A 72,089-nucleotide genomic window follows, 5' to 3' on the forward strand; every position below is an offset into this window, starting at 1 on the left:
TTTACTGTGATGAAAGTTCTTTGCAAACCTTAAAGTGCTATGTAGATGTGAACTATTATTAATATTAACATACATAATGCATGGTATCTCAACCATCAAGTTGGAATTTTTGTATTGGCTAAAAAAAAAAATGCACATGCTAATAGCCCAAACAGTATACTTCTTAGACAGGTAGCAATGTCCTACATCCAATTATCATTTCTTCTTATTGGATTTAAAAGGTAATCCCAAATAGATGACAAATCATTATTAACTAATTCAGAAGATGGCAGGATGAAACAGGGAAAAGGCAACAAGGGTGAAATGGCATCTTTTTTTTTTTTTAATTGGATCCACTATAGAAAAGAATAACTTCCAAAATAAGGAGAATTATTCTATCAAAATTCTGATCTGTCTACCATCATGTCTCAGATAGCTTATATTGCAGATCTTGGTAATTCAGATACAGTCAATTTTGGATTAAAAAAAAAAAAAGACATCAAAGGTCATTGCTGCATATTGAAGAACAAAAATATATTTCAATAGCTTCTCTCTCATCACTGAAAGAAGCCAAAGCCCATACTGAGCCAAGACATGAGGCAGGAATGGAAACAAACTTTTAAGCGGGTATTTTTTCTTTACTTTTGTTTCAAGAAACTAAGCCTTGGATTATGAGTGCTAATTTTGTAAAGTCAAGAGTTGCAAGGGATCTTAGAAACCTAATTCAACCTCCTCAATTTACAGATGAAAAAAAAAAAAGAATACCAGAGAATGTGTCTTATTCAAAACGACATAGTTGGTCAGAGACAGAACCTTGATTAGAATCCAGATCTTCTAAAAGCCAGTCCAGTGCTCTAGTATAATGCAAAGTTTCTCTAAGATATATAGCCTTTCATTACTAAACACTTAACTTTACTTATATTTAGAGGTTCCAAACACACAAATAAAATACTTTAGATTATGTCCCTTCTCAATAACTGACTTTCAACAACAGGACACCATTATTACCATCACATATAAATCAGTAATTTAAGTCCATTTCAGATCGTAAATTTTAAGACACTTCAGCTAAAGGAGCACAAAAGCACAACCTAGTTAAAAAACAATGAAGCAAAAGTAGAAGTGTGAAATACTTAAAAAAAAAAAAAAAAGCCATGTTGCTTTACAAAATCCTTCATTGCAAGTAACAGTCTACATTTAGTCTATAATATAAGTAATGATAAAGAGGCTCATGAGTTTTAAATAATGAAAACCTGATTTGCTAAAACCCTACACCAAAAAAGGCACATGAAAGCATGTCAACATTAAAAAAAAAAAAAACCTGGATGTCAATAGAAAAACATATATTTTAGTTTGATGACAAACCAATTTTCATGGTTTTTTTTATCTGAAATTTTTCCTTATAGCAAAATTTTGCCTTTTAGATAGGCCCTGCAGTATTATAGGATGAACTCAGTGAAACTAAGAGCCAAATTAATCTCAGAACTCTGTGAATAAGATTCACTGAATAATCAAAATAAAATCATGCTAATTGCAGCTTAATTGAAAATGCTTTTAACAAGGAGTAAGAGCAGAAAACAAGTCAGGTGCACACCAAATGAAAAGACCAAAATGAGCAGAGTGGGGGGAAAAAAAACTATGTTCAAGATTATAAAAGGATATTGCATGCACCATTATTTTGGAAAGTGCTTTAAAATGTTTGATAGCATCCCTTTAATTCTCAGTTCTACACCAGTACCAGCAAACTGTGTAAATATTTTGGTTCCTCTGAAAACTGAAAACTAAAACTAATTTTGCCAAATCTAGTAGGCAATGTCCAAGTCTATAAAGTCTATAAAGTCTTAAATAGCTTCTGCCTTTCAAGTAAACCCTATTCTTCCCCCCCGCCCCTTTTTTGTAAAACCAAACTATCATTGATTTTAAGGAGTCAAAAAAGCTTTCAAATAGTAACTAGTTTTATGTCCCTGTTTCTCACAAAAGAAAACTGTTTTCAGAAGGAGGGGAAGAGGGAAGTACTACAGGAACACAGTAACATTCAAGCCATTTAAAACAAAAGGTAGATTATTTAATGCAATAACGATGTTAATCTGAAGATAAATAAATTCACAAGAGACTTTAAAAGTTTTGAGATCTTTTCCTTTCTTTGCAGAGAGAAAATTTTTGAAAGCATATAGGACTGAAGATGTCAAAACAAAATTTAATTTCTTAATGTCCAGATAAAACAGTTTCAGTCCTCTCTGCCATTCTCATAGTTTCCAATGGTCAAGTGGTGGTTCTTTCAGTTTAAAGCACAGAAAATGTAAATTTCAAGAATAACTGGATGGTTTGCTTCCTGAATCATCTTCTTGTGAGCCCATACTCTGCAAAACAGGAAAAGAAAAGTTATACTTAGTCTTTTCCATTTCTTTCTTATCTATCCAAAATTACAATAATCTTTCTCATATATTATTCTCACTTCTTATACAAAAACATTTCAAGGAATCAGTCTCCAATCTTCCCTAAATAAAACTGTCTAATAGTTATGATATTGAGAACCGAAAGTCTTATTGCCAAGCTATATAAATATTTCTTTTTCATGATACATAACAGGATACTTTGATATTTCAATATTATAAAATCTGAAATCCTAATTATATTCCAGATATAGGAAGGAATTTACATACCTTTCTCCTCCAGCCCATTTTAAATAAAAAAGAAGAAAATAATACCTTTTGCACAAACTGAGGATTCACTGTGATTTCTTGATCCATGGCCTTGAGTCGCTCATCAAGCTCTATACATTTCAGCATCTGAGATATACAAATTTATACTTAATATGATAAAAGTGAAATTGGCTTAAAGTACAGTTTATTCAAAATGTAAAGAAATTGACATGTGTATTAAGCAAAACTACATTGCAATTAGGATTCTAAGCCATGAAACAAATCTTTTTTTTCTCACACAAATAAACATAGTACTCATACTTTCCTTCTCTCAGCATTATCACCTACCCATCTAAAAAGCCCACAAAAGTGAAAATGATTTCAAATTCACTATGAAACTTATGAAGATATTGGAAAGAAGCCAGGAAATTGCCTGAGCTCTCCCCAGTTCCCACTGGAAATAACATTAAATCAAGCTTCTAAACCAATTCTGAAATAACAAAGTCAACAAAAAGACAGAATGAAACAATTTTCTGATTTAAGATAACTTAGAAGAACTTCAGGAAAAGTCTGTCTGTCTCACTTGGGAAAGAGGAGCACAACCCAGTACAGGTGGTATCCAGGCAAGCTATCAGGAAGCTCTGTAACACAGATGAGCAACAAAGTTCTGGGCCAGAAGGCAAATTGCCAGTCCCAGAACCCAGGACACAACAGACTCAATTAGGCCAGGTCAACCCAGCTCAGTGAGCAAATTGCCAGAACCTTAAGGTACCAGCATAACACATGTGGAGCAGTGTCCCAGGAGTAGAGCTCAATTTTAAGAGCCACAAGACAGACTAAAAAAATGAACAAAAAAAGAAAAAAAGCTTGATTATAGAAAGCTACTATGATGACAAGAAAAATCAAAACACAAACTCAGAAAAGAGCAATGTCAAAATGCCTTCATGCTAATAAGCCTCAGAGGGAAATATGGTTTCAAGTCCAAAAATTCTTCTTGGAAGAGCTCAAAAAAATTTTTTTTAAATCTGAGAAGTAAAAGAAAAAATAGGAAAAGAAATGAGAGTTTTGCAAGAGAGAGTCAATAGCGTGGAAAAGGAAGGACAAAAATTGAGTGAAGAAACACAACTCATTAAAAATTAGAATTGGCCAAATTCAAAAGGAAATATAAAAGCCAACTGAAGAAAATAATTCCTTAAAAATTAGAATTGGGCAAGTAGAAGCTAATGACACTATGAGCAATCAAGAATCAGTCAAATAAAATCAAAAGTATAAAAAAAAATAGAAAAAAGGAAACTGCTAGGCTTACACTTACCATTTAAATCAGTATCTAAGATAAAAGTATTAATGACTTTTATGCATTCAAAAACTTAAATGAATGAAAAAGCAATTTATACAAGAAGTTCCTTCTATTTCCAACTCCCTAAAACTAAGTAATCCTCAACTAATGAAGATCAACTCCTTTGATAGGATACAAGGAGGTTGTTATAAGGTCAATTGTCTCTTTTTTGCCAACTGAAAGCAGACAGGATATTGCTAACTAATCTAAAATATTTTATCCTGTGTAGGATCTAGAGAGCTAACAAGTCACTCATGCTCAAGCATGCTGCTATTTAAGAGCTCCTGGAGAAGATAGTAATGACAACACCACTTATCAACTCCAGCCTTTAAAAATGCCACCTCCCTTTAGAAAGTGATCCTTTTGGGGATGAAAAGAGGAATGGGAAGAACAGGAGTTTATGTATTCCTAACAGTATTTAATGATGTTGAGTTGCAATTGAAAACAGTAAGAGGCCCAAGCTGAATGGGAATCTAACTACCATTTCTACAAGCTTGCCTCTATGAGAAAATGTATGCTGAATTACACATTTATAAACAAACATTTGAAACACAACTCATAAGTAATCTGAGAAGTACCTGCATTTGGTACTAAAAATGAATTTTTAAGGTACAGAAATAGTGAAGTCTTCTAATTCCTGTAAATCTCAATCACACTAGAACATTTACATTAATATTTACCTCCTGATCGATGTTATGAAGCATAGCTGGATTGTTATATTTTTCAGGATTATCATGGAAACTGACCATACCATCCTTTTGATTAATACTTGCAAAAATTTCACCATCTTCTATCTATAGATAAGAGGAATCACAAAAAATAAAGCTTCATTAAACATATAATGCCAATCATTAAAGTAAAAATTAACGACTCTTCAATTATAAGCCTGTTCATGCCAGTTGGACAATTCTGACTGTGGTTTTTAAAATAAAAAAAAAATTTAAACACCTTTACCAAGTGTACAGCCAGCAGTAAATGTTCCAATTTGAAGGGAGAAGGTAGTAAATTTCAGTTAAAAATGCAGGAAAACCAAAATTTATGTTTACATATAAATACATCTAGAATTGGGTTTTAATGGAAGAAAATCTTTAGGGAGATCTCTTTCTCTCTCTCATCCCAACCCCGCCATACACACCCCTGGAAAGGCTTCCCCTACTGGCCTAGCGATAGATGCCATGTTTGTGCAAATGCTAGTCTAGCTTAAATTGGAGAAATTCATCTCCAAAAAACTGTCAACCAGATTATAAAATTTTTTGGTCACATAAAAAGCAAAGAGGAACTATAACCTATATTAGTAAAGGTAGCACTCATACCTTCCCCTCCTTTCCTGGTTTCCTTCAAATGTCACCTAATATCTAAGCTTTTACAAGAAGTTTTTCCTGACCTAATTTTAATAATGTGTCTCTGTTGATTTTCTCCATTTTATTTACTATATCTTATTTATTCAGTTATTTGCTTGTTATTTCCCCCATTAGACTATGAGCACTTTGAGAACAAAGACTGTTTTTGGCTTTTCTTTGTATCCCCAGTGATCATCACCATGCCTGGCATGCAGTGCTTAATATGTGCTGGCTGACTGACACGGATAAAATCTTTTGAAACACTAAAGTTCATATGTAAATACATGAATTTTTGCCTATTACTTAGGCAGCATGAATATTTTTTAGCAGCCAATTTTCATCTACATAATTATCTCAAGAATATCCTTGCTTACCATGTGAAGGACATATTTTTCTGCCTCCTGAGGTCCTGACAATTGTACACGACTTGCCATATCTTGTAATGACAATGTTAAAAATGTCTGAAATTGAGAAGCAGAAATTGGACATAACTAGAAACAGCTGTGAGGTATATATTTATTAGATAAACAATTCAACTTATCTCAATGGAAATAGTATATTAATTCTACTATATTAATATACTAAAAAATATACTAAAATATTTTAAAATAAAATTTATGGAGTGGAATTTGACACTGAAAAATCTATACTCTCCAGTGAATATTCGAATAGTCATATTCGAAAGTAGAAACTTCAAAAATAAAAAAGCAGTAAATAGGTCACTTATTTTGACAGTATATAAGAAACCAATGTCCCAACTTTCTCTCCTTTGAAATTAACTTTTGATATCTAAAATTGATAAAATGTCCAATAGTGGATAACACTTTTTAGCACTGACTAGATTTAAAATACATGAACTTCAATTTTCTTTCTAAGTCACTTACCAAAAAGTCTATTCATTTACTCTGAGGTTCTGCAACCAGTTGAGTTGACAAAATCAAGAATAATGCTTGATAAAATGGAGTTATTTTTGATCCAGAATCAATGTAAAGAGCTCCATGACAAGGGAACTCCTTCTACCAATACAGACCTACAATAGTCTTATAATTTTTAATTTTAGAAGCTCCCTGTAGCACCAGAGTTTAAATGATTTGTCCAGGATCATAAGGGCAATATAAAGACATAAAGTGAGAGTCAATATATAAACCTAGACCCGAGACTCCAGATCATTTCTTTATTTTCTGTTACAATGTTTTCCATAAAAAAAAAAAACTAAAGAATTAAAAGCGAGCACACTTAGAAATAGGTAGTTGGGAAATTTTTTTTCATATTCCAAAAAGTATAGACATTTATCCATGGACTATATAGACATTTATCCATGTACCACAAAATTTAGTCCCATAATGCTATGGATTTCAACTCACTTAATGGAAAAGCTTGTTTTAATGAAAAACATTAGAGCAGTGTCTTTCACATTGAAGGTCAGCACACTTACAAATTTCAAGGGAATAAAGGAAACTGATATTAATTCATTGAAACAATATCTATTGCTACACCTCATCTTTAATGCATTGTCACTTGATTTATTCCTCAGTCCTTCCAGTCATTCTGTATTTGCTTTCTTCTTTTCTCTTGGCTACCCAAATTCAATTCTGGATAGAGGAAAACCCAACATTTTCCTAACAGAAACTCCTACCATACTACTGTTGGAATAGAGATTTTGTAGGAGCCTCAGAAGAATCATGAGACAAAGTATGAGAATTCATCTTACCTTTGTTAGCCTTTGAATGTTCTTCTTATAAAGAGAGGACAAACACTGCTTAACCAGCCCCATATTGTTATCTCTAGTGAAAGTTTCACTATGTTTGTTTACCAGATTTCGGAGTTCTGATGGATTATTGGTTGAATAAACTTGTGCTAATTCATGGTAAGCATTGCTAAGGGGCTACAGTTTTAAAAAGGAGAAAACAAATACATAAAGTTAGGTTTATAGAAAGCAAATAAGTGCTGATTTTGTAAGTAATGAGAAAAACTATTAAAAATACATGCAAAAATAAGGACAAAAAAACTGTCTAAATAATGCTTTTCAGATATAGCATAAGTTATTACTAGCAATAACGTAAAATGGCTTAGATATTACAGATATAACAGATAATGTAATTTTTTTTCTTCAAAATGAAAATTAGTGTCCTCAAAATTTTCTGGCTATCACCTAGTAAAATGAAGCATATAATTCAGTAACAAGGCAGTATTTTGGATTTTCTTATACTCAACCTTTTTCTAGCTATTGCTCATTCAATGGAAGATAAATAAAAGATGATGTAAGAAGAACCACATGAATCTCCCTCACAACACTTAACGATAAATGTTTTTGCTACGATACCATATTAATATTATAACTAAATTGTTAATTTATGCAGAAACAAAAAGTATAGGCATTGTCATTAGGAAATTATTGAATATTATAAGAGATTAGTCCCTGGGTCACTTGAAGAATTCAAGTGTTCCCCAAACCGGTTCTTAAGAATGGCTGCCATGTGGCATGCCATCTCATTACTTGTTCAGAGTACTTCAATTAAGTAAGTAGAGTAAACTTGTTCTGGATGTTTAACAGATTGCCTTGTTATTTCAATAAACCCACCACTGGGAATCCTAACCACTTGAAATGCAGTGCTGTATATAAGACCGGATCATGAGAAGATTAAACAGCTGGGGAAGAATTTCCTCAACTGGAACTTAAAGCATTATTTAACTAAATAATTTAATTATTTTAAGCGGAGGCTAACATAAATCTGATTCTTCATAGAACATAAAGCTCTTAATACAAAACACACTATGCAAATGATATTTTAAAAAATAATTCTACTTTTTAAGACACTGATTACAATGACATTAAATTGATTTTTACCTTAACAATTTTCTTAAGTACAAGTTATTTTTCTTTAGAATACTTACTTTAATGAATCTACCAACAATCTGAGAAGTGTATTTTGGCAGTTGTTGAACTTTGCCCAGTAATATCAAAGAAACTAGAATATATTTCTTATAAGATTCCAACATAATATGACTGACTGCCATGGCAGGAGTAGTTATAGCCTGAGTAAGAAAAAGATGTTAGATTTAATTAAAACTAGAAATAAAAGCTAACTTAAGGTTTTCAAATCTCTTTACATAAATTTTCTCATTTAATCCTCAAATTCCTGTATGGTAGGTGCTATTTTACAAATAAGGAAACCAATGCTGAGATTAAGTGATCTGCCCAGGGTCATAAAACTAGTTTCTGGTTTGGGATTTGAACCCAAGTCTTCTTGATTCCAAGTAATCTAAACTGCTCCATAATACCTCCATAGTAGTAGGTATAGATATTTTCTAGCAAGAGGTGGTAAATCACGGGGCATGGGAATCTTCTCACATAAAACATAACACTCACATCGAAAAGTACATGCCTCACTTATTTAGTACTGTCATTTTGCATTTTTTTTAAAACAAATTTTTACATATTTATTTTGAGATAATTGAAATTTCTTCTTCCAAAACTAAATTTTGAACTAGTGAATAGTTACATTAAAAAAGATTGTTTATTTCCCTACTTTCTTAAACAGAGATATACTTCATTTTATTTATTTTTTTTTATTAGAGCTTTTTATTTACAAAGCATATGCATGGGTAATTTTTCCAACATTGACCTTTGCATAACCTTTTGTTCCAAATTTTCCCTTCCTTCCCCCCACCTCCTCCCCTAGCTGGCAGGCAGTCCAATACATATTAAATATGTTGAAATACACATTGGATCCAATATATGTATACATATTGATACAATTATCTTGTTGCACAAGAAAAATCAGACCAAGAAGGAAGAAAAAGAAAAACTGAGAAAGAAAACAAAATGCAAGCAAATAACAACAGAGAGAGTGAGAATGCTACGTTGTGGTCCACCCTGTTCCCATGGTTCTCTCTCTGGATATAGATGGTTCTCTTCATCACTGTACAAGTAGAACTGGTTTGAATCATTTCAATGTTGAAGGGAACCACGTCCATCAGAACTGATCATCATCTAGTCTTGCTGTTGTCATATACAATCATCTCTTGGTTCTGCTCATTTCACTTAGCATCAATTCATATAGGTCTCTCCAAGCCTCAAAGCGGATCCAGTCTTTTTTTTTTTAATTCTTTTTTTTGCTGAGGCAATCAGTTAAGTGACTTGCCCAGGGTCACACAGCTAGGAAGTGTTAAGTTCTGAGACTAGATTTGAACTCGGGTATTCCTGACTTCAGGGCTGGAACTCTATCCACTGCACCTCGTAATTGCTCCAAACAGAGATATACTTTAAACAGAGGATAATGAACATGATATTTTCTTGATGACTCAGGAATATAATAATATATTAGAAAGAGCATGGGATTCCCAAGACAGAAGACCTGTGTTCAGAGCCCAGCTCTGCTGAAAGATCTTGAGTAAGTGATTTAACCTATTTGAATCTGTTTCCACATCATCACTAAATATAGTGATTCACTATATATTATTCACATCACTAAAATATAGATATCATTACTTCTACTTATTGTATATAGGGCTTTTGTCTGAGAAGTCTTTTGAAACACACTACACAAGTAAGTTTCTGCTACTGCAATTTATCTTTGGAATATACTGTGTGTAGGGCTGTTTGCTGTTGGCACAAACTTCGGTGCCTCTAGAATTGCGTCTGTAGAAGTGCTAAATCTGATTATATAAGCTTTTAAAATAGTCATTCAGAAATACCCAATAGGCATGATTTACTATGACTGCAACACCTTCTTCGTAACAATATTAATGGCATTTCTATATATTGCAGACAAAACACAGCAGGAAGAGATAGAAGGAGAACTTCTATTTGAAATAATTAGAGACCATAAAATACTTGGGAGTCTATTTGCCAGGATACACATAAGATCTATATAAACACAACTACAAAATACTTCATATAAAGACAGATCTAAATAACTGGAGAAATATTAATTGCTTATGGGTAAGTTGAGCCATTATAATGAAAATGACATCTCTAAATTAATTTACTTGAGACCCTATCAATAAAACTGTCAAGTTATTATTAGAACAAGGAAAAAAATAACAAAATTCATCTAGAGGAACAAAAGGTCAAGAATACCAAAAGAATCAATTAAAAAAAAAAAGGAAACCAACCTAGCAGTACCAGATTTCAAACTATACTAAAAAGTAGTAACCCATCAAAACAATTTGATACTGGATAGGAAATACATGGTAGCTCAATGAAATAGATCAGGTAGACAATATACAAAATTACCACAGTGATCTGGAATTTGATAAATCCAAAGATCTAAATAGTTGAGGCAAGAACTTTCTGACAAAACTACTGGGAAAACCAGAAAACAGTCTGACAGAAACTACATACAGACCAACATTTCATCTTATATCAAAATAAGCTTAAGGTAGGTATGTTTTGTAAACATAAAAAATGATTTGATGGACAAATTATAGAGGAGCATGGAAAAAAAATACTTATCAAATCTATGAAGAATTCATGACTGAACAAGAGATACAGAAGATCACAAGGATAAAATGGATAATTTTTATCATATTAAATTAAAATGGCTTCCCATAAAAAAATTAATGTAGCTGAAATAAGAAAGAAAATAGGAGACTTGAAAAAAAAGCAAGCTTCTCTAATAAAGATCTCAATTCTCAAATATACTAGAAACAGAAATTTATAAAAATAAGAAATATCTCCAGCTTCTGGGATAAGAATTCACTATTTGACAAAAATTGCTGGGAAAATTGGAAAAAGATATGGCAGAAACTAGGCATTGACCAACATTTAATGCTCTATATCAAGAGAAGGTCAAAATGGGTTCATGATTTAGACTACTAGAAGCAAATAAGTAGAGCAAGGGATAGTCTACCTATCAAATCTATGGAAAAGGGAGGAATTTATGGCCATAAAACTGGAGAACATTATAAAATATACAATGGGTAATTTTGATTACAATAAATTAAAAAGTTTCTGCACAAACAAAACCAAGATTAGAAAGGAAGTAGAAAGTTGGGAAACAATTTTTACAGCCAGCATTTCTGATAAAGTCCTCATTTCCAAAACATATTGGGAGTGGACTCAAATCTATACAAATACAAGTCATTTCTCAAATGATAAATGGTCAAAGAATATGAACAGACAATTTTCAGAGAAATTAAAACCATTTCTAGTCATATAAAAAAATGCTCTAAATCACTATTAGAAAAATGTAAATTAAGACAACTCTGAGGTATCATCTCACCCCTTTCAGATTGGCTAAGACAAGAAAAGATAATGATAAGTATTGGAAAGGATGTAGGAAAATGGGACACTAATGCATTTGTTGGTGGAGTTGTGAAATGATCTAACCATTCTGGGAGCAATTTAGAACTATGCCCAAAGGAATATAAAACTGTATATACCCTTTGATCCAGCAGTCTCACTATATAGGTCTGTATTCCAAAGAGATCATAAAGAAAAAAAAGGACCCATAAAAATGTTGATAGTAGCTCTTTTTGTGATGGCAAAGAACTGGAAACTGAGTGTATGCTCATCAGTTATGGAACAGCTGAATAAGTTATGGTATGTGAATGTAATGGAACACTATTGTTTTATAAGAAATGAAGAGTAGACTGATTTCAAAAAAGCCTGGAAAGACTTACATAAACTGATGCTGAGTGAACAGAACCAAAAAAACATTGTATATAGTAACAACAAAATTGTGTGATGATCAACCTTGATGGACTTGACTCTTCTCAACAATAAAGTGATCCAAGGTAATTTCAAAAAACTTGGGATGAAAAATGCCATCCACAACTAGAGAGAGAACTATGGAGACTGAATGTAGACTGAAGGACAGTATTTTCATCTTTTTTATTTTGTTTTTTTTCTTTGTTGTGTTTTTCCCCCATTCTGGTTTGATTTTTTTTTTCACAACATGACAAATATGAAAAAAATGTTTTAAAGAATTGCACATATTTAACCAAATCAAATTGCTTGCTGTCTTGGGAAGAGGAGTGGTAAGGAAGGGAGAAGAATTTGGAACACAAAGTCTTACAGAGATGAATATTGAAAATTAACTTTACTATCATGTATTTAAAAAAATAAAATACTGAGAGAAAAAATAAAAAGAAGCAATCTCCAATCAAAAAAAAGTCAAAGGATACAAAAAGAATATTTTCAGAAGAAATCAAAGCTATCAGTTGTCATTTGAAAAAATGTTCTAAATTACTAATAACTAGGGAAATTCAAATTAAAACAACTCCTAGGTCCCAACTCATAACACATCAAAACTGGCTAACATGACAAAAACGGAAATAACAAATGCTGGAAAGGATGTATTAAAAATAGGTATAGTAAAGCACATATTGGTGAAGTTGTGAACTGGTCCAAGCATTCTGAAGAGCAATTTGGAACTATGTCCAGAGGGGCATAAAACTTTACATACTCTTTGACCCAGCAATATCTCTACTAGATCTGTATCCCAAAATGATCAAAGAAAAGAAAATGAATCTATATGTACAAAAATATTTATGGTAGCTCTCTTTGTGGTAGCAAAGAACTAAAAATTGAGGGAATGTTCTTCAGTTGGGGAATGGCTAACCAATTTGTATATCATTGTGATTAAATACTATTGCGTTGTAAAAAATAATGAAGGGGAAGGCGTCACAAAACTTGAAAAGATTTACATGAAGTAATGCAAAATAAATTGAGCAGAACTAGGAAAACACTGTACATAAAAACAACAATACTGTAATAACAATCAACTGTGAAAGACTTAGCTACTCTAATCAATACAACAATTTATGACAATTTCAAAGGACTCATGATGAAAAGTATAATCTACTTCCAAAGACTGATGACCTCTCTGTGCAGACTGAAGTATATTCTTTTCACTTTATTTTTCTTACTTTTTTAGGGGAAAGGGTTAGGGGACCCCAACATGATTCACGTGAAAATGTTCTGAATGACTTCACATTTATAATAGGTATCATATGGATAGAGGGAAGAAAAGAATTTGGAACTGAAAATAACTTTTTTTTTAGAATTATTATTATAAAAAAAAGTAGTAATAATTGCTAATATTTATATAGCAATTACTATGTACCAAGCACTGTGCCAAACATTTAACAATTATGTTGTCATCATAACAATCATAGGAGATAGGTGCTATTACTATCACTAGGGTGAGGAAATTAAGGCATATAGAGATTAAGTAACACAGTTAATAATTGTCTGGGGCCAAATCTGAATTCTGGCCTTCATGATTGCAGGCCTGGTATTCAATATACTGTGCCATCTAGTTGCCTTTTCTGTCTATATTATTATTAGTCATCTGTGATTTCATAAGTAAAGTTTTTAATAAAGAAATAACCTCTACCAACATATATCTACAACTGTTTTGCAATCCACAGTCTGAGACCTGGGACACAAAGAGGCTAAATCACTTGCCCCAAGGCACACCAATATGTATCAGAGGAGACCTGAACACAGGTCTTCCTAACTGAAGTCAGCATTCTATATCACTATATGGCCTCTTACCAGTCTTTTATTCTAAGGACAATATCTACTACATAAATAAGAATTACAAGATTTCTGAGTGGGAAAAAAAGGGTAGTTAGAAATCATTTAATCCAACCTCCTTATTTTCTGGATGAGGTATTAGAGAGATGAAATGATTTTGCCCAACAGCTACTTATGGCTAAACTTCAATATCTTGACCTCTAATTCAGTGGTCATTCTGTAGTTATGTCATGTGAGATACAAGGAGGTCAACTTGTCAATTTTAAAGTACTACATACATATATGTGTGTGTGTGTGTGTGTGTAATTATAATGACTATATCACAACATCCTGGTTTCTTCGATTAGGATTATTACCCTTTGGATATTCTTTAGGTTATAGTATTCACAAATATATTGTTCATTTATCCTTAAAAATTAGAGAATCAAAGAAACTATCCATATTTCACAAATAATTTTAACTATTAAAACATCATTTAATGATATATTTTTTTAAAACAAAAGGAATATCCATCCACAAAACTCTAGCCTCTTACAACAATCAAATATATAAAATTATGTTGCTTTGTCATAAAAGTTAAAGAAATATTTACCTGCTCATAAAAATAGAGTGCTCTTTCAAAATTCTTTAGCCCCGTGTAGATCATTCCACCATAGTAGTAGTAACATAAAAAGTGCTTTGCATCATAAGCCCCATTCTCCTTACAAATGTCCATCATATCCACATCCAGATAGGGAAGGGCAGGCTTAAAGCATTTTGCCAACAAACAAAGCTATAAGAAAAGACCAAAGCATAAATAAATTTGAATAAAAGTAATTTCACCAACAAGGAATTTTTCAGGGGAGAAATGTGTTAATATTACATTAATACTACATTCATTATATTTTAAAAAGCTAAATTTGAAGAGGAAAGCACATTATTCTTTTAACCATTCACAAAGAATTGACGATAATCAATTTGTTTTCAAGTTGGATAATTAAAATAATTTCAGACCTCTAGTTATAAGTAACCTATTATCTTTTAGATCAGTCTCCAGTTCTGGACAATTCTAATTGCTACGATTTCCCCACCACCCCTATATCAAACCCATTCCTACCTCTTTCCAACTACTTGATATAGTTCTACCCTCTGGAATAAAGTAAAATAATAATAATAATAATAATAATAATAACAATAATTCTTCCTTATTAAAGCCCTTCAACTACCAGAAGTCTCAAATTTTGAAGCTGGTCAAGAAGACCTACATTCAAATCTTGCCTCTAACACATACCCAGTGATGTGACATAAGATGAGTCACAAACCTGCCAAGCTCCCAAGACAATTCTTTAAGATTATAATTACAAATGACCTACTAGTTTGCATTGGTAGAAGTAAATTTCTTATCAAAAATCCTCTACAACATCACTGACAAAAAAAATACTCCCAGTACTCATCACCAGCCCCAGTTCACTGAAAACTCCGGACACTACTTATAGGCTTATGCCACTTTTCTTGATTCACACTCAGTAATCTGCTCTTGAGTCCCTTCATGTATCTTTAAATTCCAAATTGACTGATAAGTTTCCTATGTATTGACATTAGTTTCTTTTGAGACCTCTTTCTTTTCTTCCTTATCCAAATAATTTGTTATCAAAATTTCATGCTCAAGAGTTTTTCATCCAAATTTGGCTATTTTCCTACTAAGACTTTGTTTGGGCTAAGGGTCTCTTTGACTCTAAAAATCAATTCTCTCCAAAACTTAAAAGTATGTGTCAGACTACATCCACCCCACTGTTCTCTCTTCCTCTAGCAGCACCTTTGAGACAGAGTAGATAATTTCTCTGAAGATTCTCATGATTTCAACTGCAGCAACCAGTTCTCTTTCTTACTGGGAAAAATCAGGTACAAAATAGCATTCCCTTTTGCTATTTTCTCCATCTTTTGAAGAATTAAATTATCAGTAAGGCAAACAACAAATATATTAACTGCTCAGATTTGTAAAAGAAAGCATTCCAGCTTCTATCACAGCTATACCATATCTTTGTGCTACATTTATAATGTTTTTCTTCTTTCCAGTAGAAAGCATATTCTATAGCATATTCCATTCACAACATCACCTCTATTTCTTTTTTCAATTTATTCTATCCCAAATATTTTCTTGCCATGCTTCTAGATTTCCTCATAGGATATAATTTCTTAATACACAATGTTAATTTGTTTCCCAATTTATCTATTTTTTGCCCTTTGGAATAAAATATACAATTCCACAGTGACATTCTGGTCAAATCCTATCCTACCAAAAATCTCAACAAAAACCTGTATGAAAGCAAATTTACTTCCTTATGTTAAAATCCCTAGTTCATGATGCTAAGTGAAATAAGCAGAACCAAGAGATCATTATATACTCAATAATGATACTGTATGAGGATGTATTCTGGTGGAAGTGGATTTCTTCGACAAAGAGAAGATCTAAGCCAGTTTCAATTGATCAATGATAGACAGAAGCAGTTACACTCAAAGAAAGAACACTGGGAAATGAATGTAAACTGTTTGCATTTTTTGTTTTTCTTCCCAGGTTATTTTTTACCTTCTGAATCCAATTCTTCCTATGCAACAAGAGAACTGTCAGTTCTACACACATATATTGTATCTAGGATATACTGTGACATATTTAACATGTATAGGACTGCTTGCCATCTGGGGGAGGGGGTGAAGGGAGAAAGGGGAAAAGTCGGAACAGAAGTGAGTGCAAGAGATAATGTTGTAAAAAAATTACCCAGGCATGGGTTCTGTGAATAAAAAGTTATAATTATTAAAAAAATAAAAATAAATAAAATAAAATAAAATCCCTAGTTCACACTTGAACTTTACATATAGATATGTAAGACCAGCATTTAATTGCTAGATCTACTTTTTTATGGTTTCCTCTGAATACGTGGTCCTTACTATTAATATTCTCCTTCCTATTTTTTGTCTATTACCTATCTTTGGGATATGCTTTGGTAGATAATTTTGAGGAATTTTCTTCTATCCTCTTAATTTTCAGTTAAAAGATGAAATCTGCAGTCACTAAAAAAAAAAAAAAAAAATTATGGCTACCAAAAATAATTTTTGTCAGTCCTAGGTAGGTAGGTGATAAAAATCTTGTGTCTGGTCCTATGGTCCAGAAACTCAATTCAAATCAGTAAAGAATTAAATGCAAGCTATATGCAAGGAGCTGAGCACAATATGGGGAATTAAAACAAATATATAAGATTTATTTATTTATAAGGAGTATTTTCCAATGAATAAATGGTCAAAGAATATGAACTTCTTAACCATCACAGATAAATATGAATCAAACAATAGTGAGATTCTATCACATACCTATCAGATTGGCAAAGAGGAAAAAAGCAATTGTTGGAGGGGCCATGGAAGGACAGAACATTAATAAATAATGCATTGGTGGCACTATGAACTAATCCAACCATTCTTGAAAACTATTTTCAACTATAGTCACTATATAGACAGTCACTATAGATAGACAGTGCATACATTATGAGGAAAGAAACTGAGAACAAAGAAAATAGTCAGTCAAGAAGCATTAAGCTCTTGCTATGAGCAAGCACTGTGAAAGGAAAAGCTATATAGCAGCATTTTATGTTGAAACAAATAAAAACAAAGCAAGTGACTATCTACCAGCTAGGAAATGGAAGAATTAATTATAGTTTGTGAACATTAGGGAATATTGTTGTGCCATTATGAATATGACACCGTAAAAGAAACTTGGAAAGACTTGTACAAACACATAGAGAATGACATGAATAGAAATGCAAGTACAATTTAAATAAGGACCACAATAATGCAAAGGAAAAACCTCTGAAAGAGTTAAGAGCTCTGATTAATCATGACTTCAGAAGGCTAAGGATGAAAGCATGCTTCCCACTTTTTGTCAGAGAGATGATATTCTAGAGGTACAAAATAAGACATAGATCTTCACACACAATCAATATGTTGACTTGTTTTGCTTGTCTGGATATAATGTATGGGTTTCTATTTGGGAGGAATGGTGGAATGATAAATAGATAATGATTGAGGCAAAAAAAAAGAAAGAAAAACAAGTAAACCGTATCAATAAAGCATTAAAACCACACAAAAAAGAAAAACAAAATAGTTCAGAAGGATACCTAGGGTAATTCTGTTACTACTCTGTAAAATTTCATGTATATACTTAAAAAAATACAAATTATATATATCAAAATTCATGGTTACATATGCAATCATCTCTTCTGTCCTTTATATAGTGATATATATATATATATATATATATATATATATATATATATATATATATATATATATATATATATATATATATATATCACTTATAGGATCCAAGGTCTAAACCTAGAAAGGCCCTTAGAGGTTCCATCAATTGACAGCTCTGAGAGCCTAAGTGATCTATCCAAGGTGACTCAGATAGTGTCAGAGGCAGGATTTGAACTCCAGTTGCTCTTATTCCAGGATTGATTCTCTTGACACCATGCTGCTCTGCTTCATGTGAATGACTTATAAATTCATAATGGAAAAGAATATTTTTTAAAATGCAAAACACATCACTGAATTATAAAGTGAGAACTCCCACATCCTCCCCAGATCCCACAAGTGCCAGGGACCACATTCAGGGCTCTCATAGCCATGGGTCCCTGCTTGTATAGTTCTTCCAGAGAGATGAGTCAATATGTGTTCTTACACTCCCCTCCAAAGAAAAAGGGCACTTGTTGTGCCTATGCAAACAAAATATAACTGGGGGCGGGGTGGAAAAGATACCCCAAGACAGAAACCATCAAAAGAACAGGTTTCTAAACCTGCAGCAAGAGCACTAGAAATATAGACTACATTTGTCTTCTAGTTTGAGCAGCTGGAGGCTTGCCCCAGGTTACACAGACAGGAAGTGTTAAGTGTATGAAACCAGATTTGAACTCCAGGCTTCCTCACGCCAGGACTGTTGCTCTAATCCACTATGCCACCTAGCTGCCCACACATAACTCATTTATGACAGAGGAAATACAACTTTCTAGTCAAAGGAAAAGACTTACACATTCCTAAAAATCAGGAAAATGTAAAAATGACCTCAAAAAACCCCCATATATCTACCATTATAGAAAATATATTTTTAAAAATGTACTGGGCTTAGATCTAAGTTTAAATCTGCGCTCAGACACTTTCTAATACAGTGATTTTAAATAAGTCACTTAACCTTTTCTGCCTCAGTTCCCTCAATAAAGAAGAATAATATAGTTCAGGGTTAATGTAAAAATGAAATAATATTTGTAAAATGCTTAGGACAGTGCCCTGCATATAGTTGGCACGATATAAATGATTATTCCCTTTCCCTATACCCTATTGAAAAAGCTAGATGAAAAGGAATGATTTAGAAACTGTCCCATTAAGTTCTCTTGCCCAGTATTTCATCATCCTTAACAATATGTTCTATTGGTATCATTTGTCCCTATATCATTAAAAATGGATAGCGATTAGTTGACTAATATTGGAAGGTTGTCATTTTCCAGCTATAGAAGAACTGTGAAGACTATATTATTTCCCAACTGATGATAACCTGAGTATATGAAATATATAAATATCAAAAACTTTAAATCTTTAAATTTATTCATAATACTACTTCTTACCTGGCAGAGATCTGCATGGATTGAAGTCAACTGGTTTGTATTCATCTGCATCTTGTCTATGGCTTGTCTGAGGATACCAATTCCTCGCAGGGGCTGTCAGAAATGACATCTCTTTCAGATAAGTTCTCATAGATGGCAGCACAATGGATCTTATGTTGTCACTTACAAATAAAAAAAATACTAATTGATAGGTTCCTTTTAAACAATAATCTGAGGTTTCCATATCCTTTCAGGAAACTGTTGTTTTCATATAATAGGAAAAATTGGCCTTTAATTGCTTGAAAGAATTTCTTATAAGACATACAATTTGAGCACTGACTCTAAAAACCAGAAGACTATTTACTATGGAAGTCAGTTTCTCAAATCATCAAGATTTCTTCAATTTTTAAATAAAATTTTAATTAACTTTAAAGACAAAATGCAGAAATTCTGTATATATAAATATAAAGAAGTTCTGGCATGTCACCAACCTCTTACATTATAGGAAATGTCATGAAAGACTATCCAGAATCGATCTAACAAAATAAAGTGAGCTGGTCATATACCAAATATAAGAGACAACAAAGAGTCAGTTTTTTTTTAATATCTTCAAGATATTAAAAGAACAAGAAAAAGGCTTTCAGCATGCTGTGCTGATTCTCTTTGGGTGACTTATGGGATAATAAGAATCACATTAAGATGTCAGTGTGGAAAGGTTGTGATTTGACCAGTTAAGGAAGTATATAGATGAAATCTGACATTATAATTACAAATTATGGATATTACCACTTTTGATACTTTTGGATGCATAAGCTAGATGAAGTAAGTTGAGAAACTTTAAATTATTATTAAAAGTGCTGACGCTTGTTCTTTGGGAAAGCCAATTAGAACAGTATAAACTTTCCTCCCAAGAACATTATCTCATACATGAATTTAACACTGAAACAAAAAATATTAAATATAGGCCCTTATACTGTGAGGTATGACTAACGGAAGGACATTCACTGATTTTTCTGGGTAGCATCATTTTATAATCATATTTCAAATATACTGAAGAATTCACATGTCAAGAGACTGATGGGTATTATGAGCCTTTCTTTCAAACTACAATATTCTTAATAGAATCTAATGCATATTTTGAATTTTCAGTCTCTGTCAGACCAACATACTGAAAACTATTTAAAATTCAAACAGATAGAGAAACAATAAAATAAGTATTATATTAAGTCCCAAGACTACTGCCTTAAACTTCAAGCACTGCTGACTAATTTGGTCTACAAAAGTAGTGAAATTAAATGACATGGGAAAAGTACTTTGAGCTGCTCGGGATGTACTATGTACAAAGTATTAATATTATTAGCTTTAAATTTCAATCTAAACAAGTTAAGTTAGACAAACAATATTACTATATCTTGGATTTATGACTAAATAAATAAAATGCCTAAAAAAAATTTCTCACCTGTTTTCTTTCCACGAGAGCATTTGTTAACTGATGGCAAAGACCAGCAACTAGATAAAACAATTAAAAAATTTTTCAAGTAATTACAGTAAACATAAAACAAATTCAACAGAAAAAATAAATTAATATATAACTTACAAGTGTCTGTTGCATATCTAATATGTTCCCCATTACAAGTGCTGATAAAAAGCTGAACCTGTGAGAATAATGTTTCGAAGTCAGGTACACTGGGCATAGAAAACTTCACAAACCTAAAATAAAGAAACAAAGATTCATTTATTTTCATTTTTTGAAAGAAAGACAAGCAGATACCAAGGAAAAATAATTTACAGGTATAAATAGCAAAATCTTCTACTCTTTCCTTGAAAGGTACCTTAAACTCACCTTTTAAAAATGTCTTATTGATGTCTTTTGTCTTTATCTCAGTCTTTTCTAAAAAACCCTTTCCTCAAGATTGAACCCTTCTTTATGACAAAAGAAAAACAATTAAGCAAAAGTATCAGAAACAATTATCACATCTGATACTGTGTGATAATATATCATGCCTCATAAATCTGTTGTCTCTTTGCTGAAAGGAAAGAGGTATTCTCTTATCAGTTCCTCTGTATATTCAATGGCTTTCACTGAGTAAGGGTCTGGCTTCCATTAGTTAACCTTTTCATGTATATCACCATAGTTCATTGTGTATACTGCCATGTACTCATGTAGCTCTGCTTATTTTATTACTCTTATCAGTTTATAAAAATATTCCAAAGCTTTTCTGAATTTTTCACATTCTTACTCAATATTTCATTACATTTATGGTGGGAACAATATTTTAAGGTTCTCCCCTCATGAAGATTATAGTAATTTTTTCTCAAAAGCTTTGTTCTCAAGATTTAATTGGCTTAGTATATCCTTCCCCTGGTATGCTTCCCATCTCACATGAAAAGGCCACCCCTGCCCAGAAACTCTTCTATAAGCACACATGATCCTCTTTATCTGGTCTTCTTTGGCAGAATGCCCCTTTATCCACCTCACCTCACCCCTATCTCTCACTAATCTTTAATTTCTTTCTGTCTACTGGGTGCTTTCTTGCTATTTAAAAAAACAACCAAGGAAAACAAAAATGAAACCAAAAAAATGTCACACACAATAAAAAATACTCACTTGATCCATTTATCACTGCTAGTTCCCATCCTTTAAATCTCCTTTTAATGTCCCTGATAACCTGGATCCTTCCTACTTTTCCATTCCCCCTATCTCTACCCCAACCCTTACTCTTGTATCTCCAATACCTCTTTTCACATATTCTATGATTTAGTGACACTAGCCTCTTTGCTATTACTTGCATAAGACCCCACATCTCTTAATTCTAGGCATTTCAATGGCTATCCCTCATGTTCAGAGTCCTCTATCTCTTCTTTTCTAACTTCTGGATTCCTTCAAAGTATCAACTAAAATCCTATTACCTTCTGTAAGAAGTTTCCCCTAATCTCTCTGAAAGTTAATGTTTTCCCTCTGAGATTATTTCTAATGTATCCGAAATATATCTTGTTTGTATGTTATCTCCCCCATTAAGGTTGTTTTTGCCTTCCTTTGTTTGTATCCCCAGCACTCCGCACAGTATTTGCTACATAGCAGGTACTTAATATATACTTGTTAATCCCAATCTTAAATCTAAAGTAACATCCCAGCTTGGGCCAGGTTTGAACTATTATAACATTTATACAAAGCAGGTTTTTTCTTAGCTATTCATCAAAGAGCACTCACTTTTTCCATAAAGTGTGCTGTTATAAATATCTGTTTATACATACTGACTCTTGAAAGTTACAGATTAGCATCAAATCATGGAACACCTGGGTCCAAGTTCTGTTTTTAACTCAGCAAATTACTCTTAAGCATGCCTGATACTTAAGACAACTAAGACTATAAAGAATAGATACATGCTGACCGGGGAGCTCCTCATACCAATGAAATCTCTATCACTATACTGAGTCTTAAAATGCAATTTCCTTGGGAGTAGAGGTTATTTCATTTTTTGTATTTGTAATTCTAGTGCTTAAAAATATAATGCCTAGCACAGGATAGGCACTCACGTACTTGTTGATTGATTGCTCCTATCTCTATAACTTTAGAAGACAACTGTTAATTCTAGGGTATATTTAGAACAGTTGGATTAATTCATTGATTCAGAGATTAGTGTTCTAACTAGTCTTCCATACATAGCCTCTCCAATATTGATAATTTGCATAATTCAATCTTTGCAAATACAAATTTTTAATTTGGTGAAAAATTTGGCCAAATCTATCTTGATAAATTAGCTTCCAGATATTTTATGGTTTTTACCAGACAGGTTGAGGGAAATTTCTCATTTTACCATAGTTTCTTCTCCGTTTTTTTTTTAGTCCTTTAGAGAAATACTAATGATGCTTCTGGTAGATTTATTTTGTTTTCATTAACTTTATTGAAGCTATTAGTCATTTCAAGTAGTTTCTTCACTGATTTTCTACTTTCTGGCTTGCAGGCCTGATTTTTTTCTGAGAATGAGTTAAGATCTTTTTCTTGTTTAGGTATTTGGCAATTTGTAGATATTCATTTGCTTCCTTTGGTTTCTTAAGTCTTTAGAGGCCTGTAATCACATATGGTGACGTTTGACTATTTCCACTATTTCTCTGGTACAGAAAGCTTATTCTGTCAACATAAAGTCAGAGGAGGGACTTGAATCCAGGTGTTTTTTACTCCAAGGCTAGCTTTTATCTACTATTCCATACTCTCAACTTCTGTGTGGTTGTGTAGAGTAGTTTCTGACACATCTATTTACTTTATTTGCCCATTTTCCTTTGATTTTCCTTTATTTTTCTTGATCAGCTTAGCCAATAGCTTATCAAAAAAAATAGCTTTTATATATTAGTTACATAGTCTTTGTATTCTTAGATTTCTCTATTTTTCTTCTAACTTTCTAAATTTCTTCTTTTGAACTTGTTTTAGGATCACAAATTTAAAGTTGGAAGGATCTAAGAATTCATTTTACAGATAAAGAAAGTGAAGCCCAGAAAAATGATAATGAAGAGAACTAGTATTCACATAGCTTTTTAAGATTCACAAAGGACATCACATATTTTAACTCATTTGATATGATTTTATCTCATAACAACTCTATGAAGTATATATTATTATCATCCTCATTTTATGGATGAAGAAAATGAGACTGAGAAAATTTAAGTCATTTTCTTAGTCACTCAGAGAAGACTCAGGTAGAGGAGACAGGATTCAAATTCATGCCTTCCTGACTCAAGTCCAAGACTTATCCACTATACCATCTAATTTCTCTATGTCAATGAAATCTGAGTTCCCAATCCTATGCCTAAGAAATAACTCGTGGCATAACATAGGATTGCTAATTTACTTTCTAGGCTCCCTAATTGTACATTCAATTGACTGAATATCCCTTTTAAAATTTTGTTCACCTAAGTATTCAGAAATAAAATTTCTACTTTTTAAAAAAACCAAATCCCATAAATTTTAGTGTTAGTAATCTTTGATATAATTATTTCTAGAGTGCTGGTAGGTGGCACAGTGGCAATAGAGCCAGGGATTCTATACAGTATTTCATACTCATGGATCCCAACTTCTGCAAAGTAATAGGAGGCTTCTTAAGATATAAGTGTGGTTATTAAAAAAAATTTTTTTTATTGCTCTCATAATAAATCTTTTTTATTATTATTATAGCTTTTTATTTACAAAACATAGGCATGGGTAATTTTTCAGCAATGACCTTGCAAAGCCTTCTGTTCCAACTTTTCCCCTCCTTCCCTTCACCCCCTCCCCCAGATGGCAGGTAGACCAATACTTGTTAAATATGTTAAAGTATATGTTAAATACAATATATGTATACATATCCATATAGTTATTTTGCTGCACCAAAAAAATCGGACTTAGAAATAAGGTAAAATTAACCTGAGAAGGAAATCAAAAATGCAAGTGGACAAAAACAGAGGGATTGGAAATGTTATGTAGTGGTTTACACTCATTTCCCAGAGTTCTTTTGCTGGATATAGTTAGTTCTACTCATTATTAAACAAATGGAACTGATTTGGTTTATCTTATTGTTGAAGAGAGCCAGGTCCATTAGAATTGATCATCATATAGTATTGTTGTTGAAGTATATAATCATCTCTTGGTCCTGCTCATTTCACTCAGCATCAGTTCATGTAAGTCTCTCCAGGCCTTTCTGAAATCATCCTGCTGGTCATTTCTTACAGAACAATAATATTCCATAATATTCATACACCACAATTTATTCAGCCATTCTCCAATTGATGGGCATCCATTCAATTTCCAGTTTCTAGTCACTACAAAGAGGGCTGTCACAAACATTTTTGCACATACAGGTTCCTTTCCCTGCTTTAAGATCTCTTTGGGATATATAAGCCCAGTAGAAACACTGCTGGATCAAAGGGTATACACAGTTTGATAACTTTTTGAGCATATGGCTAGATGTGGTCATTAAATTTTTTTTTAATGATTCTCTTATTTGTAGTCAGATTTTATCATTTTAGTTTAATGTATTTCTAACTTTAAATTTATTTTCAACAGTATTTGCTATTTTTCTTGTTCTTTCTTCAAGATGCTTCTTTAATATACAGACTAAGGGAACAGCTAGTGCAGTGTATAGAGCACCAGCTCTGAAGTCAGGAGGACCTGACTTTTTGTCTCAGATACTTGATACTTCCTAACTGTGTGACCCTGGGCGAGTCACTTAACCCCAATTGCCTCATCAAAAAAAAAAAATATGTAAACTAAAAACAGCACTGCTTTCTTTTTTCTATAATAAAGGACTAACAAGGACATATTTTTCCTTTGTAATAATTTAAGCATCTTTCTCTGTTATAAGTAACATACATACACAAAATGTGCATATATGTGCATATATACACAAACACAAATAAAACACTGTGTTATCTGAATTGTCAACACACACATACACAGCAGTCTGTCTGTATCCTGTGTTGCCTTATTTAAGCAGTAGCTATTAAATACTGTGAAAATTTTCGATACGCTATGCTATATTATATGTGGGCAACTTTTTTCTGGCCCTGAAACTGTTAAAAGTGAGGTTAAACAAAAGGTGAAGAATTTCAAGGGAATTAATGGAAAAAAAAAAAGCAAATGAAGGTGGCCTAGATGTGCCAGACCTAAAACTAAAGCAGCAGTCATCAAAACCATTTGGTACTGGCTAAGAAACAGAGTAGTCAATTCGTAGAATAGGTTAAGTTCATGGGACAAAATAGTCAATGACTATAGTGATCTAGTATTTGACAAACCTAAAGATCACAGCTTTTTGGGATAAGAATTCACTATTTGACAAAAACTGCTGGGAAAACTGGAAATTAATATGGAAGAAACTAGGCATTGACACACAAATAACACTGTATACTAAGATAAGGTCAAAATGGGTTCATGATCTAGACATAAAGAATGAGTTAAACAAATTAGAAGAATAAAGGATAGTTTATCTCTTCAGACCTGTGGAGGAGGTAGGAATTTGTGACCAAAGAAGAACTAGGGATCATTATTGATCATAAAATAGATAATTTTGATTATATTAAGTTAAAAAGTTTTTGTACAAATAAAACTAATGCAGACAAGATTAGAAGGGAAGCAATAAAATGGGAAAACATTTTTACATTCAAAGGTTCTGATAAAGGCCTTATTTCTAAAGTAGATAGTGAATTAACTCAAATTTATAAGAATTCAAGCCATGCTCCAATTGATAAATGGTCAAAAGATATGAAGAGACAATTTTCAGAAGAAAGTGAAACTATTTCTAATCATATGACTCCAAATCACTATTGATCAGAGAAATGCAAAGTAAGACAATTCTGAGGTACCACTATACATCTCTCTCAGATTGGCTAGAGTGACAGGGAAAGATAATGACAAATGTTGGAGGGGATGTGGGAAAACTGGGACATTAATACATTGTTGGTGAACTGATCCAGCCATTCTAGAGAACAATCTGGAACTTTAGTCAAAAGTTATCAAAATGTGCATACCTTTCATCTAGCAGTGTTTCTGATGAGATTATATCCCAAAGAGATCTTAAAGGAGGAAAAGGGACCCACATGTGCAAAAATGTTTGTGGCAGCCTTTTTTGTAGTGGCAAGAAACTGGATACTTAATGGATGCCCATCAATTAGAGAATGGCTGAATAAATTATGGTATATGAATGTTATGGAATATTATTGTTTTGTAAGAAATGACCAGCAGGATGATTTCGGAGAGGCTGGAGAGACTTACATGAACTGATGCTAAGTGAAATGAGCAGAACCAGGAGATCATTATACTCGGCTACAAGAAGACTATATGATGATCGATTCTGATGGACGTGGCTCTCTTCAACAATGAGATGATTCATCCACACCTTCAGCAAAGTTGCAGGATACAAAATAAACCCACATAAGTCATCAGCATTCTTATATGTCACTAACAAAATCCAACAGTTAGAGTTACAAATTGTATAAAATATTTAGAAATACATCTGCCAAGGGAAAATCAGAAACTTTATGAGCAAAACTACAAAACACTTTCCAAGCAAATTAAGTCTGATCTAACCAACTGGAAAAATATTAAATGCTCTTGGATTGGGCGAGCAAATATAATAAAGATGACAATACTACCTAGATTAATCTATTTATTTAGCGCGATACTAATCAGACTCCCAAAAAACTACTTCGATGAACTAGAAAAAATAACAACAAAGTTCATATGGAAAAACAAAAGGTTAAGAATTTCAAGGAAATTAATGAAAAAAAAAAATCAAATGAAGGTGGCCTAGCTGTACCAGATCTAAAATTATATTATAAAGCAGCAGTTACTAAAACCATTTGGTATTGGCTAAGAAATAGACTAGTTGATCCATGGAATAGGTTAGGTTCAAAGGACAAAACAGCCAATAACTTTAATAATATAATGTTTGACAAACCCAAAGACCCCAGTTTTTGGGATAAGAACGCATTATTTGACAAAAATTGCTGGGAAAACTGGAAATTAGTATGGCAGAAACTAGGCATTGACCCACACTTAACACCATACACCAAGATATGGTCAAAATGGGTTCATGACCTAGGCATAAAGAATGAGATTACAAATAAATTGGAAGAGCATAGGATAGTTTACCTCTCAGACCTGTGGAAGAGGGAGGAATTTATGACCAAAGAAGAACTAGAGATCACTACTGACCACAAAATAGAAAATTTTGATTATATCAAATTGAAAAGTTTTTGTACAAACAAAACAAATGCAGACAAGATTAGAAGGGAAACAATAAACTGGGAAAACATTTTTACAGTCAAAGGTTCTGATAAAGGTCTCATTTATATAGAGAATTGACTCTAATTTATAAGAAATCAAATCATTCTCCAGTTGATAAATGGTCAAAGGATATGAACAGACAATTCTCAGATGAAGAAATTGAAACTATTTATAGACATATGAAAATAATGCTCCAAATCATTATTAATCAGAGAAATGCAAATTAAGACAACTTTGAAATACCACTACACACCTGTCAGATTGGCTAGAGTGACAGGGAAAGATAATGTGGAATGTTGGAGGGGATGTGGGAAAACAGGGACACTGATACATTGTTGGTAGAATTATGAACACATCCAGCCATTCTGGAGAGAAATTTGGAACTATGCTCAAAGAGTTATCAAATTGTGCATACCCTTTGATCCAGCAGTGTTTCTACTGGGCTTATACCCCAAAGAGATACTAAAGAAGGGAAAGGGACCTGTATGTGCCAAAATGTTTGTGGCAGTCCTGTTTGTAGTGGCTAGAAGCTGGAAAATGAATGGATGCCCATCAATTGGAGAATGGTTGAGTAAATTGTGGTATATACACGTTATGGAATATTATTGTTCTGTAAGAAATGACCAGCAGGATGAATACAGAGAGGACTGGCGAGACTTACATGAACTGATGCTAAGTGAAATGAGCAGAACCAGGAGATCATTATATACTTCAACAACGATACTGTTTGAGGATGTATTCTGATGGAAGTGGATCTCTTCGATAAAGAGAGCTAATTCAGTTTCAATTGAACAAGGATGGATAGAAGCAGCTACACCCAAAAAAAGAACACCGGGAAATGAATATAAACTGCTTGCATTTTTGTTTTTCTTCCCGGGTTATTTATACCTTCTGAATCCAATTCTCCCTGTGCAACAAGAAAACTGTTCAGTTCTGCACACATATATTGTATCTAGGATATACTGGCAAGCCATCTGGGGGAGGGGGTAGAGGAAGGGAGGGGAAAAATCGAACAGAAATGAGTGCAAGGGATAATGCCGTAAAAAATTACCCTGGCATGGGTTCTGTCAATAAAAAGTTATTAAAATCTCAAAAAAAAAAAAAAAATGAGATGATTCAAACCAGTTTCAATTGTTCAGTAATGAAAAGAGCCATCTACACTTAGAGAGAGGACTGTGGGAACTGGACTGTGGGAACTGAGTGTGGGCTACAACATAGCATTTTCACTCTTTCTATTGTTGTTTGCTTGTATTTTGTTTTCTCAGTTTTTTTTCCTTCTTGATCCGATTTTTCTTATGCAGGATTTAACATATATTTTAACATATTTAACATGTATTAGACTATCTGCCATCTAGGGAGAGGAGGTTCAGGGAAGAAGAGGAAAATTTGGAACAGAAGTTTTGCAAGGTCAATGTTGAAAAATTACCCATGTGTATTTTTGTAAATAAAAAGCTTTTTAAAAAATTAAAAAAAAATTTAAAACAAAAGAGTGAGTTTAAAGAGATAAACAATCCATCTATACTTCCTTCAGTGCTTATATATATTCTTTTCATCTACCCCTTTATGTGAAACAATAAGTCTTTTCCTTTCTCTTAGTTTCTGTACTAAAATACTTTCCTCCTTTATCCCCCTCTCTAAAATACAATAATGTATTTTGAGGTGTAATGACACCTATAGCCTATATACATATGTTTTTACTCACCTCTCTCATCTTTAATGGAAATATGCCACTGGAAGGGATGTGGAAAAATTGGGATACAAATGAACTATGGAGGAGCTGTGAAAAAGTCAACATTCTGAAGAACAGTTTGGTACTAAGCCCAAAGGGCTACAAAACTATGCATATCCTTTGACCCAAAAATATTACTACTAGAGAAAAGACCTATCTGTACACAAATATTTAGAGCAACTATTTTTGTGTGTCAGAAAAATGGAAATCAAGGGGAGGCTCAGGAATTGAGGAAGGATGAACAAGCAGTGGTATATCCCTATGATAAAATAGAACACTATTGTGTTATAAGAAATGATGAACAGGACGTTTTCAGAAAACCTGAGAAAATTTATATGAATTGATGCAAAGGGAAGTGAGCAGAATTAGGAAAACATTGTATACAGCAACAGCAATATTGTAAGGATGATCTAGTGAAAAAGAATCAGCTACTCTGATCAACAGGAGCTGAGACAATTCCAAAGGATTCATGATAAAAGGTGCAACCTACCTCCAGAGAAATAATGAACTTTGAGGGCAGACTGAAATATACTTAAAAAAAAAAAAAAAACTTTTTTCTTTCTTTTTCATTTTTTTCCTTTTGGTCTTTTGATTTTTCTTCCACAATTTGACAAATATGAAAATATATTTAAAACGACTACACATATTTAATCTATATCAGAGTGCTTACTGTGTTGAAGAGGTAAGTGAGGAAAATTTGGAACCCAAAGTCTTACAAAAATGAATGTTGAAAACTACCTTATCGTGTATTTGGAAAAAAAAATGCTACTGAAAACTTTTTTCTTTTTTTTTGTTTTGTTTTCTTTTACAATATGGCTAATATGGAAATGTTCTACAAGACTTTGCACATATTGCTGATATCAAATTGCTAGCCTTCTCAAAAAGGGGGGAGGCAGGAAAAGAAGAAGGGAATGAATGGAATTCAAAATTTTTAAAAAACTGATGTTAAAATTTTTATATGTAATTGGGAAATATTTAATGAAATTTATTTAAAAAAATATTTAAGTCCATTTTCTCTCCTCTAAGATTATACTTAGTTTTTCAGGTTGTTATTCTTGGTTGTTGTCCTTCTGTCTTTTGGAATGTTAAACTCCAAGATTTTCTCTCATGTAAAATAGTTTGTTGTACAAAGCCCTCTGCCATCAACCTAACAAAAAAATCTCTTTTGCTTCTTGGTCTGGATGTGATCTAAGGCCATAAATTAAAGCTGTCTTTTTATTTCTCACTCACCTGCACTCCTTTGGACTTCTCTACCTAGCCCCTAAGAATTCATCATGAGAAACTTCATTATTCTGCGAAACCAGCTTTGGTACTCAAAACTATCTTCTCCTCCCCTAACTGGAGAGTAGAGTGCCAAGCTCTTCCCAAAACCTCCGTTTGAGAAGGGTATCCAAGTCAGCCATCTCTTCATTTCCCATTAGGTTCTATTCCTTTAAACTTTTCCATCATACCTCTAAAGCTAGCTAGGGTACCTTCTCCTCCTTGACTCTAAAGTTTCCTTTTGTAGAAAGTCCTCTCCCGTTAGATTGTAAGCTCCTTGAGGGCAGGAACAATTTCTTTTTCTTGTTTTTATCTCAGTGGTTAGCACAAAGATCGGAAGGATAGGTAATTAATGTTTACTAACTTACTAGAAAGGCAATTTGGCACCAGGTTCTGCAGGTGCTACAATCACATCTTTTTAAAGAAATCAGAAAAGAGAATTCTTATTTCCAATGTCTTAGGCACAGTCAGTTCAACAACTGATATATTTTTAGCAGTAGAAATGACAAAAAAGAGGCATTATCATCTGACTTTGCTACTACAAACTTAGAATCAAGGAACTTTTGCAGTTGAAAACTTCTATTTATGTAGTGTCCTTTATTTAGAACATGAGTCCTTTGAGAGCAAGAACTATTGTATTTGTCTATTTGCAATCCTTGTCCTTAACATATCATGTGTACTTAATACATGCTTCATCCATCATTATTGTGCCATCTTGATATGAACCTCTTTCTGGCTGTTTTCAATATTTTTTTTCTCTGATTTGAAAACTGGATATAGGGTATAAGATTCCTAGGTCAGTTTGAGACTTTTTTCAGATGATCAGTGGATTCTATTTTGACTTTGACCTCTGCTTCTGATGACTCTGGATAGTTTTTTAAAAATGATTTCTGAATTACAGCATCCAAGTATTTTGTTTGTTTATGATTTTCAGAAAATCCAATGATTCAAATTATTTTTTCTCAATCAGTTTCCCAGGTCAGTTATTTTTGACAGAAGGTACCTTATATTTTTTTCTATTTAACCCTATTTTAACCTTTTTTTTTTTTCTATTTCTAATAGTTTCATGGAATCCTTGAGTTCTAACTCTTCCATTTGTTTTTTCAGGGCATCTACTACTTGAAAAAGACTTTCCACTTTCTATTCGCCTATGAATTCTTCCTTCAAGAGCTTCTATTTCAATTCTAATTTCATTGTTTCCCTTCTTCATTTTCTATAGCTATTTTTATATATCTTACAGCCAAATAAATTTTTTTTCTCCAACTCCAAAGATTATTCTTTCCTCTGACTCAGGATTTGTTCCAAGATTACTCACTTCTTTCAAGTTTGCTTCTTGGGCTTCTCTTAACTGACAGAATTTCTTCATTGTTTGTTGTCATCTTATGTTAATTTATTTTGTGCTAATCAATATTTTCCCATTTATTTATGTGTTATTTCAAATATCATTACTTGTTATAATGCTAAAATACCACTAAAAACTCCACTGTCCACATCAGATTCAATAATGTTGAGAAATTCTAACATTACTATGTTACTATTGTAATCATAGTAATGATAGCTCCAGTTTTACAGAAAATTTGAATTTTCTTTAAATAATTTTCTTCCTTACATAAAAAAAAAAATCCAAAAAAGTCTGGTTCATAAAATTTTTAAGTTAATTTAAGGGTTAAGGTAAGTTTATATCCATCATAATAAAACAGCACTTACAGAACTGCAAGGACACCCAAGGAATGCTCTTGTACATCCAAAGCACCAAGCACTGTATCAAGATGAGATAAATTTTTTGCTAGAAGTTCTCCACTTTTGTTTATCAATTCACAAAGTTGAGTCATTTGCCCTAGAAAACATCGAATAATGGTTTCATTCACTTATGGCACAGTAAACTGACATGAAGGGATAAAGAAAATATCATAAAAATATGGAAAAAATAAAGAATAAACTTAAGAGTTTATAAATATTAAGTTGTGATCTTTGAGGCTAATATAAGTATTCTTTATAAAAGGACTAAATAAGACTACATAAGGAAAACAGAACATTACAAGATTTAAAATAGAAAATTTGATTATATTAAATTAAAAAGGTTTTTTTTTAATAAACAAAACCAATGCAACCAAGATTAGAGGGAAAGCACAAAGAAACAATTTTTACAGCAAGTATCTCTGATAAAGATCTTATAGAGATCCAAATTTATAATCTGAGTCAAATTTATAAGAAATATAAGTCATTCCCCAACTGGATGGTCAAAGGATATGAATAGGCAGTTTTCAGATGAAAATATTCTAAATTATTACTCATCAGACAAATGCAAATTAAAGCAACTCACCTCACACCTATCAGTAGTACACCTCACACCTATCAGATTGGCTGGTATGACAGAAAAGGAAAATAATAAATGTTGAAGGGGATATGAGAAAATTGAGACACTAAAGGTAGAGGTTGTCCATTCCCAAAGGGGACCAAAATGACATTGCTATGTTGGAGTCAAGATATAGTGTGTCCAACTGTGGGTGAGCAGAACAATATGAGCTCAGAAGGCTTTATCACAGGTCAGGCAAAAGTCCATAGGAACATTTGGAATGGAAATGTTAGTAAATTTGTGCATCAAACTGTTCCCAAGGGCAAACTATATATACCTTCAACTAGCAATCCTTTTACTAAGTTTATATCCCAAGGAGATTTTTTTTTTTTTAAGGGAGAAGGATCTATTTGTATAAAAAATATTTATAGCATTTCTTTTTATAGTGGCAAAAAAATGTAAATGAAAGGGATGCCCATCAATGGGGGAATGGGTATACAAGTTATGGTATATGAATGCAATGCAATATTATTGTGCTATAAGAAATGATAAATAGGCAAATTTTAGAAAAACTTTCATGAACTAATATAAACTGAAATAAACAGAACCAGAACATTGTATACAGTAATAGCAACATTGTGTGATGATCACTATAAATAACTTAAATTATTCTCAGCAATACAATGATCCATCATATTTCCAAAGGACTCAGATGAAAAATGCCATCCACATCCAGAGAAAGAAAACAATATAGTCTGAATGGAGAGCAAAACATACTGTTTTCACCTTACTTTTTTCCCCATGGTTTTTTCTTTTGATCTGTTTCTCCTTTCACAACATGACCAATATGGAAATATATTTTACATGATTGTGCACAAACACATGTGTGTATATATATAATACATATATGTGCATATAAATATAAAATACTGATATCAAGTTGCTTACTATCTTAAAGAAGAGATAGGAGAAAATTTGGAACTTGAAAAAAATTTTTAAATGAATGTTAAAATTTATCTTTATATATAATTAGAAAAAGTACAATATTACCTATGTAATTAACTAACTAAATAAACAAATCAACAAATAATTATATAACTGTCCTCATTCTCAAACAGTTCAGGAAATCACTAAAGGTCAGGGTTGCTATTTTAATTCTGTCAACTTTCACAATTATTATGACTATTTACAGTTGAAACTTGGAAATATCAACAATGATTGTTTTAATTTCATAGTTCATTTGTCCATTTATCATTTTATAGACTTTTTTTTATTAAAGTTATTGAATAACAATATTCAATGTAACTGAATAACAATGATTTAAGTGGCAATTAAAACCCAAATTGAAGATTCTATCTGGAATAAATTATGTGGAATAAATTTATCTGGAATAAGATGCAACATAAGAATAAGCAAGCTCCATATTCTTAATATCAATTACATATCCTTACATAATAGAACCACAAGTTCAACTGAAAAACATAATTCCCTTTCTTTATTTATCAAAGGTCCTTATGTATAAAAATCAACAAGATCATTTCTTCTAATTTATAACATCTCAACTTTTTTTTCCTATACTCTACTTTTAGGTAAAAAATGTTTCAAACCAAAAAATATCAAAGAATAGCTAAACAAGAAAATTATATTTAGGACAATTAAGAAGATAAAGCAGGACTGAGATGTATAATAAGATATACTCCATAATTGGTGACAGAGAATCAGTCAATTCTGGACTAAGAAGAAAAACTAAAATTGGAAAATATATCCATTGGTAAAAGTATCTATAGATAGCAAAAGATATAAACTTTCTACTAATAAGCAAAAAATGAGACATTCCATTTCCCTCATTTAATTGCTAATAACTAATAAACATGATGAATAGGTCCAAATTTGATCAAAATAACTAACTATAATTAAACAAATAAGTCTGATATAATATGCTTCTTCACATCTATCAGAAATCCTGACATTTGGGAGGTTAAAGAAATAATACCATTTAAGAGTTTTAAGATAAATAAGTTTCTGATGATCAACTCGGAATATAAAATATGACTAAGTATTTCAAGTTTTAACTTTTGCTTTTTCCTCATAATATTTTTTCCTCATAATATTATGATTAGCAGCAATGATCAGAGTTAAGGAAATTTACCTTATCACTACTTCTTTCAATATAACAGACACAAATCACAAAAAGGGAAAGGATAGCAATGTATTCAACAGTTGTGTCAAAAATGGAAAACAACATTAGGGAAGTAAAAACATGGGATCTCATAAAGAGTTTCTTTTCCTTGAGCAAATCACTTATTCAAGAATTGATGCCATATAGCATCAGTTAAGAGAGGACAACAAATCAAACAACCAATCAAAAAGCATAATAAGGGCTCCTATGTTGTCAGACACTTGTAGGTCTTAATTGTAGGTCTTTGGGTTACAAATAAAGAAAAAAGCACACATGTGCACGAACATAATAGTTCACAAATCTTAGTGACAAATCAGAACATCATTTATTTTGCAATGAACTATTACTTACTAATTTGAACAAATCAGTTAATCTCTCTAAACCTCAGTTTACCCATCTGCAAAATGAAAGTTGGAAGAGATGATAAATATGATCCCTTTCAGCTCCAAATCCTATAAAGTACAGATTAATTAAGTTACTTGCTCAACATTCGAATATGTATTAGCAGCTGAACATACAGAACAATTTACATATATGAACTTTGCTGTTATTTCATTTGACTCTCCAAACAATGCTATGAGATAATTACTAAAATGATTATTATCCTTACGTTTGAGAAACTGAGGAGCAAAGAGATGAAATGATTTAAGACCATATAGACAACAAACTTCCATTTTCATGGAACTTAAATCTAAGTCTCCGAATTCCGAGTCTAGTGTTTTTACTATTGAATCATGATCTCTTTACCCTCATTCCCCCATTTAGTCTTGAATGCCTTTACCTAGAACATGAAACTAAGGATATGAAGCAATGAGGAACAAATTGCCTCTCATAGAAGCACAACCTTAATGCTGGAAGAATCTTTGACATATTTAGTCCAATTTCTATCCAAATGATGGATCTAATTTACAGTATTCCTGACATGTGTTCACATCTAATGACAGGGCACTCACTGCACTTGAAGTCTAGTTCAGATTTGGAGCAGTTTTAATTTATAGGAAATTATTCTTTAGATTTCACTGAAATATGCCTTTCTGTATCTTATTCTAAACAAGCAGAAAAAGCCTAATCCTTCCACATGATAACTCACTACCTCAAAACTATCATATTCCCCTAAATCTTCTTTAGCCTAAATCTCACTAGTTCCTTTAATCTATCTTTTTATAAGTCCCCTCAACTTCCTAATCACCCTCTTCTCGACACATTTTAGCTAATCAATATGTATCCTAGATTATGGTACAAGGAATTTGGCACAATAATGTCTTAATGATCTGAATAGAGCATACAGTGATGGTGTATTATAGTAGTATGATATGTCCCACACCATGGGCATTATTCATTAGCTCTTTCTAACACAGAACATTTCATCAAGAGTCCTAGTTCTTCACACTACTTTCTCATTCTGTATGTGTCCAATTGATTTTTTTTTAATTTAGGTCCAAAGCCCTATATTTTTTTCTACTTCATTTCAGCCCCATTCATTATGGGTATATGTAATAAGTTCACAAATCTTAGTGACTAAACTTAGAAAGTAAAGCAGGTTGTCAAGATCTTTTTAGTTTCAACTTCTATCATCCTATGTAGCTATGAGCTAGTATCAACAACAAATTTGAGCTAAGTTGTTTTATCCAAATAATTGATTAGATAGCTGAACAAAATTGGGCTAAAGGCAGAAATCTAGGGTATATCATTAGCAATCTCTCTGAACCCATTCAAACAGTTCTGTCATTTAGTTCATCAAACCCATAAGGATATATATGGTCAGGGACCTTGCCAAATTATTTTCTTGAGCTTTTAGTTTAAACTCAGTTAAAAGAGGAAATTATATTATAACCTGTTCTTATAATATTAAACACATATTATGCTATATAATATGATATATAATTTAGACACTTAGGTCTCCAAAATTTGCAGAGCTTTACACACAATAGCTCATTTTAAGTCTGGCAATCACTTTAAGGAAGGACTACCAAGACTATTATCACTATTTTGGTGATTATCTCTATTATTTTATCACTATTTTAAGGAAAAATTAAGGATCAGGAATTTGAACTCAGGTCTTGCTGATTCCAAACCCAGTATTTTTTGTCAAACTACATCTCTTTAACAAACTCAGGCTGGCTCTTAATAATCATCTCTTTCTTAAGTACTTAAAAAATGCTCTCCCACCCTTAATAATATTGTTCTAGAATTCTACCAGGAATTCTCTTCAGTGTATCCTAAAAAAAAATTCCATAAGGCTTTCCCAATCTGCTGGCTTATTAGGAGGAGAGCAAGGTGCACACAGTTGTAGATTCTGAAAAGAGGATGGGAAGCAGAAACTAGTAAAGACAAGAGAAACCGTTGGTGCACATGTCCTTTAGTATTCAAAGGGAAAAGCTGACAGTCCAGGTGTGATCGTGAGGAGCAGGAGCCCACAACACAAACTATATAGAGAGACTTCTTCCCCTGAAGCTCCCGAAGGGGTAGTGGGTAAGACTGACAGGTGTTCCGCCAATCTATGGAAAGGGAAGGGGGGACCCCCTCGCCAATCACTGTGCAGGATAAAGCGATGGCGGAAGTCACCGCCCAGCAAACTGTCAAGTAAAGCGACTCTTTTCCGAGGGGGACCCGGCCTGGGTGCCAAGAGGGGATGGGATCTGGGCTCGGAAACGGGAGTAAGAAAGGAAGATCATTCTCTTCTCTCCTCCCTCCACAAACGGCAGGTGGAGGCGGAGCCGGGGGACTTAAGGGGGGAGGGGAAGCCTTCGCAGGGAGACCAGCTTCCAGAGCCACCAGCTGGGCCCCTGGCGGAGGAGGCTCCGCCGCAGCTTGGCGCGGGAGCCAGACGGAAGGTGGGAGGGTTAGGCCTAGGGAATGAATGAGGCTCGAACGAGACGGCGCCTCCCTGACCCAGGGCCCCTCTGCCTGCGGAGGAGAGTGAGCGACGGCCCAAGTAAAGGAGTGTGGGCCGGGCCGGACCGGGCCGAGATCGGCGGCCTGGAGGCTGACCTTGAGCGGAGAGCTGCCGGACGCTGTTCACGAACTGCTCCAGGGCGGACGCCATGTTCATCCCGGGGAGGAAGGGAACGGGGGAGACGGGGAAAGAGGGCAGAGGGAGGTCCTGGCGGCAGCAGTTCCTCGGGCGGGAAAAGGTTGGAGCTCTGTAGACTAGCAGCGATTGACCGAGGTTGGGGGGGGGGGGGGGGAGCCCCTCAGGAACTCCCGCTTGCCGTCACTTCCGTCGAGATAGGTATCGCGAGATTACAACGCTAGAAGACCGGTTGCTGTTGCCATAGAAATAGTTGTTCACTTTAGGAAGGCAGATGGCTTATTTTGCCGCCTGAGGAAGAGAAGTTTGGAGAAAATTTAAAATTGTGCCATCTGCTATAATGTTGTTATAGGAAGCTCCTAGATATAGAGCATCTCTTCATTTTACATAAGGGGAGGTTCAGAACCACGAAAATAAAACCAGGTCTTGGTTCTCTTCCCACTTCCCGAGTTGTCTTGATGCTTGTTACTCTGAGATACTTTGTTGACATGGAAATGGCCTATTTGAGATTGAGGACCTTTCTCTTATAGTATTATATGCATGTGTGTGTATAAATTCTATTCCTCGTAGGCAACTGGATGACTCATTAAAGAACCAGACCTGGAGTCGAATCCAACCTCAGACACTTCCTTGATTATGATCGTGGGCAAGTCACCCTCTCAAAGGTTTAGTTTCCCCATATGTAAAATGGGGATAAGCATAGCCTTTACCTCCCTTGGGTTTGTGAGGACAAAGTAAGATATTTGCAAAGCACGTGAAAAACTTTGAAAACACGATATGTGTTATTTCTATTATTATTTCCAGGACACCACTAAACTTCTAGGCTCAAAACCTAGGTGTCATCTTTGCCTTCTTCCTCTCATGCCCCAGATCTGATTTGTTGCCACGTCTTTAATTCTACTTTCAATTACCTTTTAGATCTTCAGCTTTCTCATCGGTGAGATAGGGATCATAATAACTCCTACCTCCCAAGGTTGTGAGAATCAAATGAAATGATTATAATGTGCTTCACCTGCCTGACACAAAACTGATTAATTTACCAATGGTATTTTCTTTTCCCAGACACATGCACAGATTGTTTTCAATATTCAAAATTGATGTTTTGTAAAACAAAAACTTTGTAAAAACTGGTGTTCCATATTTTTTTCCTTCCTAGTACCCTTATCTCCCCACTTCCCAAGACAACAGGCGATAGGTTAAGCACATGCAATTCTTCTAAACATATTTCCATGCTACACAAGAAAAATCAGATCAAAAAGGAAAAAAACACAAGAGAAAAAAAGCAAACAAGAAAAAATGAAAATACTATGCTCTGATCCAATTCAGTCTCCACAGTTTTCTCTCTGGATTCAGATGGTACTTTCTATCCCAAGTCTTTTGGAATTGCTTTCAATTACCTCATCTTTCAAAAGTCAAGTCCATCACAGTGGATCATCACATAATTTGTTGTTACTGTGTATAATGTTCTCTTTTTCTGCTCACTTCACTCAGCATCAGGTCATGTAAATTTTTTCAGGCTTTTCTGAAATCAGCCTGCTCATCATTTCATAGAATAATAATATTCCATTCCATTAATATACCATAACTCATTCCACCATCCTCCAATTGATGGACATCCACTTAATTTCCAATTCCTTGCCATTACAAAAAGGACTGCCGCTAACTTTTTTTGCATATGTGGATCCTTTTCCCTCTTTTATGATCTTTTTGGGATATAAACCCAGTAGAGAAAATGCTGAATCAAATGGTATGCACAGTTTGATAGCCCTTTGGGCATAGTTCTAAATTGCTCTCCAGAACAGTTGAATCAGTTTACAGCTCCACCAAGAATGCATTAGTGTCCCAGTTTTCTCACATCTACTCCAACATTTATCATCTTTTCTTGTCATGTTAGCCAATCTGAGAGGTGAGAAGTATATCTGACATATAGTAAGTATTATATAAATTTCAAACTCGTCATTATTACATCTCACTATACAAATTCCCATTTCTCCTGTGACACTACTACAGTCCTGGCATAGGCTTTCCTTACTTTATTTTTGTAATATGGCAATAGCCTCTGGGTTTTCCACTTCTCACATACTGAAAAAGAAAGGAGCAGTTAAGAGAGGAAGAAATGGGGGGTGGGGGAGAAACAACACATAATATATTTAAGCAAAATAAATTCCAAGTTGACCATGTCCAGAAATTCATTTGTTATTCTTCCAATGTGTCCATCATTTCTCTGTTTTCTTAAACCCTTTGCCCTTTAACATACTTTGAGAGAAATTGGCCATCTTATTCCTCCCACATATTTTTTTTCCACAGTCTTTCTCCAAGGCCTTCAATTCTATTCCTAGTTTCTGCTTCCTAGCTTCCCTATTTTCTTCCAAGTCCCAGATAAAATCTTATTTTGTACAAGAATCTTTTCCTGATATTATTGTTCTGTAAGAAATGATCAGCAGGATGATTTCAGAGAGGCCTGGAGAGACTTACATGAACTGATGCTAAGTGAAATGAGCAGAACCAGGAGATCATGGTGCACAGCAATGACAAGATTGACATGGCTCTTTTCAACAATGAAATGATTCAATTCAGTTCCAATGATCTTGTGATGAAGAGAGCCATCAATACTCAGAGAGAGGATTGTGGGAACTGAGTGTGAATCACAACATAGCATTTTCACTTTTTTTGTTGTTTGCATTTTCTTAATTTTTTTCCTTTTTGATCTGATTTTTCTTGTGCAGCAAAATAATTGTATAAATATGAATGCATATATTAGATACAACATATTTTTACCATGTTTTACATATATTGGATTACTTGCCAACTAGGGGAAGAGGTGGGGGGGAATTAGAACACAAGGTTTTGCAAGGGTCAATGTTGAAAAGTTATCCATGCATATGTTTTGAAAATAAAAGGTTTAATAATAATAACAATAAAAGAATCTTTTCCTGACCCCTAGTAAATCTAGTATCTTTCTCACTGTGATTATCTCTAATTCATTCAGTTTATAGCTCATTTGTAATTACTTGAATGTTGTATACATCTCTAGATGGTGAGCTCCTTGAGGGCAGGGGCCATGTTTGTGTAAATACTAGCTGTTGAATGACTACTGACTGACTTCCCAGTCTGACTCCAGTCCATCTTTTCAGGCTGATTACATGTTAGTAAGAACTAACCCTCTCCATTTCTGATTTAGCTTCACTGGCATACTTGCTGTTCTTCAAACAATACACCCTTTCTCCATTTCTAGTCCTTTGTACTGGCTGTTCTCCATGTTTGGAATGCTTTGCCTTGTTACCTCCTCCTCCTCTTAGGTTTCCCTGGTTTCCTTTAAGCTTCAGCTCAAAATCTACTTTCTGCAAAAGACCTTTCCCAGCTCCTAAGTGATTAATTTCTTCTCTTTCAGATTACTTCCCATCTGCTTTGTATATATCTTGTATGTTCGCAGTTATTTATATGTTCTCCCTGACATAATTTATGCTGTTTATTTTTTTGCTTTTCCTGCCACAGCTCTTAATGCTTATTTGCTGACTGACATTACTCCCCTTTATGTATGACATTCTAGCCAAACTAGCCTACTTGTTGTTTCCTCAACACAATATCCATCTCCTGAAACCATGCTTTTTTGTTTGTGCTCAAACTAGCTGTGCCCAGTGCCTAGAACTCACACTTTACCTACTTCTTGTAAACCTTACCTCTCTTAAAGGCTCAGCTCAACTATCAGCCACTTGGAGCCCTTTCCTGATTTCCTCAATTGTTAGTGTCACACAGTGATTTTGTATTTATTTTGTATCCTGCTTGTATTTGTAAACATATTGTAACCCTCAATAGAATATAATCTCTTTAAGGTCAAATTTTGTATTTGTATCTCAGTACCTGACCTTAGTGGATGCTTAATAAATGTCTGCTGATTGATGGTAGGCATGAACACAGTATATTGAAGTACATTACCAAAAAAGCAAATACAAAGCAGCACTTCAAAGGAAGTCAAAAACCAATAAAAATGTATATAAGATTGAAAGATAAACTGGTCATATGGCAAAAATGAGGGCTAACTAATGGACAGTCTCACTGCTCTCTTCCAACTGTATCCTCCAGGTGTTAGGAAAACAGAGAAGGCTCAGCATGTTGAGTGTATATGAGAGTGTGTTGAACTTATAGGAAGAGTTGTATAAAATTTGTACTGAATGGGCATACTTAAATGAGTTTCCATATGTATTATTGATTATTTACATCAATGAAGTCATTGGCTCATTGGAATATTTGTTTTGTTTTTTGCAAGGTAATTGGAGTTAAGTAATTTGTTCAGAGTTACATAGCTAGGAAGTGTTAAATATCTGAGTTGGAATTTGAACTCAGGTCCTTCTGACTTCAGTGCTCCTCTATCCACTACATCTAGCTGGCCCCTCTTTAGAAAATTTGAACTCTAGATTTAATTGACACAGAAATGAATAATAATCCTTATTTCATTTGACTAGGGAGGGTGATGGTGGTACATGGTGGTGCCACAGAAGGGTTTCCTAACTCAGTAGGAAATTAGGATAGTTAACATAAATAATCCTCCAAATGCAAAGATTCTGTAACAATAAAACTGGGTTGATCAAAGGGAAAGATAAGGGAAAATGATAATAAAAAATGATGAAAGGTATGAGCCTGATTGGTTTGAAGAATAAGTATGGCATTACAGATAGTTTTCAGCATTCATTTTTTTTTTTTTTTTTTTTTACCATTTGCTTTTTTAATTAAAGCTTTTTATTTTTCAAAACATGCACATGGACAATTCCTTAACATTAGCCCTTGCAAAACCTTGTGTTCCAATTTTCCCTTCCTTGCCCCATGCCGTCTCCTAGATGGCAAGTAGTCCAATATATGTTAAACATGGTAGAAATATATGTTAAATCCAATATATGCATACATATTTATCCAATTATTGTGCTGCACAAGAAAAATCAGATCAAACTAGTAAAAGAAGAAGAATAAAATACAAGCAACAATAAAAAAGTGAAAATACTATGTTGTGAATCATATTCAGTTCCCACAGTCCTCTCTCTGAATGTAGATGGCTCTCTCCATCACTGAACAATTAGAATTGGTTCAACATTCATTTTATAAGATTTTGTGTTCCAAATTTTTCCTCTCTCCCTCCCTTATTTCCCCTCTCCCCAAGATAGCAAGCAATCTGGTATAGGTTTAACATGAACAATCTTTTTAAACATTTCCATATTTGTCATGTTGTCCAAGAAAACATCAGACCAAAAAAAAAGCCATGACAAAGAAAAAGCAAGCAAGTAAATAAAGGTGAAAATACTCTACTTCTGTCCACATTTGGTCTCCACAGCTTTCTCTCTGGATGCTGATGGCATTTTCCATCCCAAGTTTAAATGGAATTGCCTTGAATCACCTCATTGTTGAAAACAACCAAGTCCATCACAATTGATCTTGGTCCAGCCAACTTTTGATTTCCCACTAGCTACCACTTAAGTTTTCCTTCCTCAGACTTGCTGTCTCGAAGCTTAGGTACCCTCTGGCAACTCCCCTCCCTTTTCATCTTCTTTTTGTTTGTGTATTATCTTTTCTTTGAAGCTCTAAGGTCTTCAAGGACAAGACTGGCTTTTTCTTATTTGTATTCCTAGCATTTAGCATAGTACCTGGCACATAGCAGACATTTAATAATTTATGACTCTTGCTACAAAAATCTAGAGTAATCAATCTGTATGAAGGCTAAATTGGTTGTAATAGAGTGCTTTAAAAGACAATGAACCAGGATTTCCACATTTAAGCAATTCATTGGTCAAGTGGATAGAATCTGAAAGGCTCAATTTCCAGAGTTCAAATCTGAACTCTCAGACACTTTCTAGCTGGATAAGTCAACTAAAAGTGTTTGCCTTAGTTCCTCATCGGTAAAATGGGCTGTAGAAGGAAAAGGCAAAGTATTCCAGTATCTTTGCCAAGAAAACTCCAAATGGGGTAGGGAGAGTTTGACAAAAAAAGAATTAAACAACAATTAAAAGACTTTAGCATTTCCTCCAGTATAGTTATCTTTATAATTAGCTTAAATAGTTTATATTTCCAAATTCATATTTCATTACATTGTAGCTTAATGCTTGCTATTTTCTACCTATGATAAAGTAAATAATCAGACATATTTCCTGTTTTTAGAATCTTAAAATGTTCAAACTATAAGAATTATTTCAAGCACCTCATTTTTCATACAAGGAAACTGAGGAACAGACATGGGAATTTATTCAAAGTCACACAGAAGTCAGTCTTCAACATTCCCAATTGCTAGTATTTTCTTCCTCTTCCAATTACCTTGTATTTATACTTATCTGTATACAAGCAACATCCCCCCTAAAGAGTGTAACTGTAATGTTTTCTCTAAAATGTAATGTTCTCTGTTTCTGTTTTCTTGGGGTCTCTGGGAGCAGCCTTTGTTTCAGTCAATAATCACTACAAGTACAGCCACTTGTTAAAGTTCAAATCCTTTATTACCTCTCTCCTGGGGCTGGGCAGCTTTCTGGTGAGCCTTTCTGGCCTTGGTCTCAGTGGGGGAAGTGCAGGAGTCCAGGCCAGCCACTAGGAAGAAAAGATCGAATTGAATTTCTCCCCTTGGTTCTGAGAGCTTAAGCTCCTGCAGCCAGTCCTTTGCCTTCTCTCTGAATGTCTCTCAATCTTCCTGGCTGAGGCTTCTAGTTTAGTTTATATGCTCCACACTGAGTACAAACCAATCATTATATCACTAGGAAACCATTATTTGTTGTAGGATTAAATTATTGCTAAACTAGATTTAACCATTGTCTCCTCAATTCCACTTAGTACCTTGTTTCAAGTTCTGGCCCATAACATCTCCCTGTAGGATTAAATCAATCATACTGAGCCATGCTAAATTAGATAACTATTGTCAATTCCACTGATTTAGTACCTTGTAGGAATCCTTTGTTTCAAGTTCAGAGTTCTGGCCCATAACATGTAACCTCTTTGAAGTCAGGGAGTGTTTCATTTTTGTTTCTGTATCTCTAGTTTGTAACATAGAACCCTGCACGTGGCAGGCCACTGAAAAAGCTTTATTAATTTAATTAACAGTTCTTTTACACATTCCCTTCAGAATCAATTAAAAACATATAAACCTGCCTCGATAGTCTTTTATAACAACACAATAACTCTTGACCACACAAGTTTCAATCTTAGCTCCTTTTACAGTCTCAACTTGCTTGAACTCAATTCAATTACTGTGTTTAATCATTAGCAGGAGAAACAGTCAGCAACAGGGAAAGATCTAGGAGGAAAATACCAAGATTGGACTAAAAAATAAAGGGGCAATCTCTCCTTTCAAACTTGATAGAATTAGAAGATGCTAGCCATTGGTTAGTCTCGGGACCCTTTATTTAATTTTATAAATTGTATTTTATTTTTTCCAATTACATGTAAAGACAAATTGTAACATTCATTTAAAAAAAATGATTTCCAAATTTTCTCCTTCCCTCTCCCACTTCTTTCCTTCCTAAGGTGGTAAATAATTTTATATAGGTTACATATAGATAATCATGTAAAACATATTTCCATACTAGTCATGAAACAAGAAACAGACCAAAAGGAAAAAAAAAAAACATGGAAAAAAAATAAAGCTAGGAAATGTGGAGAGTGAGATATGAGTTGAGAAGAGAGCCAACTCTGGTTGGTATTAATTTGTTAAGAGTAGCAGGCTCAGCTGAGTAACTTGCCTGGTAGACAACACATTTAGGGGAAGCAGCATAATGCTCATTTCCTTTTAGTGCTCTATTGTATTCTGTATATGCTTATGTATCCATGTGTACAGTTCTGGAAAAGTACACCCCAGGTTTATGGGGGAGTTTCCCATATTTGATCTTAAGCTGTTATTTCAGTAAGTATCTTTGATTTGAGCCAATTATGTCTACTGGCTTAATATTAAAAAGTTAATGCACCTGCAGAGACTCATAAACTATAGTTTTATGAATGTGACCCACAAAGTACCTTGAATTTGGGAATAGTCATCCCCTGCCCCAGCTTCCCTCCAGGCCAGAGAGGTACAATACATGCTTGTGGAGTCCACACCCCTTGCTCAGGGAATTTTAGTTCATGCACTCTTGACAAAAATCTTAGGATAGTAATGCACAAGTATAATTAAAAGTGAAAGTTAAGCTCAATTGACCAAGTCAAAGGGGCTCTCTGAAGCAACAGCAAAGGGAGGTGTTTTTAAGCTCTAAGGCTCTCTTTGTGTGTGTATGTTGCTAAGAATATCGGTCTTGTGGCTGGGTGCTAGGTAGCAAAGTGGATAGACCCTGAAGTCAGGAGGAGCTGAGTTCACATCTGATCTCAGACACTTAACGCGTACTGTGCGACCCTGGGCAAGTCACTTAACCCCAATTGCCTCAGCAATAGCGGTCTCCCACAGCCGATCATCCTTATAATACTGCTGTTATTGTGTGCAGTATTCTCCTCGTTCTGCTTACTTCACTCTGCATCAGTTCATAAAAGTCTTCCTAGGTTTTTTTGAAACCACCCTTTCTAAAACCACAACCATTCTATCAATTCTATGCCGAAACTTGTTCAACCTTTCCCCAATTGATGGGCATCCCCGCGATTTCCAGTATTTTGCCATGCCACTACAAAAAACTATATTTTTGTACAAATAGGCCTTTTTTTCTTTGGGAAACGGTTTAATGACATTTCTGGGTATGAACAGTTTTATAGCTCTTTGGACATAATTCCAAACTGTGTAAAATTAGTGTCCCAATTTTTCCATATCTAGGGACTCTACTTTGACAGGCGGGGGGGGAGGGAGGGAGGGAGGGAGGGACGGCAAGAGGAGGAAGCTTGAATGGCCGGCTCACTCTTAAAGGTAAATACGCCCTCTCGACTTATTTTCCGTTAGCTCCGGCCTTCCTAAGAGGGTTATATAACTTTAAGTCTTCCACTGGCGAAGAGAACAGGAACTTCAAGGTTAACACTGCCGGGTTATGGCGGTTTCCAGTTGCTGGGCTGCGGAGATACTTGACCCCTACCCGGCTTCTGGGAACTAGCGATCACCAGCCGCTGCAGCTGCCGCTGCCTATCCCTTCCTAACCCCCGAGATTCTCCGGCTCCACCCAGTCCAAGGGTCTTTCCTCCGCTTCTCGTCTGGGCCGCGTGGGGAGCGGTTCAGGGTCCGAGAGGACTCCTGGCCTCGGCAGCTGCTGTTCAAGCTGCCCAGATGTTCGTCCGCTGACGCTCGCCCTGGAAGCTCGGGATCTCCGGGGAGCGGTGGCTGCAGCGCCCGGGGGGGCTTTCCTCGGCTCCGGCTCCGGCGGCGGCTGCGGCGGCTCTCCGGCGCTCCCAGCGGGATCATGCACTTGAGTGGGCCCAGGAAGGGAGGGGCAGCTAAGAGAGAAAAAAGGGAAGAAGAAGAAAAGCCCGAGAAGCCGGGAGGAGGAGAAACTCTTCTCCTTCGCGCCTCCGCTCCGGGGCCCGCGCTGCCGGACGGCCCGGGGGCTTATGCTGCGGAACTGGGGCCTTCCGGCATCTCTTGGGGGCCATGATTCGGCTGGGGTGGTCGCTCTGCTGGTCTAAGGGCCGGGGCACCTGCGGTAGCTCTCGGGCCCTGGTCCGGTCCTCCTCTTCTGGCAGCCCGGCGTGGGGCAGGCCCCTGCGGGTGCTCGTGGACATGGACGGAGTGCTGGCCGACTTCGAAGGTGGCTTTCTAAAGAAGTTCAGGGCCCGGTACCCTGACAAACCTTTCATCGCTCTGGAGGACCGGAGAGGCTTCTGGGTTTCGGAGCAGTATGGACAGCTGAGACCCGAGCTGAGTGTGAGTCCCCCCTGCCTTTCTCTTGTGTCCATCTCCTTTGCGGGAAGAATTTAATACTGACAAACAGTAATAGTGCTGATATTAATAAATAATAACAATAATTCTGAGTTGAGGGTGAGCCCCCTTCCCCCCCTCCGCTTTTCTGATACATCTGTCTCCTGGGAGGCAAGGGCTCAATACTATGTAATCATAATATGAAGCAGATAAACTTGAGCTGAGTGTGAAACATTCCTTTTCTGTGTAGGAAGAGAGCAGTTCAAAAGTCTTAATGATAATAATGACAACATTTATTGGTTTAAAGTTTGCAAAACTTTTACATACATTACCTCATTTCTTCCAACAACCCTGTGAAACATTATTTACATTTTGCAGATAGGGAAACAGGCTCATAGAAGTCTAATAAGTGTTAGAGGATGAAATTAACCTGGTCAAGATTAGACTTGAAAGTCACATGGATATTATCTACTCTAACCCCAGAGTTGAGTTTCTGAAACTCAGAAAAGGGAAGTAGTTTGCCTAAGGTCTTGAAACAAATTAGAGATAGTAGAGTCAAGATCTTGGTTCAGTTTTTGCCTAAATGTGCTAATGTATCCAAAGCATTTTGTCACTGCCTTAATCTCAACTTGGGTAATCATATTTTGTAATATTTTCAAAATATTTTCATACTTATTATCTGATTTTATTAACTGTATCAACCCAAAGAGAAAAACAGGAAAAAAAAAATACATTCTCTTTTGATGTATTAAGAAACCAGCTTTGAAAGTCACCGTTAGCAAGTCATTTCCTTCTGAGCTTCATTTCAAAATTTTTTAAATCTAGAAGCTGATCTCTGTGGTAACTTAAGCTCTGACATTGATTTCAATTTCTCTCTCTTCTACCTGAGTTGAGATTAAACAAGTCTCATCCTTTCTAGGACTACAGTTCAGGTTCTCTTCATTTACAGCATTAGTTCAAATTGGAATTGTAGACTTTAGAACTGGAGAAATCTAAGATACACCACTTCATCATTTTTTAAAAGATACATTTTATTTTGACAAACACTTCTCAAAAAAATCTAATAATCTTTCCCCCATCTTACTACATTCCTTGAAAATAGTTAAGCAACAATAAACTGTATTATATATTTGTGATGGAATATCATTGTTCTATGGGAAATGATGAGCAAGAAGCTGGGGGTAGGGGGAGATAAAAAACTGACACCTGGAAAATCCACTGTGAACCCAAGCAAAGTGAAATGTACTGAATGCAAGTAGTAGCAACATTCTGGGATGACTGTTTTCAGTAGTAGTACAATTTTCCACAACTACTCTGAAGGACTTCTGATGAAAAATTCTATAAATACCTAGAAAAAGAACTGATTTTGTCAGAGATTAAAGAAAGAAGGTAGCAGTCAAGTTTTAAATCCAGGTTCTCTTATTCTTCTTTTCCTATTCAAGGAACTGTTTTCCCTTCCCATGCCTTGGCTTACTGTGTAAAGATGCAAAGAAAAGATTCAGCCCTTAACTGTCAGGGAATGTACATTTTGCAAATACGTAAGATAAGGGCAAAGTGCCACAGGCAGGTTTAAGGGGTTAAAACTCATTACTGAAATAGGAGAAAGGGGGGTAAGGGAAGGCTTCCTCCTAGAAATGACTTTTATTTGGACTCATTGAGGACAATTTGGGTAATTTAACAGATATATTGCTGGGGTGAGGGTATTTCTGCACAGTGTATGTAATACAGTTGTTATGTAAATTGTAATACAATTAGGTCAAACTGTGGTATAAAATCCAGGAAGCTTGAAAAGAATATAGGATGATTCCAGATTGTGGAAGATCTTGAATACAAAGCTAAGTTTACATTTTAATAAGTAATACAGTAGGGAATCAGTGGCTGATTTTGAGCAAAGGAGTTTGGTCTCTTTTTCTTAGACCATTCAGCTTCTTCTGATGATTGATCAAATTATCCTAGCTTCTCCCTATTCCTCAAAGAACATTAATACAAATACAAAATAAAGAAGAGAAGGAACTTAAAAAAAAATTCCATTTTCTGTTAGCTTTTTTTTTTTTTTTTTTTTTTTTTTTTTTTTTTAGAAGAACAGTTATGAAATGATTACTCTTGCTAACAAACTGTCTCTGGGGAGGCAAGATATATTGCATTGGGATTCCCATGTGTTGAAGACTGGACAATTATATCAGACTTGTGCCTTCCTACTCCAGAATCAACCTTTTTTGAGCCTGGTATCCCTATAAACCTATTTTTAAAAAGTAACCATTTAAAAGAATTTTTTATTGATATCTTTTGTTTTTACATCACTTGTGTTCTCCAGTGTTTTCCCCTCTCTCAGATCATCATTTCTTATATAATAAAGATTTTTTTTAAAAAAGAAAAAAAAAGTTCAGCAAAACTTACTAATATATCAAAAAAGTCTTTATCAACTTGTTATGGAGATTTCTTTGGTACAGTGAGCTCCCTAGGTGAGAAAACTCTTTACTACCAGTGCAAGTGGTATCTTCCAACAAATGGTACCTCCTCTGCAATTTGTTGCCTTAGAGAGTTCCTTAGAGGATTGAGAAGTTACATGACTGACATGAACCAAGGTCTTCTTGACTTCAAGGATAACATGCTATTCACTGCTCTCACTATATCCAATACTATTAATTGTTAACAAGTTAGAAATGTGCTTGAGTAACATTTTCATAGCTTTTTAATTGGTAAGGCTAGGAGTTGGAGGGAAAAGGTGAATTAATTTCCAACTGAATGAAACAAATCCTTCTAGTGTTGTTTAGGAGAGCAATTGCTAGTTCCAAATGCTGTATTTGGTGTCCAGCACTAAATGTTGAGATTGATATAGGCACCAAATGGTGAGGTTAGGGCATGTGAAGAATTCACAATGGGCATTTTCTTTGGCAAAAGATAGTTTATTTAGAAGAGGTTTTAAACAAAATGAAGAGGAACAATATACACCATGAATAGTAAAGATGAAGTAGAGCTGGGAGAGCACATAATTAGCAAGGAAAAAAATTTTAACAATTAATGATGGAAAAGACAAGTTCCCTAGTGGAACTCACAATTAACCAGGAAATAGGGAATATGCCATGAGATTGGAGTATGCCCTTAGCTGGCAGGTTATATCCTAAAGGGGATTTAATACCCTAGAAGAGTTAGTTAGCTGTAAGGAGGAGAAAAAAATAGAAGCATGTTGGGGGATGAGAGGAGACACCATGTAGCATGGAGGAAGGATGAGAAGACAGGTTCCATGAAGCAGAGTGTTGTGGTGGCCTATATCCCAAAAGGGGTTCATCAAAGAAGGCATGAACCATGGACAGATTTGTTGAAGAAATTTAACCTCAGTGATTTGATATAACTCCGATTTATAGCCAATCATAGCAAGGTGGGGCTTCCAATGACTTCCACAGAGATTGGGACTCTGAGGCTAAGCTGATCCCCATCAATGCCCTTCTCTGCTTGCCTGAGGAGCAGTTCCATCAGTATTTCAGTTCTTCTCTGCCAACTGAACCTAGTTACTCAGGACCTCACCACTTCCTCTATTGAAAACTAACTCCTCGGGAAAACGTTAATGTTTTAATAATATGAGTAATAATGCCCTTAAATCTTACTATACTAACTTCTTTTGGCCTTATGATATCTCTGTAGGTATCTGTTCAGATATCCCTAGAAGAAGCACATTTGAGAAAGGAATCTAGAGATATAAAGATAGTTTGGTCAATCATCATGTCCAATGGAGACAAAATAATTTAGTGGAGGAGGGAGGAAAACTCAGTGATAGATTAAGCTCAATCTTGAAGAATAAGCTAGGTGGCTGTATCTATAGCCTATTAGATCTCTACTTGTATTTATTATAGAATCTGCATTGGACAGGATCTTAAAATGCATCTACTCCAACCTATGTTTGAACAATTTTTCTCTGTAATATACCTGACAAGTGGCCACCCAGCCTTTGTTTAACAAAGACCTCTAGTGGGGGTAGCTAGATGACTCAGTGGATAGAGCACCAGCCCTGAAGTCAGGAAGACCTGAGTTCAAATTTGGTCTTAATTGCTTAATACTTCCTAGCTGTGTGACCCTGGGCAAGTCACTTAACACCAATTGCCACAATAAAAAATAACAAGAACAAAAAGACCTCAAGTGAAGGGGAACCCATTGCTTCCTAAGACAACCCAGTGTACTTCCCTTGTTTGGAATCAAATCAGTTGTCTTTTGCAAATACTACTCATTTCTCCCAGTTTTAGCCTTTTGTGTATGTAAGTTTAGTCCCTCTTCTACTTGTCAGTCCTTCAGATTCTGAAGATAGCCAAGCGTTCCTGGTTCCTTCAACCAATAATCATGTGTAGCATGCTCTCACTGACCCTTTTGACCTTCTACTGGATATTCTACAGCCTTAGCAATGCCTTTCCTATATATGTATTGCCCTGAACTGAAAATAATATTCCAGATGTGGTCTCAAAAGGGCAGAGTAGAGTGGAACTGTTATCATCCAAACCCTATGATTCTTTTTTAAGGCAGCCTAAAATTGCATTGGAGAGCATCCTTGCTTAGTGACAGGAGAGCTTTGCCTGGGTATTAAGACCTAGATTTCATGCCCTGCTTCTGATATTTCTCAGTTCTCCCACCCTGAACAAATGACATCACTTTTCAGTGCCACAGCAAGTTTTCTTAAGACTTTAAAGTACAGATGGATTGCTAATCCATACCAATGGAGGGTATTTCTATATTAACAATAACCTGCATGGATGAAATAATGAGTTTAGACCTAAAATCAGGATCACACTAGCTTTTTTGACCACCATGTTACACAATTATTTCCTATGGATTAAATATAGATTAAGTAATTCCACTAAAACCCAGATCTTTTATCTGATGAACTGCTTTCTAGCCATACCTACTGATGTATAGTGGTATATCAATAACTACTTCAAAATAAAGATATGACAAATTCACGCCATTCTCTTTGACAAAAGGTAGTTTTATTTAGGGGAAGGGGCTATAGACAAAATGAAGGGATATAATAGACTCCAGGAATGGTAAATATGAAATAGAGTTGGAAGAGCATATAGTTATAAAAGGAAAAAGAGAAGTTCCCCAGAGGAACCAAGAGAAAGGAAATACTCCATGACATTGGAGAAAACTATTGTCTGGTAGGTTAGACTGATCACAGTTAACTAACATAAAGGGAATAGCACCTTTAGAAGGAAGGCACTATGAAAAAAAGAGAGTAACTCATAGTGAGCTTAGTCCTGAAGAGAATTTAGCAAAGATTTTTTATAGAGGAAAAAATAGGGGGATTTCTCAGGTGTAAAGGCTTGAACTCAAAGAGGGAGTGGTGATTTAGGAGGGGAGGAAATGCCACTGAGCTCAAAGGTGGGGGAAATCTAGCTAAATTAAATGTACCTTGCAGAGTAAGTTCCCAGACCTGTCTCTAAAGATTTGCTAATCAATATCTCTAAAGGCTGTTTGAAGATAACCCAGGTTGGGGGATGGACAATGGGGAATTCTAAAAAGTTCCTTTCTAGATAGTCTGGGAATTATCTATTAATAGAATTATCTGATAATAGCTTCTTCCTGACAAGAAAAATGTTATTTGTGAGGTATGTTGTTGAATCAACATGAAGGCTTCCAAAGCAGTTCTTAGGGGAAGTTTTATATCTCTAGATGCTTACTTGCAGAAAATAAAGAAAAATAAGATCATTGAATTGGGCATGTAACTAAAAAAGCTAGAAAAAGAATTAAATTAAGTTTTTTATTTATTTTTAATTTTTAATTAAATAACAAATTTGAAATTCTGAAAATAAAAAGATTAATAAAATTGGAAGTAAAAAAAAACTATTGAACTAATAAATAAACAAAACTTATTGAAAACTTTATGAAAAAATCAACAAAATAAATAAATCTTTAGTTATTTTGATTAGAAAAAAGAAAGAAGAAAATTAAATTGTTAGTATCAAAAGTGAAAAGGATGAACTTTCCACCATTGAAGAGGAAATTAAAGAAATTAAGAGTTATTTTACCCAATAAATCTGACGCCAATAAATCTGATAATCTAAGTGAAATGGATGAATACTTACAAAAATATAGATTCCAGATTAACAGAGGAGGAAATAAATTACTTAAATAATCTCACTTTAGAAATAGAAATTAAACAAGCTGTTAATCAGCTTCCTAACAAAAAATCTCCAAGGCCAGATGGATTTACATGTGAATTCTACCAAACATTTAAAGAGCAATTACTTCCAATATTATGCACACTATTTGGAAAAATAGGGAAAGGAGGAATCCTACCAGAGTCTTTTCTTATGACACAGACATGGTGCTGATACCTAAATTAGGTAAGGTCAAAACAGAGAAAGAAAATTATAGACAAATTTCCCTAATGAATATTGCTGCAAAAATCTTAGATAAAATATTAGAAAGGAGATTGTAGCATATTATCCCCAGAATAATATACCGTGACCAAGTAGGATTTGTACCAGGAATGCAGGGCTGGTTCAATATTAGGAAAACTATTAGCATAATTGACTATATTAATAACCAAACTAACAAAAATCATATGATTATCTTAATAAATGTAGAAAAAGCATTTGACAAAATCCAACACTTATTCTTATTAAAAATGCTAGAGAGCACAGGAATAAATGGAGTTTTCCTTAAAATGATCAATAAGCTCTATTTAAAGCCATTAGCAAACATCATATATAATGGGGATAAACCAGAACTATTCCCCAATAAGATCAGGAGTGAAACAAGGTTGCTATCACCATTACTATTCAATATTGTGTTAGAAATGTTAGCTTTGGTAATATCAGAAGAAAAAGAAATTAGAGCAGGTAATGAGGAAACCAAATTATCACCTTTGTAGATGATATGATGGTATACTTAGAGAATCAACTTAAAAACTTACTAGAAAAAATATACAACTTTAGCATAGTTGCAAGATACAAAATCCACATAAATCATCAGCATTTTTATATATTACCAACAAAGTCCAGCAGCAAGAAATACAAAGAGAAGTTCCATTTAAAATAACTGTAGATAATATAAAATATTTAGGAGTCTTCCTGCCATGGCAAAGTCAGAAACTATATGAACACAATTATAAAACACTTTCCACAGAAATAAAGTCAGATCTAATCAATTGAAAAATTGTGCTCATGGGTAAAAATACTACCTAAATTAATCTATTTTTTTAGTACCATAGCAATCACATTCCCAAGAAATTATTTTACAGAGCTAACAAACAAAGTTCATCTAGAAGAACAAAGGTCAAGGGTTTCAAGGGAATTAATTTTTTAAAAATGCAAATGAAGGTGGCCTAAAACTACTATAAAGCAGTGATCATCAAAACCATTTGGTACTGAAATAGAGTAGTTGACTAGCAGAGTACGTTATGTTTACAGGACAAAATAGTCAATGACTATAGTAATCTAGTGTTTCATAAACCCAAAGACTTCAGCTTTTGGGATAAGAATTCACTAATTGCTGGGAAAATTGGAAATTTGTATGGCAGAAACTAGGCATTGACCCACCTAACACCCTGTAACAAGATAAGGTGGAAATGGGTTCATGATTTAGATATAAAGAGTGATATTATAAGCATATTAGAAGAACAAAGGATAGTCTACTTTTCAGATCTGTGGAGAAGGAAATAATTTGTGATCAAAGAAGAACTAGAGTACTTATAGAATGAAAAATGGATAATTTTGATTATATTAAGTTAAAAAGGTTTTGTACCAACAAAACCAATGCAGACAAGATTAGAAGAGAAGCAATAAACTAGGGAAAAAAATTTACATTGACTCAAATTTATAAGAATTCAAACCATTCCCCAATTGATAAATGGTTAAATGATATGAACAGACAATTTTCAGATGAAGAAATTAAAACTAGCCATATGAAAAAATGCTCTAAATATCTATTGATCAGAGAAATGCAAATTAAGACAACTCTGAGATACCACTACACATTTCTTAGATTGGCTAAGATGATAGGAAAAGATAATGATGAATATTGGAGAGGATGTGGGAAAAGTGGGACACTGATACATTGTTGGTGGAGTTGTGAACTGATTCAACCCTTCTGGAGAGCAATTTGGAACTATGCCCAAAAGGCAATTTTCCTGGGCCTGTATCCCAAAGAGATCTTAAAGAAGGGAAAAGGCTAGAAACTGGAAACTGAGTGGATGCCCATCAGTTGGGGAATGGCTGAATAAGTTATGGTATGTGAATGTTATGGAATACTATTGTTCTATAAGAAATGATCAACAGGATGATTTCAGAGAGGCCTGGAGAGACTTACATGAACTGATGCTGCATGAAATGAGCAGAACCAGAAGAACATTGTACATGGCAACAGCAAGATTATACAATGATCAATTCTGATGGATGTGGCTCTTTTCAACAATGAGAAAATCGAGATAATTTACAGTGGTCTTGTGACAGAGAGAGCCATCTATACCCAGAGAGAGGACTGTGGGAACTGAGTGTGGACCACAATATAGTATTTTCACTCTTTTTGTTGTTTGCTTGCATTTTGTTTTCTTTCTCATTTTTTCCTTTTTTTTTTTTTTTTTTTGACTGAGGCAATTGGGGTTAAGTGACTTGCCCAGGATCACACAGCTGGGAAGCGAAGTGAGATTTGAACTCAGGTCCTCCTGACTTCAGGTCTGGTGCTCTATCCACTGTGCCACTTAGCTGCCCCATTTTTTCCCTTTTTGATCTAATTTTTCTTGTGCAGCATGATAGTTGTGGAAATATATATAGAAGAATTGCACATGTTTAACACATATTGGATTATTTGCCATATGGGGGAAGGGAGAAGGAAGGGAAGGAAAAAAATTTGGAATACAAGGTTTTGCAAAGGTGAATGTTGAAAATTATCTATGCATATGTTTTAAAAATAAAAAGCTTTAATTTAAAAAAAAGGCTTTACTTTTATTGTTATTGCATTTCATATGATTAGGTTCTGCCCCAGTGTCTTAAACTTATCAAGAATTTTTTTGAATCTGACTCTTGTATTTGGTGTTTTAGGTGTTTCACCCAGCTTTATACCATAAACAAATTTAAGAAGCATGCCATCATTAACTATTCAAACCATTAATAAAAGTGTTAAATGTAATCCTTCTATTTTGATTAAAAACAAATCATTAACCTCTCTTCTTTGACTTGAACTAACTAGTCAGTTCTAAATTCACTAATTGTTCTATTGCCGATCTCTGGGGCCTACTGGAAGATTTAGTTAAGAATGATTTTTCCAATAATGATGAATGTTGGAGGGGGATGCGGGAAAACTGGGACACTGATGCATTATTGGTGGAGTTGTGAACGAATCCAACCATTCTGGAGAGCAATCTGGAATTATGCCCAAAAAGTTATCAAACTGTGCATACCCTTTGATCCAGCAGTGTTACTTCTGGGCTTATACCCCAAAGAGATACTAAAGAAGGGAAAGGGACCTGTATGTGCCCAAAATGTTTGTAGCAGCCCTGTTTGTAGTGGCTAGAAACTGGAAAATGAATGGATGCCCATCAATTGGAGAATGGCTGGGTAAATTGTGGTATATGAATGTTATGGAATATTATTGTTCTGTAAGAAATGACCAGCAGGATGAATACAGAGAGGCTGGAGAGACTTACATGAACTGATGCTAAGTGAAATGAGCAGAACCAGGAGATCATTATACACTTCAACAATGATATTGTATGAGGATGTATTCTGATGGAAGTGGATTTCTTTGACAAAGAGACTTAACTCAGTTTCAATTGATAAATGATGGACAGAAGCAGCTACATCCAAAGAAAGAACACTGGGAAATGAATGTGAACTATTTGCATTTTTGTTTTTCTTCCCGGGTTATTTTTACCTTCTGAATCCAATTCTCCCTGTGCAACAAGAGAACTGTTCGGTTCTGCAAACATATATTGTATCTAGGATATACTGCAACATATCTAACATATATAGGACTGCTTGCTATTTGGGGGAGGGGGTGAAAGGAGGGAGGGGAAAAATCGGAACAGAAGCGAGTGCAAATGTTGTAAAATAAATTATTCTGGCATGGATTCTGTCAATCTAAAGTTATTATAAAGTAAAATAAAATATATAATAAAAAAAAGAATGATTTTTCCTTTTAAAATAAGGTTTTATTGTATCTTAAATGTAAAAGCAAGCATATAAAAATAGGCCCTTGGACTTTAGTTTGCTGCTCTCTGGCCAAGTTTCTTTTTTCAAGTGCTTTATTTTCAAATGCTTTGGCTCTCTGTCTCCATATGAAATTTTATACCTTTGAGACCACTTTTAGTGCCACAGTACAAAACTAATACTATCAGACACTTAAGCAGGGGAAAGAGAACTGTTTAGTTGTGTTTGAAATTGAAAAAGAACTGTTTAGCTGTGTTTAAAATTGAATGAGTACACATAACAAATATAATCTAGTGTTTTTCACATGGAGTGTTACTTTTGTGAATATCATTCAAGGGCGAATACAAAATGGGAATGCACTGCAAATGTGATTCATTCAATCCTGTTCAGAAGTAAAAGGATGGTGCACATTCTTTAATTGGGCAGACTAAAGGATGGTGAGATAAATAGATTTACCACAGTGCTTTGTGACAAAGAAACAGCAAAAAAGAAGACCATAGAAATGAATTGAGGTGATCCATGACAATTCAGTACTGTTTATCTGAGAGCTTGGGAACTTCAGAGATGTAATTATTCTCTCTATTGCTGATTACTTCAAGATGGGCCATATGAATGACAGAATAAATGTTGATGGAATTTCAGTGGTATCCATCTGGTTCCCAGAATATTTTTCCCACTTAGCTTACTAGAAAACTACACAATTTTACAACTGAATATGAAATAGTTATGCCCTCAAGGAGTTAAAATTCCATCAAGAGGAGGAGATTGTAGGGATCTAGGTAAATATAAAATATATACAAAGTATATACCAGATAATATCTGGCATGAATGAAAAAGGTAGTAATTCCTTTAGGCATCAGGGAAGGTTTGGGTGGTAGATCATGCCTGTGTTGAACTTTGATAAAAGTAGGGGATATAAGAAGTAGAAAGGAGAGAAGACTTTGTGTGCATTTCAGCTTTGGGAGACAGTTTTTGCAAAGACACAAGAGACAAGTGGAGAACAACACATGCTCAACAAAGGAGTTCATATCTCCCCCTACCTTCAGTCAGGGCTGCCATTGAAAGTTTTTTGTAAAAGAAGATAGCTTGTTCATATTTTAATCATTATTGACAGATAGTTGAAAGATTTATTGGACAGGGGAAGTGCAAGATCAAGAAATCAAATTAATGACGAATGCAATAGGCCCCACTATTTTGTTTAGTAAAAGGATCCAGCAGAATGAGGATTGAAAAAAGGCTATCACATTTGTAAATAAGAGCATAGCTTCTTAACTAGAAGAAATGAAAGGAAATATGCATTTATTAAGTTCTATCATGTGCCAGATATTGTGCAAAACACTTTACAAATATCTCATTTGGCCCTTTAGTACTGTTATACTAAAATTATTATCTTCATTTTACATTTGAGAAGACAGAGGTTAAATTACTTGCCCAGATTCACATAGCCAATTAGTATCTATGGCAGGATTTTAACTCAGAACTACTTGAAGCGAGCCTAGCACTTTATTCATTGCATCACTTACCTGCTTCTGCAGATAGAGATAAGCAGAGAGAAGACTGCCAAGGAATTTGGTTCCTTCAAACAGATATGAAACCTCCAATATTCTGAAATGATGGGACAGAGTTGCAATCTAGTGCAAACTGTAGCTTTCCCATAAGAATAGTATATGGATACAGAACCAGCCTATGTACATCATTGTCCAAGGAGAGAGGACCTATCTGTGTAATCCTTGGATCAGGACCAGGGTAGAGTCCTAGACATTAGAGTCAGGTGGACCATATAGAAAACCTGAAAATATCACAATTTATAATATCATCCTGAGGTCTATCAGGACATAATTAGAAATTATAACCAATATACAGCTAGGAATTATATCAGGAGGAGACAAAGTGGCCAATGCCAGAATCCTTTGTTAACTACCAAGAAAGTGAGGCAACAGATAAAAATTGTGTCAAAAGCAGAGTTCTAATTATACTATATATAATTCTATATAAAATTAATAGAAGCATCTGGACTACATAGAAGACAGGACCAAACAAGAAGATGCAATGGATCTAATAGTGCCAGATAGGACTGGTCTGAGCTTATATGCCCAAACTAAGAACTGAGGCTGAAAATGCAAGTAAATAGAAGAAAAAAATTAGAAAAAATAGAAGAAGAAAAACCAAACAGTGAAGAAATATTTTTCTTAACAGAGAAGCTCAAGGGGTAAATACGGAAGAAAAAGAGTAGTACCACTACTATAAGTTGAATCTTGGAGGAAAAAAATTTGGTTTGGCTAAAAGAGTAGAAAAGGGGCTAGAGGAAATAAAGCAAGAGATTTAGAAAATGAGATTTTTAGTTCCGAAGGGAAATAAGATGGAAAGAATAACAAATAAAGAACAGATAATTGGACACCTTACCTAAATAGTGTATTGCTTGAAAAATCAAATTCAGTACTTAATTACTCTATGAAAAAACAACAAATATTATAACAAGGTCAAAAGGTCAGGTAGAAGAAAATGTAAGATATCCACTATTTAAACACACACACACACACACACACACCCCTGGAAAACAAGTCTGATAGAGATGCTTTAAAAGTCACTGAAAATCATTGACTCCTTGAAAACCATAACTAAACAAAAAAGCTTAAATACTATTATATGAAGAGATCATAAAAGAAAACTTGTTCAGGCCTATGAAAACTAAAGGAAAAGTGAAAATAACAAGAATCTACTGATCATCTTTTGAAACTCCAAACTGTCAATACCTATAATATCATGGTCAAAAGCCAAAACTTCCAAGTCAAAGAAAAAGTACACTGTAAGAAAGAACAAAGAAGTTTCAAGTACCAGCCACACTTATATTATACAAGAATTTGCTGCATCTACTTAAAAGGAGAGAAAACCTTGGAATATAATATTACAAAAGAAAAAATAAAAGATGATAAAGAATAGCTCACCCTGCAATAACATTATCCATAAATAGGGGGAAATGTATTGTTATTAGAATAGAGGGTATTCAAGTATTCCTGGTAATAAGACCAGAGCTAAGTAAAAACTTTGAAATTCATACACTGGAGTCAAGAGAAATCTAGAAAGGGAAATACATTGGAACAATTAGAAGAGATTAAACTATGATAAAGGGCTTACATTCTAATCTAGAGAAGAGATAAATGGCCCTTCAGAATGTCAATTTTAAGGGTCATAAAAGGAGTTAAATAAGACAAATATAGGGTGTGTGGGTTTTCAAGGAGAACTAGCAGTTTGGTGTAAGGGCTGCTCATCCACCTTTGGTGTCTGCTTCTCACCTTTAGCTCCAAGAAGCTATGGCATGTGCAATAGTCTTCCCTGGTAAGATGGGCTAAATCAGATTGAGGGGAACCTGTGGGTACAAACTCATCATTGTTATGGGCATGTCTACCCCAAGTATTCACATATTTGGGGAATACTTATCCAGGTGAAATGGAAGGATGAAAACAATTGTTCCAGCAGCCATGAAGGCAGCTGAAGCAGGTGCTGTGGAGGGCTTAGAACTTGGTCAGACATTGAAGATGCTAGGATCATCCCCTGCATGCTAGGCCACCATCAGTCATCTTTTGTCTTGCCACTGGACTTCACTGACTTTGGAAGAGTGAGAATCTGACAACTTTGTGCAACTCTGTGTCACTTAAATCCTTTTTGAGCATGAGTCAAGATATCATCCTGAAGTGTCATTGGTCCTCTTAAAAGCAGAGAACAAACAGCAACTTTCTACTCAGTAGGAATATAAGTGGGTGAGGGAAAGGAAATGTGGCGCATAAGAGGAAATTTAATAGTCATGAGTAAAACAAACTCCAGTTTTAGATGTTTTAATTATAAAGGGGGATTTAAAAAGAGAGTATAAGGAGGTCTAGATTTGATAAAGGAGGGTTAGGGGAGTAGGAACAGATCATTTCAGTTAGAGAGTACTAGTGTTTATCATTTTTTTTTCTTTTTTCCACTCTTCATAAAAACAAGAAGGAAAAAATTATGAGAGGGTAGGTTTATACACAAAAAATCATAATAGTGAATGTGAATGGCATGGACTCATGAGAAGTAGGTAGGAAGAATAGATTAAAAAGCAAATCAAATAGTATATTGGATTCTTGAAACATAAAAATTCACTAAGTACTCAAATGGATATTTGATCTCATTGATTTGAGAGTTCCCCTCGCATACTCCATAGCTCAATCTCACTCTGTCTGGGATTTCCTTTCCAAAATTTCCTTTCCATAGTTTAACTATAGAGGGTCCACTCAACGTGCTAGAGACCTTCCTCATATTCTTTGGACATCAAAGGGATATTCTGACTATCTGACTGTCATTCTCACTCTTACCACATGACCAACCCATCTTTTCTTTCTGTCATACCATTTCTTTATGGCATCCTTTACTTCTGTTCTTCAGAGTTTCTTGTTGGTTATGTTATATATAACCTGCTCAGATCCACCATGTAAGTTTTCATTGGCCGCTGTGTGATGCTTATCTTTAGTTCTTTAGTTACAGTTGTGTGTAGCATGTCAAACAGTAAAATGTTTGAATTGAAAAGATCTTGAGGGTCAGTAAGAGTGCTCTGCAATTTCTACAAAGCAATCTAGTTCTCTTTCTTCTTTCTTTTCAGCTATGGGCCTACCTTGTTGCCCATTTGTACTATCTCAGATAAACATACTGTTGAATAACCTCCATAAAAGGTCCATTCAGATAGCTGTTGAAATCCAGGCAATCCTGTCCCTCTAGTTGGTCTTTCTTGTGTGGATGGACATCCCAAACTCCATTGAGTGATTATAGATCTTTTTCAGGAAGGTCTGCAGCATCTTGGGACTTGATGCAATCAAAACAATGTCATCCACAAACAGGAACATCTGGAGGACCTTTCTACCCCCAGGAAATCTTTCTGCTATCTGGATCTCTCCATCTCTCTGGCAAATACTTTTGGTGAGCAAACATCTTCGTGTTTTATGCCTCACCTGATATTTAGTATCAGAGGATTATTGAAACATGTTGTTATATCTTCTAAGGATTCCTGAATGATTTTGTTCTATGATAGGAGACATGTTGTGAAAGGCTATTAGAAAGTATTTTTGTCCCGACAAGTTGGTTGTTTATTGTTATTGTTGAAATTAACAAACAATTAAAAAAATGGGATTTTATCTTTATATCTTTCAGTTAGTTGTGAAATGGTAATCATGCTGACCATTGTTCAATATGACTTTTGAAAGCCTATTATTCTCTATTAATAAGTCCCACTGGAATGCTGTTCATTGCTTTATAGGTGAGCTGCATAAAGATTTTGTATGGTCTGGACAATAGACCTATATGCTGATATTTATTGTTGTTATTCTCTCTATTATCTTTTTAGGGGCATTAATAAGGTTTGCGTTGGTTCAATTTTTGATATTTTCCTCTCCTTCAGATGGTTTTGTTATTAGTTCTAAAATGCCTTTACATTTATGTACTCCCACCAATGAGCTCCTCTCTGCATATCTATTACAATATGGCTGCTTTTCTCTTCTTCTGTTTTTTTAGTGCCATTTATACTTCCTGTATAAGCACTTTAGGAACTGTGAAATTAAGGCCCAAATGTGGTCCTTATTCTTGGTGAACAAAAAAATTGATCGAAATGGTTTTTGCAAATCTATTTCATATTTCTTCTTTCTATAGTCCTCTTCCATTTTCATCCTTAACTATTCTTGGGATTACTTTGCTTGATTGGATATTTTGCCAAAATTTCTTTAAACTGGTTTTATCTTCCATTGCTTCCCTTTGCTTTATGGGATATGATTCTGCTTGTAATTTGTGCAATATCATTATTCATAAGATTTTTACAGACCAATTTATATTCTAAAATATGTTATCTTTGGCCACTGTCTTTTTTTTTGACAAATAATGTTTGCTGACTTAGGTGTATCATGGACTATTTTGGTTTCTTTGTAGCAGTCAGTTTGCATGAAATATATTTGGTATTGATGCCATTCTCATTGTCCATTTCTCCTTTTCCATTTTCTATAGCTTGTTTAAATAAGTCAGAATCAAATCCTTTATATTTCATTTTTTCTTAATTACATTTTTTCTTTGTCAGCTCTGAAAATTACTATATAAACCACTGATTCAGGGATAACTTATTTTCCTGCATATTTTCCTGCCCTTAAATTGTCAATTTTCACTCTTTGTGCTGTTATTTAGTGCTGACCAAGTCTAGCACCTCCCATTTGGTCTCTTTGAAGATAGTGTTCATGATATTAAAGGTGTGGGGCTTCTTTATAAGACTTTGGCTTCTTTCTCTCATTTCTTTTCTTTAACTATCCTTTTCCATGTGTTTCTTCTTAACTTTACTTTTCTCATTTTTGTATTGAAGTTAACAAATATTAGAGTATATTTAGTAGAATTTCTCTACCATTTAATCTTAGCAGTCCATATAAGATGCATATAAGTTGTAATTGTTATTTTGGAGATTTTTTTGTAAATTCTTATCTTCAGTTCTGTAATATGTGATGACTAAATATTCCATGAACTACTATTTGTTATAGCCTTTAGGCTTACAATAAAACCTACTTTATCAACTCCTTTCTTTGACAAACTGAAGAATACTTAGCTACAATTTCCCTCTGGATTTATTTATAATGAATGACAAGATTGATACTATTCAGCTCCTTCAACAGTATGCCTTCTTGATGATCACTAGACCCTCGAGGATATCAGCAAATTAAAATTTCCCGACAGTCTCAAAACTCTGTGATTCATAATACCTTCTGCCCCTTTCCACATATTTCTCAGCCTCAATTACTGGAGAAGCAGGGGAATATGCAGGACTGATAATCATATACAATTTTTTCTTTGTTTTATAGATTGCTTGTCCTAAAAAAGATTTATTCGCAGAATGACCAGCTTATTGTTGATATCCTCTCTGTTATTAGTTAAGTTGGTCCTTGGAAAAAAGACTTGGTTTATTTTCATACAGAGTTAAAATGAAGGACTAAAAATTTTAAAATCATTCAACTGGATATATAAAACTAAGAGTTTTTTTTTAACATAAAAGATAAAATATTAGCTAGTGTGATGTAAAAAAGGAAGATTAAACTGGTAATATAAAATTAAAAATAATTCATAACAAATTAATAGAAAATAAAACAATTATTAATGACTGACTATTTTGCATAACAATGTCCACAAAGTTGGTAACATAAATGAAATGGAATATTTAAGAAAATTATATGTCTAGATTAACATAATAAGAAATCAAGAACTAAACAATATAATTTAAGAAAAATAAATTGAAAAAGCCATAATGGAATTCCCAAAGAAAAAAAATTCAGAGAGCACATAGATTTGCAAATGAATTCAATATTCAAAGAGCAATTAATTCCAGTATTATGTAATTTTTTTGTAAAAATAAGGAAAGGAAATATCCTACCAAACTCTATAACAGAGATATCTTATCTATGGCAAGATATTTAAATTAAGGAAAGGTGAAGAAGACCCAGCAACAGAAATTTCCCTGATTATCTTCCTTCTTGATGAATTTCTAGAAGTATGTGCCCATTCTTCCCAACCAATACTATATATAATATGTGGGAGAATATGACCCAGGTTTTATGGGCAGACTTTTATGTTTGTGTTTATTTTGCTTTTTTGAACATAATGTTGAATGATTAACAGTAAAACAACAAAAAAGCGATATAGAATGTTACCTATAATACTTGTAATGGATGTTGACATTAATTATTGAATAAAATATTAATAAAGAGGCTATATCAACTTATTAAAAAGATTATACACTATGATCAATTTTTTGCCAGGAATATAGGATTGGTTCAATATTAGAAAACTATAAACATGAGGATCATATTAATAATAAAAACAATAAAAATGACTTAAGTATTATGCAGAAAAACCTTTTGACAAAATATAGCACCCTTTTCTGTTAAAATATTGAAAAACATGAATAAACAGACTGTTATATAATATAGCACATAAAACAAGTTAAAAGTAAGAGCTAGCATTGTTTGTAAAGCTAGAAGTTTTTCCAGTAAGATCAGGACTAAAGCAAAGCTATCCATTATCAGAACTATTATTTTATATACAATGGTATCTCGGTACTCATCTCTTCAAGGCTCCTCAAATACTTGTTACTTTTCATCGAGAAAAAAATGCTTCAGCACTTGACCCATTTGGTTGTTGTCTTGGGTGAGCAGTAGGGATGTTGGCCATGGGCAGCTTCTCCCTGGGGAAGGCAGAACTGTGAGGTTGGAGCCCAGGATGTGAAAGTTGAGCAGGTAAATAGGCAAGTTCCAGGGCAGTTCCTTTAGGAAGATATGGCTGCACTGATTAGTCTTTTAGTTCCTCAAACAGTAACCCCAGAAGGGGCAAGGAGAGACTGGTGTGCCCAGCAGGAGAAGAAGCAGGGAGAGCAGATGTAGGGAATAGCAGTGGTGAGAGCTCAGGCAGAGGCAATGGTAGAGGACCCAGGACTCCTGGCAGCCCTGAGGACAAGACCCTGGACAGAGGAAGATGCAGCGACTACATATGGATCTTCTGCCTCCATATCCAAGGCTCCTTTTTCCTCTCTCTCTCCACTAGGAAGCTTGGACAGGGGGTTGGGAGGAGGAATAATATAAAGGTCCTTCCTTTCAGAAAGTGAGATGGGTCAAGAAGGGAAGAGCCCAGCTACATTGGGCTGACTTGTTTTTTCAGAGCTGGAAACCCCATTTGTCCTTGTAGGGAATTTGGTAGGGAGGGATGGTAGATTGTGGGCTGGAGATGTAGTCCTTATTTAAAAAAACTTGTTCAGTACTCAGCCTTTTTGCCCCTCATAGCGTCCTCTGGAACCAATTAACAATGAGTACCAAGGAACCACTTTATTTCTAGAAACAGTACTTCTAGGTTTAAAGTAAGGAAAAGAAATCGGTGAATAGGCATAGACAAAGCAAACAAACTTACTGCTTTTTGCTGATAACATGATGGTTTACTTAACCCTAGAGAATCAACTAAAATTAAATGAAATAACTCCACTATAAAATAACAGACTGTATTCAAATAACAACCATTTTTTGAATTAGTAAATGAGCAAGTATTAAGTGCCTTCTGTGTGACAGGCATTTTGTTAGGTGCCAGGGATATGAATAATTTGAATGAAATAATCTAGACTTGAAAAGAAAGTTTGGAGAAAAAGAGCATTAATTAGTCATTAAATATATTAAATTTGAAATAGATAACATCATCAGCATCTCTATGTTTTATATATTTATAGTATATTACCAACAAAGTCCTGTAGGAAGCAATTGTAAGAGATAGACAATATAAAATACCTGAAAGTATACCTGCCAAAACAAACCCAGGAACCATGTGAACATAATTATAAAATGCTTTTTATACAAATGAAATTTTATACAAATAATTGGAGAAATATTGTTTATGGGTGGGCTGAGTCAATATAATAAAAATATCAATTTAACTAATCTCTTTATTCAATGCCATCCCAATTAAACTACCAAAAATATTTTATTGACTAGAAAAAAATAATAAAATTAATTTGGAAGAATGAAAAATCAAGCATTTTAAAGGAATTAATGAAAAATGTAAAGGAAAGAAATCTAGCAGTACCAGGTTTTAAACAGTATTATAAGGTAGCAGTTATCAAAAGTATCTGCCACTGGCTAAGGAATAAAATGATAGATCAGTGGAATAGAGTAGATTATATAATACACAGTAGTAAATGATTATAAAACTTATGTCTGATAAACACAAAGGTCTAAGCTTTGGGGATAAGAACTCATTATTTGATTAAAAAATTACAGGGAAAACTGAAATGTAGTCTGGGCAGAGCCTAAATTTAGAAAAATATCTTACACCATTTGCCAAGATAAGATCACATGATCTAAACATAAAGGGAGATATAAGTAAGTTAGAAGACCATGGAAAACATTGCCTATCAGATTTATGGATAAAAGAAGAATTTATGAATAAACGAGAGAGCATTGAAGGGTATAAAATGTAATCATTATTACATTAAGTTCAACAACTTTTGTGCAAATAAAACCAATGTGTCAAAATTAGAAGGAAAGCAAAAGTTTGAGAAAAGAAGTTTTGAAGCTAGTTTTTTGAGTAAAGGCCTCATCTCTCAAATATACAGAGAACTGAGCCAAATATAGAGAACAAGAATATGAATCATTCCCCAGTTGATAATTGGTCAAAGATTATAAGAAACAATTTTTGAAGAAATCAAAACTATATATAGTTACATGAACAAATGCTACAAATCATAATTGATTAGAGGAATGTAAATTAAAATAATCTTGAGTTATTATCTCACATCTATTAGATTGGCTAAAATTATGGAAGAGAAAAATGACAACTATTGGAAAGAATGTGGAAAAATTGGGACACTAATACATTGTTGGTGAACCAACTGAACTGATCCAACCATTTTGGAGAACAGTTTGAAATTGTGTCCAAAAAGATATTAAACAGTGTATATCTTCTGAACTAGACCATTATTAGATCTGTTTTCCAAAGTGATCAGAAAAAAAAGAAAAGAACTTACATGTTCTAAAGTTTTTACAGCAGCTATCTCTGTACTGGCAAAGAACTGAAAAGTAAAGGGTTGCCCAACAACTAGGGAATGGCTAAATAAATTATGGTATCCAATTGTAATGGAATTCTACTCTGTTGTAAAAAATGACAGGTTGATTTTTAGAAAAATATTAAAATACTTACATGAAATAATGCAGAGTAGGACAAACAGAAAGAAAATAACTTTTTTAATAATAGCTTTTTATTTTTCAAAATACATGCAAAGATAGTTTTTAACATTTACTCTTGCAAAACTTTGTATTCCATATTTTTTCTCTTCCTCCGTCTTCCCTCCTTTTCTAGACAACAAATAATCCAATATAGATTAAATATGTACATTTCTTCTAAACATATTTCTACATTTATCATGCTGCACAAGAAAAAAATCAGATCAAAAAAGGAAAAAAGTGAGAGAGAAAAAAAACAAGAAAGGTGAAAATGCTATGTTGTGAACTACATTTGTAACCCACTCTGGGTGCAGATGACTCTCTCCATCACAAGTCTGTTGGAATTGGCCTGAATCATCTCACTGTTGAAAAGAGCCAAGTCTATCATAGTTGATCATCATATAATCTTGTGGTTGCCATGTAAACTGTCCTTTTCGTTCTACTCACTTCTTTTAGCATCAGTTCATGAAGATCTCTCCAGGCCTTTCTGAAATCATCCTGCTAATCATTTCTTATAGAACAATAATATTCCATTACATTCCATAACTTATTTAGCCATTATCCAACCAATGGGCATCCACTCAGTTTCCAGTTCGTTACTACTACAAAAAGGGCTGCCACAAATGTTTTTGCACATGTGGGTCCTTTGCCTAAGAAAAGAATTTTGTATACAGTAACAATAATAATTGTTCAAAGAGAATGTCTACATTATTCTGAGTAATATCAAATCAACTGTGAAGGACTTATAAAGGAAAATGCCATCTAGCTATGGAGAAAGAACTGATATTTATGGAAGTATGTATGTATGGTTTTACACACACACATATCAAATATTGACTTATCTCTAATTCAAAATTGGAAGGGAGAGTGGGAGACAACTTGGAACTCAAAAAACTTGTTTTTAAAAAGAGAACTATACAGAAAACAACTGTATGTAAATAAAATAGGTAAGAATGTACACAAGAAAGAGAGAATACTATTATGAAAGAAAGTAGTTTCAGTTTGATGATAAGACCAGATTACAAGGACTTGAAAACTGAATGAGAGGCAGAAAAGTGGGTAGAAAGATTTTATTAAGAATTTGACTTAAGAAGAGAGAGCATATAGCTTGAGATGATTAGGTCAAATGAAGGTGTTTTTAATGTTGGAGGAAACCTGGTCATATTTGTGGGCAGCAGGAAAGGAATCCAAAGATAGACAAGTTAATGAATTAGGGGGAAAATGGTCATTACCTCTTATACAAGGATTAGTCTATCTAGGTTAGAGAGGCTCATTATGGCCTTGTTAATGAATGAATTTTTTTTGGTTGTTGTTCCAGCATAACTCAAAAGATGAGTTATAGAAGGATTAAGATTTTCATGCAAGAAATGCCCACAGTAATGAAAGTATAAATTCCCAAAGTATTAGGATCCCTGAACAAGGGAGTGAATTTATCAGGTATTTTTCTGAGAATAGATTTTGTTGAGTGATAGATGAGTATCCCAGGACACTGAGGACTACACAAGTTGGGGAATAGGGAAAAGGGCAAAGAAGAGGCAATGGCCATCCTTATGCATGGTGACTTTTCCCATCTAGAGCTAGGCATGTGGAGCTTATAACTTCAGTTTTTTATACCTAAATCTAAAAAGTCAAAGCCCATCCTTACCTAGTAACATAGAGACAGGTGAAAACTAATGGTAGTTTAGAGAGGAAAGCAGAAGCTTCTGATGGAAAATAGTTTGTTTTCTATGATCATAGATTTTTAGCTGGAAGGGACCGTAAACAGCCATATAGCCCACTCTACTCTCCCCCTCCCCCCTTTGTTAGTTTTCAAATGAGACCTAAGAGAAGCAATGTGTGACTTGCCTGAGGTCATAGTAAATGGCAGAGCTGGGATTTGAACCTATGCTTTCTTCAAATCCAATAATACTATTCAGAATTAGAAGAGGGTAAATTAGCAAAGGCTTTCTGGATATATTTGAAAGGCCAGGATAGGTAGAATATCAAAAAGATACTTAAGACAAAACTTTATGGATCTGCTTTATCATTACACTGGGGTGCATTGTTTTGGCAGGCAAACTTGGGGCATATAATTTCTGTCTGGCAACAAGGGATCAATTTAGTATAGTGGAAAGAACCTTGGAAACATGGTTCTAGTCCCAACCCAGCCACTAAATTTCCATGGATTCCTTTGTACATTTGGGAGTCTTTGGTGCCCATTCTACCACTCTACCCATCCCTCTTGACTAGTCCACGTAGGAGCTTGCAGGAATATGACTGGTCCATAGAAGGATATTTGGAACCAATATAAATATCAGCCTGACATCCAAGCCTAAATATTGTGAATGATAAATAGAAGAACCTCCATATTCATACTAGCACATATTCTTAGTCTCAGGGGATGGACTCATATGACTGAACCTTGTTTTTAAGAATATTGTAGTATGGGGAACAGAGGAGAGGAACTGAGGGCTCTAAGCAATAACTAGCTTATCTTCCCCTCTCAGGAGAAAGCCATCAGCATTTGGGAGTCAAAGAATTTCTTTATTGAACTTGAACCTCTACCAGGGGCTGTGGAAGCAGTGAAACAGATGGCTCGCTTAGAAAAGTAAGTTTATCTTCCTGCTCATACTGTAGTCTCCTACACTTCCTTTCTCCCTTGCACCTCTGCTTTCCATTTCCTGACTGATTTGTGAGAATTTCTTAGGTCTTTTTCTCTGCCTTCTTTTGATTTTCTTTTCTTTTCCTTAGTGGGAAGGACTCTTTTTGTCTTCCTGGCAGTAGGCCAA

General features: G+C 34.4%; 2 protein-coding genes across 2 annotated transcripts in view; one reads left to right on the top strand and one right to left on the bottom strand.

Moving 5' to 3' along the window:
• Positions 1–2,022: 2,022 nt before the first annotated feature.
• On the bottom strand, positions 2,023–38,845 carry COPS3 (COP9 signalosome subunit 3). Its single transcript, XM_051997545.1, has 12 exons — positions 38,623–38,845; positions 32,864–32,993; positions 21,010–21,122; positions 20,872–20,921; positions 19,434–19,526; positions 14,378–14,557; positions 8,193–8,333; positions 7,009–7,182; positions 5,672–5,758; positions 4,638–4,751; positions 2,688–2,768; positions 2,023–2,339 (listed from the first exon to the last, which is right to left on the bottom strand). Exons 1-12 carry the CDS (start codon positions 38,681–38,683, stop codon positions 2,286–2,288), a joined length of 1,278 nt encoding a protein of 425 aa, XP_051853505.1. The 5' UTR covers positions 38,684–38,845; the 3' UTR covers positions 2,023–2,285.
• Positions 38,846–47,704: 8,859 nt separating this feature from the next.
• Positions 47,705–72,089, top strand: part of NT5M (5',3'-nucleotidase, mitochondrial) — a 31,938-nt gene continuing 7,553 nt past the window's right edge. The window contains exons 1-2 of the mRNA XM_051997558.1: positions 47,705–48,452; positions 71,808–71,908. Coding sequence (XP_051853518.1) covers positions 48,180–48,452; positions 71,808–71,908 — 374 coding nt within the window. The 5' untranslated portion in view covers positions 47,705–48,179. The remainder of the gene's footprint in view (positions 48,453–71,807; positions 71,909–72,089) is intronic.

This window comes from Antechinus flavipes, chromosome 1 (assembly GCF_016432865.1).
Source record: "Antechinus flavipes isolate AdamAnt ecotype Samford, QLD, Australia chromosome 1, AdamAnt_v2, whole genome shotgun sequence".
In the NCBI taxonomy this organism is placed as follows: domain Eukaryota; kingdom Metazoa; phylum Chordata; class Mammalia; order Dasyuromorphia; family Dasyuridae; genus Antechinus; species Antechinus flavipes.

Bases quoted from the DNA above. Each gene is read 5' to 3' on its own strand.
- COPS3 (XM_051997545.1), bottom strand. From the start codon at position 38,683: ATGAACATGGCGTCCGCCCTGGAGCAGTTCGTGAACAGCGTCCGGCAG. The intron at 21,123-32,863 runs GTAAGTGCTGTT...TCTTTATTTTAG, and splicing joins TTGGGTGTCCTTGCAGTTCT to GTTTGTGAAGTTTTCTATGC. The intron at 2,340-2,687 runs GTATTATTTTCT...CCTGTTTTGCAG, and splicing joins ATCCTCAGTTTGTGCAAAAG to AGTATGGGCTCACAAGAAGA.